Below are 72,089 nucleotides of genomic sequence, written 5' to 3'. Positions count from 1 at the left end.
GATGTATTCCAATATTATACGTGTGTTATGTGTTTATGTTGAGTATGACTATTATATTGAGTTGATGTTGTTGTTGCTGAATGTGTGATCTGATTAGGGTGATGAGATGTGTTAATTTACTTAGCATTACATGATATTTTATAATGCTTATTATATCGATTGAGGAACTCACCCTTACAACTATGTTTCAGGTAACGAGCAGTGATTGAGTAGAAGCTAGTCCTTGGAGTCTAGTGTAGTTCCTTAGTGGGTCATGCTCTGGTAGATGTAACATCGGGATGGGATGTTTTACTATGTTTTCATTTGGTTGTTGAACAACTTTACATATAATGTATTACATGGTTTGAATGTTGTTAGTTTGTATCCGCTGCGTATTATGCAAATGTTTTATTTTGATTAAATAAATGAGCATGACAGGATATTTTGGAAAATGGTGTGAAGTGTCAAGTGTGACACCCTTGATTGCATATTTACTCTGATTTATATTTTGTTATTTCAATTAATTATTGGGGTATTTTAGAAGGGTGTTACAGGTTTCATTGTTAGTCAACGAGGAATTGAGGTAGATCCAGACAAGGTTAGGGCAATACAAGAAATGCCTGCTCCACGTACAGAGAATGAAGTTAGAGGATTCCTGGGACGTTTGAACTACATCTCTAGGTTTATATCTCATATGACTGCTACGTGTGAACCTATATTCAAGTTGCTCAGAAAAGATCAAGCAATTGAATGGAATTCTGACTGCCAAATGGCTTTTGAGAAGATCAGACAATACCTGCAAGAGCCCCCTATTCTAATTCCACCTGTTCAGGGGAAACCACTCTTTATGTACTTAACTATGCTTGAAAAGTCAATGGGATGTGTGCTGGGACAACATGACGAAACCGGTCGAAAGGAGCATGCCATCTATTATCTAAGTAAGAGATTTACCGATTGTGAAACCCGATATTCACTCTTGGAGAAAACTTGTTGTGCTTTAGCATGGGCCGCTCGTCGTCTAAGACAATACATGATTTGCCACACTACTTTGTTGATCTCAAAAATGGATCCAATAAAGTATATCTTTGAAAAGCCTGCTTTGACTGGAAGACTCGCCCGTTGGCAGATGTTACTATCGGAGTATGATATCCAATATGTGACTCAGAAAGCCATCAAAGGGAGTGTGTTGTCTGATTACTTGGCAAACCAGCCCGTTGAAGATTACCAGCTGTTGAAGTTTGACTTCCCTGATGAAGACATTATGGTAGTGAAAGACTGTGAAATCCCAGGACTTGATGAAGGACCTGAACCCGGATCTCGGTGAAAGCTCATGTTCGATGGTTCCTCCAATTACATGGGGCATGGCGTAGGAGCTGTTCTATTAAATCCGAATGGTGGATACACTCCTTTCACAACAAGGTTGTGTTTTGACTGCACAAATAATATAGCAGAATATGAGGCGTGCATCCTAGGCATTGAAGCAGCAATTGATCTCCGAATCAAAATCCTCAAAGTATGTGGAGACTCAGCCTTGGTGATATACCAAGTCAAGGGCGAATGGGAAACCCGTGATACCAAGTTGATCCCATATCGTGCCTATGTCATGGAATTAATAAAATACTTTGACGAAATCACTTTCCGTCATATCCCGAGAATTGAGAATCAAATTGCTGATGCTTTGGCTATGTTGGCTTCAATGTACCAAGTTAGATTCCATAATGAAGCACCACTCATTCAGATCGAGCGGAAAGTTGAGCCTGCCTACTGTCAGTCAGTTGAAGAGGAAGCCGATGGTAAACCCTGGTTTCACGACATCAAATGCTTTTTGCAAAATCAAGAATATCCAACAGATGCAACAACCCTTGACAAGAAAACATTGAGGAAATTGGCATCCAAATTCTTTTTAAGCAATGGTGTGTTATACAAGAGAAATCATGATATGATTCTGCTCAGATGTGTGGATGGACGTGAAGCGGACCTGTTGATCAAGGAGATTCATGAAGGATCCTTTGGAACTCATGCCAATGGGCATGCCATGGCCAAGAAGATTTTGAGAGCCGGTTATTACTGGTTGACCATGGAATCCGACTGCTTCAATTATGCTAGAAAATGTCATAAATGCCAAATCTATGCCGACAAGGTACACGTGCCTCCGACCCTGCTAAATGTTTTGACGTCACCTTGGCCTTTCTCAATGTGGAGCATCGACATGATTGGCGCCGTCGAGCCAAAAGCTTCCAATGGTCACCGCTTCATCCTGGTTGCCATTGATTACTTTACCAAATGGGTAGAAGTCGCCTCTTACGCTAATGTGACAAAACAAGTGGTTGCACGATTCCTCAAGAAAGAGATCATTTGCCGTTATGGAATTCCAAGCCGGATCATCACAGATAATGGGACGAATCTGAACAATAAGACCATGAAAGAGTTATGCAAGAGCTTCAAGATTGAGCACCATAACTCTTCACCCTATCGTCCAAAGATGAATGACGCTGTTGAAGCCGCTAATAAAAACATCAAGAAAATCCTGCAAAAAATGGTGAAAACCTATAAGGATTGGCACGAAATGCTACCTTTCGCACTGCATGGATACCGGACTTCCGTCCGCACTTCAACAGGGGCAACCCCGTTCTCTTTGGTATATGGGATGGAAGCGGTTCTCCCAATTGAAGTGGAGATACCTTCAATGAGAATCTTGATGGAGACCAAGCTACAAGAGGCTGAGTGGATTCAAAATAGATTTGATCAGTTAAACCTCATAGATGAGAAGCGAATGACTTCTTTGTGCCATGGACAGTTATACCAGAAACGGCTCAAAAGGGCTTTTAACAAGAAAGTACATGTTCGGGAATTCAGAGAAGGAGACCTCGTGCTTAAGAAGATCTTGCCAATACACAAGGACTCACGTGGGAAGTGGACTCCCAATTATGAAGGCCCATATGTTGTGAAGAAAGCTTTCTCTGGAGGCGCCTTGATTCTTACAACTATGGATGATGAAGAGCTCTCACACCCCGTGAACTCTGATGCAGTTAAAAAATACTATGCCTAATAAAGACCCGCTAAATCGAAAACCTGAAAGGGCAATTTAGGCACACAAAAAAAAGGAGCGTCCCGGTGGATTGAAAACCCGAAAGGGAGATCCAGGCAAAAGTTAGGGGCAAAAGGCATAAACTGCATCAGTTGTTACTGATTAACACCGAAGAATTTGAGGCAGAAGATCAATCCAAGTTACTCCCCTTAGAAGCAAGGTTTTGGGAAATCATATCTAGTAGGGATGTTAGTGGTCACTGAATTCAACATAGACCTTTCCTTATTGCCATTTTCAAAAAAAAATTGTAACACTCTATGGAGCTACGCCATTTGTGCGCTACCATTCTTGAATAAAATACAAGTTTTCCCAATCGTTGTTAGTTGTGTTTATCTATGCTTTTCTTTGTTATGCAAAATGTCATTTATTTGTTAATAATGAAATTTTGAAACTTGAAAAAGAATTTTAAATTTACCAAAAAACGAAAAACAAAATTACTTTGACATATGTGAAAATCAAAGGTAAATCATTTGTTTCCCCGAAAGCCTCAAGGTTGCATAAATATTCCTGGAGCACCAACAAAAGTCCCCATGGAGTACAACTTATTAATCCTCTAGAAGGATGGACCTTTGGTTGTTTATAACTGTCAATCATGATAGTTTCTCCTCTGGATGCGCTTGTTAATCGCACGGGTATGAGTTATTGGTGTTGAGGAATCAGAATCTCTGTAAATAGTCCCTACAAACTTCCAGTCTGCCAAGTGTCAGCATTCTCATATCATGATCATCATATATCATGCAAAAAAATTCAAATCATGCATAGCCGAGATGTACTTCGTGCTCATTTTGCATTGACCCAGGTCTTGTTGATTGATCCTATGTCCATTGACCTCTAACTCTAGTTTATCCTTGGTGCCCTTGAACCAACATCCGGTTTTCGCAGTCATTTTCAAGTCCTCTTGTTGATTGGCACCAATCTGTTAAAAGCTGGTGTAGTCCATTGCTTACGGTCAGAGTCCAATTGTTGTTATTCCATTATCAGGTCATATATGAACCTGTTGTTCAGTGCTATTCAGGTCATATATGAACCTGTTGTTGAACTTTATTCCATTATCAGGTCATATATGAACCTGTTTGTTCAATACTATTCAGGTCATATATGAACCTGTTGTTGAGCTTTTATCCATTGTCAGGTCATATATGAACCTGTTGTTCAAGTGTTATTCAAGTCATATATGAACCTGTTATTGAACTTTAATCCATTGTTAGGTCATATATGAACCTGTTGTTCAAGTGCTATTCAGGTCATATATGAACCTGTTATTGAACTTTAATCCATTGTCAGGTCATATATGAACCTGTTGTTGAGCTTTAATCCATTGTCAGGTCATATATGAACCTATTGTTGAGCTTTATTCTAGTGTCAGGTCATATATGAACCTGTTCTGAAGAGTCTTTCTCTATGATTGTTTCAGTGTTGTCAGGTTATATATGAACCTGCTGTTGAACTTTCATTCCAGTATTGTCAGGTCATATATGAACCTGTTGATACACTCTTCTTGATTTTTTCTGAGTTTGTTAGGTCATATCTGAACCTGCTGTCAGAACTTCTTGATATTCCCCCAACATTGTCAGGTCATATATGAACCTGTTTGTTGTGTTTTATTCCAGTATTGCCAGGTCATATCTGAACCTGTTGTGACATTTTCTTTCTTATTCGGGTATAGTAAGTCATATGTGAACTTACTACCGAAATCTCTTGTACTCTGAATGTTGTTTATCAACTTTCACTTCGATTACTCCCCAGTGTGTGTCTGATTCTCCAAATGGATTTGTTTTCCCCAGCAAAGTTGTTTTTTTACCATTTGTCTGTCTCCCTGTGGGTCATCAGCATACCCCACAGTTTGGTCTGTCTAGTAGCATCTCCTGTTAAGGGTTCGCCATATCCCTAGCAGATAAAAATTACAAAAAAAGAATCATGCATACATGCATATCATATCATATCACATCATGTCATAGGGATTCAGGATCAAAATCCGGGTCTTCTTAGTATTTAACCATCTCCCACTATGATCATATGAAGAGTGTCCTGCTTCATACTCTCTAGTTGAAGACGCTTAAATAGCGGCAATTGTCATACCCCGATTTTGGTCCTGAATTTTTTTCCATTTTTTCATTTTTATTTGGCACTTGGCATAAAATTCATTTGCATACATTCATGACCAAAGGCAACCATCCATTCCCAAATCCATATTTATTTTGATAAACATTGGCCATTATCTAGTTTTTTTGATCATGGTGTTTTTTGATTATAAAATGGATTCTAACTATTTGACTTTTTAATTTTCAAATTGATTTTAATTTCAAATTAAGTCTAATTCCAAATTTCAATTTAATCTTAATTGTGTTTTTACTAATGATTCAAACTCTAATTGATTTTTAATTTCCAAATAAATGTTAGAATTTGACATCAAAGTAGTTTTAACAAATTATAGATTAATTTGATTTTAATTGGTTTTTATTGGTTTTTTGATTCTTAATTGACATTTAGATTAGTTTTAGATTATTCCCAAAAATCCATATCCATTTTATAACCAAACATGATCCATTTTCCATCCATAGTTCATTTCAAATCAAAATAGTACATACACTCATTTCATAACATTCAATAATATTTAACTTTCAAACATTTCCAAACTCATTTTCATACATACATTTTCATTTAACATTCAAGCATAACAATGCATCACATCCATATCCTACAACTAACTTCTACATTACAACCAATTCCCAAATTTCATCAAAAAAATTACAACCAAGATATAACCATAATTCACATCTAATCCCAATTTCAATCCAATTCCATAAGACAAGTTGCTTCTGATTTCAATGTCGTGTTGCAAGCCCTTTGTTCCAACATCATCTTTCATGTGCTCATGACCAAGAAGCCTAACAAAGCATGAATGAGGCCAGAATATGTCAAGCTTTCCATACACACATGCTGTTTAAACCAAGCTGAAAATGCAGTGCAAGAACAAACATCAAACCAAGCAATAAAGAATTCCAAGCAAGAATATGTCATGAAACAAAAGAAACTAAGTTGCATCAACACATGATTAGTGAAGCAACAATAACCTGCAAAACACTTCACCAAAACAGATACTCATGGAACATCGCTTGTTGTTTATTTGCATTACTTTGCTAAGATTATTCATGTGCTGAGGATGGATGATTAGCCGGCTGGATCGCAGGAGAGGTTTGAGAGGTTCACTGAGCTTGCTTTGACCATTGTTCACAGTGCAGCGGGAGTTTTTGCTGCTGGTTGGATTGAGGTTTCATGTTGGATTTTGACTGGAGAACAACAAACAACTGTCATCAGATCCAACTATGCTCAAGTGTTATTAAATCAGGATATGAGTTTTTCGATACTTACGGGAATAATGGAGACATTGTGAGTCAAGTATTGAGTGATATACTGCTTATCCAGTCTGCTCTTAGCAAAAAGTTTGGAAATTATATTCATAATATGGCTACATAATTCAGTGGTTTTGTAATTGGCCTTACCAACTGTTGGTAGACTGCTTTGATAATGTTAGCAACGGGTCCCTTTATTATTGCCGCGGGAGGAATGTCAAATATATTTCTACATAGACCTGCTAGAATATCCCGGCTGGAAGATGAACAGGAACTGAATCTAGTGCAAATCAAAGAAAGTAAATGGCTTGTGAAGTGCTTCTTGAATTACTTAAGACATGAAAAACGAAGTAAATGTTCTCTTTGACATACTTACCATATTCTTATTTCATAGTCGGATCGACTATATAATCCTTCAGCAGTCCAAGTCATGCTGCAGAATAATCATGCTACAGACCTGCACCACAACCAAATGAATTGACAAATGTAACTGGCCACCATATCCTCCTGCATTGTCAAATTCCAGAGTACCTTCAAGGATAAATCAACAAAGTCCTGCAGAACAGAATGGAAGATTATCGGACGACGGGGATGTTCTGAGTGCACCTCCATTTTGTGGTTCTACTCCAGAGATAAGACCAACTAATGAGCAAATTTTAACTTCTACAGCTCGCAGTACTTCAAATAAGGCAGAAGAATCAAGTACCTTAAAATCTGTAACCAGGGATAAGTTTGAGAAACATGGAGATGCAAGCTCGGAACAATGTGTTAAACCTGCTACCGATTATGAGGGTGCTACATCTTCTAATCCACAACCACCCCGCCTTCCAACATTTCCTGCAAGTGCTCTCGGACCATGACAAGCAGTAATTGCATATGATGCTTGTGCACGTCTTTGCCTTCCTGCTTGGGCGATGCAATGTATGGAAGCTCCTCATGTTTTCATCGTTTTCACTGCAGTAAAAAAAAAAACATAGCCATTAGTCAAAGCTGTAGAAAATTCAGAAAATACCCGAAATGGAATGGAGACAAAAGTTCAAAGGAAAAGCACAGGCTCATACTACCGTTCTAAGATCTAGCATCAAATAGAGCAATCCCAACTGAGCACATCAAAAGGAGTTTGCAGAGGCACTTGTTTTGATATGCATAAGCTAATCCGAAACCCTAAAGCTGTGGAGATAAATAGAGGGAGAGGAGAATCAGTGAAGGACGAAAATTGGAGAGGCGGACAAAAACACCACAAAAAAACCCTAATCCCACAATCAAAACAAACCTGGATTGAAGAGGCGAAGGAGTGAGGTTTAAGCTTCATCGTCGTCGTCGTCACCGCCGAAGGTGAATTCTTTTTTTTTGTTTTGTTTCAGCCATGGATTCTTGCATGTTTCAGAGTGATTGAGTGAGACGTGAGCGATTGGGAACGGAATGAGAGATGATGAGCGAAGGAGAGACGAGAGCGATTGGGAACGACGATGAGAGATTGAGAGAGGAAGAGTTCTGTCTTCGTGAGGAAGACAAACGAATCCTCTGGATTTGTCGTGTCCCCAATTCATTCATTTTCTTTTTTATTTACTTTAAGAGTATTTAAAATCCTTTTAAAAAGATTTAAGTGACCCTTTAGTGTTCCAAGTGGTCATTAACTTTGGTGTATAGTAATGATTTGCTTTTTGTTATTCCCAATCCATTAGTTCTAGAACCCAACAGCCAGGCGGCTGGGTTTAATTTCCTGTTTTTTCTTGGTAGTCCAACAGACTGTTTTTTATCTTAGTTTTTATTTTTTAATTCTAATTTTTAATCTATCTTGGTTTACTTATCCAAATTAGCATTAAGATAATAACTAATCATAAATGGCCTAGTGGAGAGAGGGTAGTTTCATGGTCTTGAGTGGAGCGGGTTCGATACTTGGGGATAGCCAATTTTTGTGTCTATATTTGTTATGTTTATTATTTTATTTAATTTCTTTTTCTATATAGTACCTTGCTATTTATTTTAATTTTAGGTTATTAATACCCATTTCCATACCCTTGTAAGTCGATTGCTTTTTAAGCATCGCCATCAACCTCACATAGCTTACTCTTGGGCTTTCTTACAATGAGCCAGTTCTCTTGAACTTACACTCATACATTGCATTATTTGTTGTTTGGGCCCGATTTAATTATTTCGTGATTTTGAATCCCCATTTGACAAAATGTACCCCACTCCCCCGATGTGTAATAATTTTGTACTATTTTATTTCTTTATTTGTTTGACTGTTTAGTTAGATACTAACACAAGAATAAAATCAACCATTTCCAAAAGATCAAAAATAATGACTCGATCCAACGTCGAGTATTTTCTCAATAAACAAATCAATTCATTTCTCCCTCCTATTCTATTCCATTTTTTTTTCTTTCAAACTTTCATCAAACGCTTGATTCAACGTCAAGCCATTTTTCCTAATAAAAACTCAAAACATATTAATTCATAGTTAAGACCTTTTCAATAAAGATGGAAGTGAAACGTGGTGTATACCGCGCACTCCTGAGACTAGGATTCGAGATGTATATCTCGCCAATCCTAGCTCTCGCCATCATTCAAATTTATCCATTTTGTTCTCTCTCAAACACTCATTCAAATTTCTCTTAAACGTCCATCAATACTTGATCTAGGGTCAAGTCATTTTCACAACAAAACTCAAAATACCTAATTCTTATTTAACACTTTTTCAAATAAGATGGAAATGGAACATGGTGTATACCGTGCACTCCTGAGATTAAGATTCGACACGTATGCCTCGCCTATCTTAGCTCTCGCCATCGTCTAAAATTGTCAATACGTTTTCTTCAAACCCTTTCTCAATCAAACCTAAAATACCTAATCTTTATTAAACACTTTTGCTAATAAAGATGGAAATGGAACGTGGTGTATACCGCGCACTCCTGAGACTAGGATTCGAGATGTATATCTCGCTCATCCAAGTTCTCGCCATCACTCAAAATACTTCCAACCAATCAAATTCTTTTGTCGCCGCCGTGTGATTAATAAAAAAACCTTTTCATAAATGAAAGATATATTGTCTTAAGGTGATGCAAAATAATGTTTCGGCCACGATTGTTGAGTAGAGATAAATGACGTTTTTCCGAATGTAGATTTATAAATCCGTTCGATGGGTGGTATGCGTCCACTCCTCATCTGTTTTGGGTAAAACAATATTTTCGTCGATTAATACAGTATAGCTTTCGCTAAAATCGACCAACAAACAAACATTTTTCTACCCAGAACTACGTAAGCCTTGACTTCTCTTTTGAGATACGTAGGAGCAGGATTTTTAAATCTTGTCAGGCCCACTAATAAAAAACTTAGGTTTAGTCCTTCGTCAAAAATCCAAAAACATTCTTTTCTTATCCTTTCTTTCTTTCCCACCTAATAATTCGAAAAGCTTAATATTTCAACTAACACTAATGCACACAACTGACCTAATGGTTCCCGTTGAGTACAACGGACGTGAGGGGTGCTAATACCTTCCCCTTGCGTAATCGACTCCCGAACCCTGATATTGGTTGCGATGACCATATCTTATCCTTTCTTTTGTCTTGGGTTTTATCGATATTTCCCCTTTCCTTTTTAGGAATAAATAAAGTTCGGTGCGACTCTGTTCAGTCAATCATTGCGAGCATGCGATCGCGCTTCGCTTTGTAGTCGTATCCCCATTTTTCGAGGTGCGACAGCCTCCATGTGCAGAAAGGGGCCAATATATTTAAACCTGGATGTGAGAGAAATATCTCATTTTATGAACTCATTTCTCTCTCTTCACTTCAGAGTGCTCCTTGCTCTGCAAGTTCAGATCCCCACCTCCGACCAAGTCCCATTGAAGAAGACGGTGGTGGCCAGTCACAGGCGGCGACGCCACCTTCTTATCCGGTGGGTCACTACCTCAAAAGCCCAAAACCTAAACACTACCCCATTCATTTCTTCTCTATTATCCAAATCCGACCTCATTTTTACCTAAATCCTCTCTAAATGGCCGAATCAAAACCTAATCAAAGCCCACAAAATCAAAACGTGAAAAAATAAAAACCTCCAACACTAAACCTAACCCAAACAACCTCATATACCCTAATCAGAGCAAAATTTCAAGAAAGGAGAACAAACAACCAGAAACCCTAATTTTCAAATTAGGGTTCATATAGCGTGGGATCAAGGCAATCAACATGGGGGTTTTATTCAGGATATCAGGGCGAAGATGGTGGTAGCAAGAAAATGGGGGAAAAGAAGCCAACTTACCAAATCGGAGCTAGTCCAATGGCTTTTCCGACGACCAACAGATAAGTCTTGCTCTACTCCCATTATGCTTTTCAAAGTCATACTCCTCTTGTCTTTCTATCTTCCTTGAACTTTGTTATTTACTGTGTCGCATAAAGTAAGGGTTTGATCTCACCTATATCAAAGTTTTAGTATAAAACTATGATTAGTTTTTAGGAAGATTGAGCTTTAGGTAATGGTTTTGATGAATTTTTGCAGAGTAACAATATGTGGGTTCTTCTCCTTATTCAATAGAATAATACCCCTTATTTATAGGGGATGAATAGGGTAATGAGAGAGGGTACAAACATGTGAGTTCTTTGAATATTTGGTTTGCTCGTGAGGGAATTATGAGGAAAATGGTGAGCTGTGATGTCTTTGGGAATCAAATCGTTAGTGAGACTTGTATATATCCATGATTTCATGGGATGGTCCATGAGAGGAAGTGCACAATGCTTTTTGCTCAAAATTCCTTTTCCCTCTCTGTATGTTTATACCTTGCTGACATGTTTTTAGGTGGTATCTCTTAATTGTTGTAGTAAGATAAAACATTTATTAACCTGCTAGCTGTATGAAATATTTTCCTTGTATCCCTATTGTGAAACTCTGTCATGAACCTGAGCCTGTTAGTGATGACCCCCTTTATTGATCTTGCTATATGAATTGTATTGATTTTCATATTGCTTCTTGTCTATGAACTACTAGCTTGTGTTATATTTGAACTGGTATATTAGTTGTTGCATTGTTGTAGATGAGTGCCCTATTATTGCCTTATGGATTGGAGTGGTTGGTATTTTGCAGAGCTAGTGTGTTTGACATTTGGTGCAAGTTGTCGTGCTTATCTTGATGATTGGGCAAATCACATTTACAGGTCCAAAGATGATTTTTTAGATGTTAAGGCCAATGTATTGGATCATCCTGGTGACATTTAGGGGAAAGGCAGAAAAATTCCTCTTTCAATTGGAAATCCGACCAAGGTATTAGGTCTTGGAGCATGTTATGTGATTAGGTTGTAATGTATTAAGATAATAACTCATGTAATGCATTAAATCAGATGTAGATCATGATTTGAATCTAAGTCAACTCTTCCTCTTTTTAACAGGTCAGGAATGACAAGGGTGGGATTCAAGTGAAGAGATGGCTTAATGGGAGTTTCGAGAAGAGAGTTTAGTGATGTACAAACAGGATTCTGAAGAAGATTATGCATAGGTTAATGGACAAAATGTTTCAAATGTACATTCAAAGACTAGATTCTTTGTATTTTTATGTAAAATTTCCTAAAGTATTATTGAATGTAACTTTGGTATGTGAGGATAAAAGTTTCTATATCTCTTTTGAATGCAACCTGGTTTTCTAAGATAGTGAACCTTGGTGCATGTTTCCTTATTCCTAATTATCCAAGCAATTTAGAACCTAAAGATGGATCCGACAATGGGTCTTATATTTGACCATAAAAGCTTAATTTAAAACATAGCAAATATTCAAGCCCAACACTTATCCTTCCAAGTCCATAACTCATGATACTAAAATGATCTAGATCAAATATGTGTTAACCTTATGAATAAGAACAAAGCCCATCTTAACTCATATTAGATTAAACAAATACTTGTAATCTAAGTTATTATAAAACATGATATAATATGAATGAGTCCAATCACTTTTCAATAAATATAGCAATAGTCAATGCTTTGGAATATAGAAAACAAGGTTTCTTAATGTAAAACCAAAGAGGACCTCCAGTAACATTAAAATACGATTGTATGCACATCAGGAATGAAGACATGTTATGTATAAATCTAAGACTCTTATTCTAACCTCTAAATGATCATGGCCAAGGGCCAAATGGTCATCTTACCTCAACATCATAAAGGTGTAAGGCTTAATAATCAATACTTAGAGTAAGGGTTATACACTATAATACCTCCTGGAGGTCTAAACAAGAAAATAAAAGGTAGGACAAAATTGGGGTACGACATCTATATGAACCCAACCATTCCTAATTGAGACACCCTCATTTTGAATTTTTTTTGTCCATAGATGCATCTTTGTAGCAAAATACAGATATACACTTCGTATTCACTCTATATGTAGTAAATTTTGTCATTTTTTATAAATACACCGGTGTAATAGACCATGTATTATAACTCTATTATCATAATAAAATTTTCATAAATTAAACCATACACTTATTTAATAAGATGAAAATGACATATATAAATGAATCAATCCTCAAACCATAATATAGTCAAAATAACAAAGTAACAAATGATAATACTATCCATAATCCCTAATACAAATATTATACTACTGCGTATGTCAGACTCCATCTGTTCCTTCGCTGCCTCCTTATTGCAATGCTCATGCCTCAGTAAGAATGACATCTACAATGGCCTCCTAGAAGTTCCTTATAAAAAGTCTCCCATGAGAATACCCTCTCGCACAATATCCATAATACGCTGACATATAGAAAACACATCAACAACATAATTTTCCCTTGCCCGCTCCTCCTTTAATATCTCCTAACGAGTTGGCCTAGTTGGCACTCCCTCAGCATCTGGTGTCATGTAAGGATTTGACACTCTGAAATACCACTAGACATAGCCGTATGCACAACTCCATTCGTTAAGAGCTAATATACCTCGTGCCTCGGCTAATACCAAATGACTAAGGAAATCCTCATACATGCCATATACATCTTTGTGGGCTATAAGAGGAGTAAACATAGATGGTTCTTTTGGAATAACCTGCATTAACCGAACTGGCGCATGACTCACTCAGTTAAATATGGATACATCAGATATGACCCACAAGTCAACCATCTAGAGTAGAATGCTATGTCATATAAGGGACACATTTGACGGTGAAAGGCGTATGGTCGAAATTGTATATCATCGTGTATTGTATGATCAAGATACATTTTGAAGGACTCAGTTGATTGATTCCTTTTGAGTGAGACGAATGCACAAACATGTGGCATATCCTCAATGTAGCCATCAAGTTACGACCAACCGAAGATGCGTGGGAAATGCTGGAGAATCCATATCTGAAAATGGTACATATCAATTATTAGTAATGGCGTCGCATAAATGTTATGAAAATGGTACGAAAACAGTAAAGGATGCAAATATATTATCATCAACAACTTGCAATTAGATGTCATCTGTTTGATCTTCCAAAGATAACCTTCAACTAACTTTGAGTACAAGTAGACGAAACAAACAACCCCCAGTTGTACTCACGAATCCCCTCTAAGTCAGTGAAGTATCTGAGGTAAACCATAATACTCATGAATCTCGCAACACAAATAGTTACACCGTATCGTGAAACCACCGCTCCTTAGGCAACTGCTACCTCACAATCTTCCAACCATGGTTGATGCATTTTAAAGCATCACGATACTGCAGAAAAATAAATTATCATCAGAAAGTTCGAATATGATAGCACATTTGTTTCAAAGAATAAATACAGATAAATTTTACCACTTCATCTCACACATGCTTGACAACATGGTTCACATATAAAGGCAACAATGATAAGTCATACGAGCCTCCTCCAAACTTCTTAGAAACAACTGCATCATCGATAACAGATGCATAAATATGGACTTGTGGGGCTTCTTAGGCATCAAAATGTGACATCTGTTTCCTTTGAGAAGACGAAGCCGAAGATGCCTGGACCCTAAAAATTGACGCCTACAGACTAAAAGAACTAGAACTGACTGGTGGTTGTGAGATAAGGCTATTTCATGTGAACCAATGCATTCTGCGATACTCTGCCGAGCCTCAATCGATATTAGTTATCAACTATGTTGCCTATAATTAAACCACACAAGCAATACAAAGTAGAAAAAAATTAAATCCAGATGAAACACATTGAAAATCAACCCAAATAATGCAAACAAACAAAATACATAAATTCACTTCCGTATTTTTGGAAAATTAGATTTTAAACAAATACGGAGGTGCATTTTCGTATTAACCCGCAACTCATAAAAACACTCATGACAAAAATGCATGGACACCAAACATGCTCAAAATACATTTCTCATCTAAACTGCCCATCAAACACATTGCTCACTTATACCGCCTATATATTGATGTATTTTTCACAACCTAATACTCAATTTATACAAATGCATATATAGAGAAATCAAATGTGATTAAATTAGATTAAAAAACTTTACCAAATGAGAGTTGATGTTAAACACTTACGATTAATTGTATGTTGAGAAAAAAAATTTAAAAGCGAGTCGACAGACCTTGAGAGTTTGAAAAAGTATGCTAAAAATAAGAAACGGGGAATGTCTCATGTTTTTTTAAACTAAAAATATAGATCTAAAAACAAATACAAAACAAATGTCAACGAAAATATTATATATTTTTAGAGATTAATTGTTATGCACTTACACTGTCAATGCATCACAATCATCCGTTTATATTACTTTTTAAGTGGTTAAAATAAAAGTCAAATATATTAAATAAATCAATGGTTGTGATTAACTGACAGTTTACACTATCCGTGTATATCAATTAAATTCATATTTTTATAAAAAAAATATTTTGTTTTATATGTAATGATATAAAAAAGAAATCAAAGCTCACAAAACAAATATATTATAATAAACAATAATAATTATCATGGGGCAAATGAAAAAAACAACGGCAAATCAAATAAAACCCCAGCTAAACCTTCATTCTGCCAACCTGATTCTCCTTCCTCCTCTTCATATCACCATTATCACTGATTAGGGTTTCTTCTTTCTGCATCATCACTTTCGATTCACTTCCTCATCGATTTAACATTCTTCCATTATCAATTTTTCATTCCGCGACCAAGATGCCTCGTCCCAAACGAAAAGCGGTCCCACCAATCACTTCCTCTGACGTCGATTCTTCTATTCGTACCGGTACTTCACTTTCTTCTTTCCTCTTTCCTCTTCTCTCATTGGTCTTCGTTATCACGAATCAGAAACAATTACGCAAAGCACTCACGTGTTAATTCAATTCAATTAATTTTAATTTCGGGATTATGATTTTTCATGTCATGGGATGAATTTCAAGAATTTCGATCTTGCTTGATCTAATAATATGTATTGATATTATAACGGAATCGTTTTTTTTTCTTCATTATGCTGATTGTTTCTTATTTCATTTTCTCGCTATTATTATTCAGAGCCGAAGAAGAGAACAACTACAAAGCAATTTGAACGAATAGATAACCTGTTTGGTTTGTATGCAAATACATCAATGGGTTTGATTGAGTAAGTACCTTGCTTGATGTTGGATTTTTAGTTTTGAATTTGCAAGCGTCAAATTTGGAACCCCAAATACAAGGTTTTAAAAAACGGTTCGATACCGCGAGAACGGCAGTGACAAAACGGTACCGGGTTCCCATACAGACACTGACACCGTTAATTTACTGTTTTTTATGATGATAAGGAAACTCTGGTCAATTCACATTGTGGCGACCGAAAACATAAGAAATATCAAATTGGCAGACACTTGTATTTCAAGAATCAAAATTGTGACTGTTGCAATTCTTTATACTTTTTTGTTTTGTATGCCAGCCCAGATGGGATTGAAGCACTTTGTAAAGATGTTAATGTGGACCATACAGATGTTAGAATGCTCATACTTGCTTGGTAGATATTTGACTATGCTTTTTTGTTTTTTTTTTCTTTTCTTTTCCCTTTTACTTTTAATTGATATTTGAATGGTTATAATTGGTGTCTTTCTTATCAGGAAACTGAAAGCAGAAAAGCAGGGTTATTTTACCAAGGTTGGTAGAGAAAATATCGTTTCACAATTTTTTTTAGTAATATGACTTTCCATGAAACACACTCATATGCAGTGTTACCAAATTGTGGTGCTATAGCCACAATTTGAACAAATCGCTATTTTCTTTGATCTGCAATTAATATCACTGCTCACACGTGATCATTTTCATGCTTGTTAAGCATTGCTTAATACTTATATGTTTTATCGTATATATTCACACACAGTGCTTTTTATTGATCTGACTGTTGAACTAATATTACCTATTATTCCACTGGCATGAATTTTTGTGCTAAAGTCTTGGAAATATTGTATAACAGTAATATTTTAATCAAATGATTCTTGTTTTCATAGATTTTATAAGTATATATCAAGTTAATCTTGATTTATATCGATGAAGTACCGAGTAATTTTGTATCCATGAACTCTGAATCCAGCTCTAAATCTTGTAAGCAGTGAAAAGCTATTCAATGGGGTGAGAGTGATTTTGGCCTGCAATGGTTTAAACTGTACTGTGTGTGTCTGCATGTGTGAGTCCAAGCTGAGGAGTGGTTCCATTTCTCATTTGTTCACTTAATTTCTTAGTAGCTAACAATGGAATCAATATAAGTGAAATAGGTAACTTGATATCGTGTATAATACTTTTCTATGAGCTAAAATCTGAAATACGTTTTCTTACCTCAAGAAGAGCAAATAGTTAACAATATAATATGGCTGATGGCTCTAAAGTAAAACTTTTGGTTCTTGTGTGAAAACACAAGACTGTTTGATGCCATGATCCAAACTACAATCCACTTATACGGTTGATAATTGATACCCATTCATGTAATCATCACTTTAAACAACTTGAATTTCCTTCTCATAGTATTACTTGGAGTTCGATATGTCCTGCTCACTGTTCTTTCTTTCTCTGAATAGGATGAATGGCGAAAAGGTCTCAAATGTTTAGGGGCTGACACACATCCAAAATTAAAAAAAGCAATAAATGGACTGAAGAAAGAGGTTTCTTCCTTTCTCGGCTATAAAATACTTAATTAAGTCACCGTGTTCTTGTCGAGACTAGCCATTTATTACAGATGTCCCTAAGAAGGTTTTGATGCAATTTCTTTCCTTTGTGTCTTCGGTAGGTGATTGTTCCAGAATGCTTTGAAGATTTTTATTCCTATGCATTTCAATACTGCCTCACAGGTAAGCTTAGTATCGGTGGGTTTATTTTACAACTATAATCCAGATTTGTTGTGATCCATAATTATATTGCTGCCTTAATGTTTTTGTTCGTCACTCTATGATTCTGTTTGAACATTGTTTAATACTCCCAGAGGATAAGCAAAGGAGCATAGATATTGAGACCATATGTGAGCTGTTAACTGTTGTTCTGGGATCTGAATTCCCTTCTCAAGTCAATTTACTAACAGAGTATCTAAAGGTGAGTAAGTGTTTGTATTTATTTTGTTGAATCCTCTGTTGCTACTTTATGCTGCTCAGCTCTGTGTTTGATCTTTTAAGTTGTGTGTAATTAGAGTTCATTCATAAACTATTTTCGGATGGCTGTGTTTTTCTTGGCAGGTCCAGAATGACTACAGAGCGCTAACCAGGGATCACTGGAGAAGTTTTTATCGGTTTTTTAAAGAGGTAACACTCATTTTTTTCTAATCTTACCCCTGCTTGGAATATTTTATATCTGATTGTGAAGTCCATTGGAGTCTGAGTTAATAATTATTTTTTGGCAAATCTATGACTTATTGTAAAATTGATAGTCTAATCCTCTAGAGTTAAATTCTTTTTATGAAGGACTGTTTGTTCACATTTCCTTTTTTTCTGTTATTTGCTTTAATGATGACTAGGATTCTATTATGCGATGGTTAATGTAATATGCATAATAAGAAATTCACCTTATTTTGCCTATTATGGGTGGTTTACTTATAAATCTTGTGATGTGTGAATTTAGCTAGTTTACCGTATTTTTTCCTCTAAAAGGTCCAAAACCTAAAATAGTATCAAAGTTTATCTTGGACTTGTTAATTGGCCACACTACCAAACACAATATTGTTGGATGCTAAGGGGGGTGTTTGAAAAAACCCAAGTTACAGATAGGCTAGAGAAAAGGACTCTTCAAAGCTTATAAAGTCTAGACGATCCCCTTACATGTTTGTTTTGTCAGTTTTTGGGGATCTAGTTAGTTCTAAAATCTAATTTTTTCAACTGCAAAATAAGCTCAAAATATTCATATATTTTTAAATTATTTGCACTTCAATAAAATTTGTATGGGAAAAATAAGTCAAGTTGAATCTTTGGCTTGGCATGTGAAAAAATGAAAGAAATATCCCCCTCACGGCACACTTATTTAAACAAGTCAAATTTAAAGATTGGCGTTGACTTGTTCACAAAAATGAAACTTGAGTTTAGCTTGTTTAGCTCGCCCTTTATTACTTCTCTTCTCGAAAAATTGTACATGTATTAATTTTGTCTATTTTGTATATAGTAAAAAACCAGAAAGAGAAAGAACATAAAAGGGATAATTATTCTGTAGATAGAATTAAGATTTACTTGGTAACAAAAATATATAATTTATTATTATTAATATTTATTATTTATACTCATTTTATCACTTTTTTCTTTTACACTTATTTTCTTATCTAATACGAACATTCTTGTTATTTTAGTGACACAAACACACTCACCCACATGAGCTAATGTCAAGTTTATAAATTGTACTTGGTTCATTTATATCATGGTCTAAGTTAAGGTTGAGCTTGTTCTTTAGTTAACTGAACAACACTTGATTGAGCATTAATGATTCGAGCTCGAATAAATATAAAGAAAGACTTGTTGGTCAATGGTTTAACTAGAGATATGATTTATGAGAGTGTTATTGTATTGATGTTTGATCTATGTTGCCGACTCCACTCTTGAATAAGATTGTGGTCGCTGTTGCTAACTCTAATCTGCATATTTATGATATGGTCTCTGCTGTTGTGAAACATGTCTGTAATTGTCTATAATGTGTATTACTGTTTTGCATAAGTTGTGTGCTTTGATTGGTGATGTTAGTGTGCTCTTCAATTCAACAAGTATAGCACTCAGGAAAAATGTTAACATTTCATTGCTGCCAGGTAAGCTTTACGGAGCTGCAAAAATATGATTCCAGTCAAGCCTGGCCAGTAATCATTGACAATTTTGTTGAATGGTTGAAAGAACAAGAAAAGAAAATATAGCTATCACCTCCGTGAGTTTCAGTTTGAATTTACTCAAACTCCGATCTAGAATACAGTTTGAAGCGGATGCAATTGTATATGGCTGCTGAGTAATCTGTTTGCAGTTTTCTGCAAATATTGTTATGATTAATCATACGTAACAACACCTCAATATAGTATCAACTGTCAAAGCTATCCCGATGCTTGAGTTTTATAGACCGGAGATTTTGTTTCTGAGCAATTTTGTTTCGTAGTGTCCTTTTTTTTACATCTTTTGTGTATGTTAACCATTTCTGTAGTCAAACTTTCTACTGAGCCGATTTCTGATCAATTTAATCAGAGAATTTGTGTTTTCTGAGTTAAATGACAATGTCAGACTGTACTGAGCCGAGACTCCTCCACTTCACTTGTTTGTTGACATTTTTATGATCGCTAGTTAATACCAATGGAGCCAACAAGCAATTGGAAAACCTGTTGTTACCAGTTTTGTTTAAACCTCTTTTTAACTCTTCCTATTATTTGTCAACTAACAATAATTGAGTGCATGCAATCAAAACTGTGGATCTCTGCATGCAATCAAAACTGCATGTACTATCACTTATGGTGCATTTCTGATCGTCTGATAAAATTATAAGCACGTGATGGTGGGATTTGAATTGTGTGCTTGCTTTCAAAACTGTGGATCCCGGTTGTATGCAATTGATTTGAAATTGCATGTAGTCCCAAGGATGGTGCATTTCTGATTCTTTGATTAAAATTAAGCCGTTTAGATTTAAAGTAGAAGGTAACCTGAGAATATGCATTGCACCGAGAGGGATGTTGTCACTTTTTTTGGAACAAAAATACAAATCTGTCTTTCTGATATCCATTCCATTTTGAACAAAAATATTGTCCGAAGATGCATCTCCGTATGTGTTTCCTGTGAAATTTAGTAAACAAAAACAAGTTTCATTTTACTTAAGGGATTGAATTCGAAAAGATTTCAGGACATATTTGTTATAAGTTTCATTTTGAACCATAAGTTTTAAACAAGTTTGACATCACAATCGAAAGTGTAAAGTCTGAGAATAATGACAATTTAAACTGCAAAATCGAAATGTAAAGAAACTTAAAGAATGACGGAAAGTAAATTCAAAGCAATAAATAACTTGAAAATAAAGACTTTAATTTGTGAAGTGGAACACATACGTACATTCTTGACTATTTTCTCACACACACACACACGTATACTTTGAGTTTTGCGAAATTTGTTTACAATTGCGGACCCTTAAAACACAAGTGAACGCCTACTTATGACAATTCTTGAATGAACCATTAACATGAATCAATAGACATGAATGAATTGTGGGTGTACCAAAACCAAACCAATGGAAATGTGGATGATACCAAGCATATACGAACTTAGACCTTAGCATGGACCAATGGACGATGAAATTGCATGAACCAATGGACACAAAAATGAACAAACCTTAGATGTTTCATAAATATGACTTAATCAAAGATTCATGGACCAAGCAACAATGACATGACAATGGCAAGAGATGGACTGAAAATACAATGGCCAGATGAAATAACAAAGCATAGACTAGACACTTAAAATGGCCATATGAATTAGGCCTAAGCAAGACATGAACTTGGACTAGGCATGAAGAAATTATCATATGAAATGCTAGGGATGAATTGAATCAAGTGGAAGTTATGCCATGGAAATGGGCTTGAACCAATGATCATAGACAAGCAAGAGATGAACATGTAAGGTCATGAGGTGAATGCCAATCAAACCAAAGAAACACATGAACAAGTGGGCCTTGACTGGATCTTGGCCAAGCAAGTGACACACACACACACACACATACACACACAAACACACCATGGAATGAGGATGAACCAATGAAGTGGGGTTAAGGGCACGCCCAATGAGTGGTGGCCATGAATTAGAGTTTGTGAACACTATGATCAAGTGAGGATCCCAAATTAGGGTTTTGCTTCACCAAGAAGCCACAATTGAATCTTCAATGGCAAGAACATACACAAGCATCAAGAGATACATCCAATTATGGTTTGGTTGATTGAGCCACCTCTATCTGCAGAAAAACCCTAGTTTCCACTAGGTGCAAGTACAAAGCTTGGAATCCATGATACATGTCCTCTTGTATTGGACCATGGTTATGCAGATGATATGAATGTCCATGAGGATATGCATATGATTAGGGTTAGTGACCTAGATGATCATTGTGAAGGGTATGGTGGATTTTGGGGTATGACAGTAGTCGACGGTATGACTGTCGTGCTAGTAATATAGGGAATTGGTTCAACCGCACTTACAGTAACCGTGCATGCCTTAGTGCTATTGGATGATTGTTCTCCATTATTGTTGTTTCTGGGGGTAACCATTTTCCTAACGTATTTCCTCGTTGGTTTTCTAACTTTTTTTTTGTTATTTTTCCACTCCTCAATCTCATACACACTCACATAATGAGAAGTTTCTTAAATGAAAAACTTTGCAAATGTTTTTTTTTTCAAAAACGAAAAGTATAAATTCACACAAAAAGGGTCCACTGGGTGTGCCAATTTGTTTACTGTGAAATTTAGTAAACAAAAACAAGTTTCATTTTACTTAAGGGATTAAACTCGAAAATATCCCAAGACATATTTGTGTCAATCATAAGTTTTAAACAAGTTTGACATCACAATCGAAAGTATAAAGTTTGAGAATAATGACAATTTAAATTATAATATCGAAATACAAAGAAACTTAAAGAATGACTGAAACTAAATTCAATGCAATAAATAACTTGAAAATAAAGACTTTAATTTTTGAAGTGGAACACATACGTACATTCTTGACTCTTTTCTCACAAATATACTGATACATTGAGTTTTGCAGAATATGTGTACAATTGCGGACCCTTAAAACACAAGTGAACGGCTACTTATATATTAATCCTAAGTTAACTGTCTATAACGATCAACTAAGCATATCATGCCACATCTTCGATCCATGTAGCCTTTGTATTCGACGAACTCCCACGTGTCCTTAAGTAACTTTTTGATCTTATCCATTTACACCTTATTCGACTGCATAGAATAAACATCACCTGAACTTTAAGTTTCACTAAGTCCCAAAACTAGTAAACTCCCTGGTCTCTGTTTAATAGCAATTTCGACCAAAGTCAATACTCCTTTTTGAAATATAAAATTCACTGAAATCTTCATGGCCATTACTGACCATTTTGACTTTTAAACAAAATCATTAGCACAGTTTTTGTAATTAATGTTAGTGTAAAAAATATGAGATAACAATATGATACTTGGGTGTATCCGAAGATGCATATCCGAAATACCCTATGTATTCGATTATGATGTTTTTATTCACTAAATTTGATATTTTTTGAGACCAACATATTTTTGGTCAACCTATTTTAGGTCATTTTAAGCCATGAATTAGAAGGAAAATACATATATTAATTGATTCAAACATAGTACACAATTATGAAAAAAGTCATACATTTACCAAAATGTACTGAACATATATAAGTTGTTCAAAAAATACAAAATAATACAACCAAACACAAACCTATTAGTTATGACCTACCACCCGCATTCTTCTCCATTTGTACTGCAAGACATTCTGTGCCTCGACAGTCATGCCTTCTACGAGACCCAATTGTAGACCCCCTTCCTCAAAAAGTCATGCCTCTATACTCGATCTCCTCATCTTCATAATACGCCAACAGACCGCATAAACGTCCTCGGTGTGGTCATCTCTAGTCTAAAGTACCTCTTGATTAGATGACCTAGGTGATCTTTCAGGAGCATCTGGTGTCATGATAGAGTGTGACACCCTATAGAGGCATGTCATGTAGCAGTCTACATAGACCCAATGTACAAGAGCTACCAACCTACGACACTCCTCTGGTACCAAATGATTCTCGAAATTGTTAAGTATCACATCGAGATCTCTACGGTAGACGATGCAAAGAGCAGACTCTGAGGGGGATCTCAAAATTGTCTACAATTAGCCAAATTGGTGCATCACTCACTCGAAAAGATAAGGATACATCATAACTGACCCACATGTCAGTCATCCGGAGTATAAGGAAATGATGTCCAACAAATGCGTCTCGTGATGACCCTTGTATGGGCAAAAGGAAATGTCATCTACTAGAGTATGACCAAGATACAACCAAAATGGTCCGATTACATTATTCCCTCTATATGGTGCAAAGGAGGCTTCACTTGGCCAATCCTCAGTATAAGCATGCACAACTTCCCACCCAGTGATGCGAGGAAAGTAGAAGATGATACATCCTTGAAATATGGTTCAGAATAATAACAAATGTATAAAAATAATTATGAAAATATTAGTAACAATAAATTACCGTAAATAGCGTGCAACTCTCTGTCATCAACTTTGTCTTCCAAAGACAACCCTTATCCAACTTCGAGTATAGGTAGACCAAACAGGCGCCCCCAGTTGTACTCGTGAATCACCGTCAAGTCGATGAAGTACTTAAGATAGACCACATCGTAGTATTTTGCACTTTTACCCACAAAAATGGACATGCCATTCAAAAAGAAGAGGTAACACGTCAATGCACAAGTCTGATGGTAGTCAACCTGTATATCATCATATTCAACATCCTTATCTCACTGCAGATGGTCTTTATAAAACTGTTCCATAAAACTAAATCTAGCATGAGCACCTATAGCGTCAGCTACCTCAGATGCAACCTTAGTTGGGTCATCCCTCTAATGGACCATCATCTCGACGAACTCCTCTAAATCGAGCCTTTTGTGGCTAAGTGACTTTCCTCTAATGGGAAGATGTAGAAGGCATGAGACATCATCCAGTGTGATAGTAATATCGAAAATATGAAGGTTGAAATATGACGTTCTTGAATTCCATCTATATGCAAATGCCATATGCATGTCGTGGTTTATGGTCTTGTACGCAGCAAAACATAAACCAACAAAACCCGAATAACGAATGGCATCCCTGAACCCATTCAGCAGTAGGTTATTCCAACTTCAATATCTTCTGGTCGTGGTTTACCTATTTCAAATACACACGCTCTTGTAAAAAAAATCACCATCAATGTCGATTTAATTAGTTTAAAACATATGTATTGCAAAAGAAAATAAATATACCTCTTCTTCCTAGACATGCCTAGTAGCATGGTCTGCATAGAGATGAAGTAAAAAGGTGTCAAATGGGCCTCTTGGATAACTCTCTAAATGGAATCACTGAGTTGAAATGTATTCACCAAGTAAAGTATTTTATATCACTTAGTGCAGGGTGAATGAACTCACCTAGTTATAAACGCAAGCTTGCCATATTGCGTTACATCTTCGGTGGGGAGTTCTCTACCCCATTACTCAGGGAAGCCAGGTTCTCTAAGGTGTCACTGAGATGTTTGCCTCAAGAACTGCCATGTTTTCTTAAACTGCATTATGCTACAATCTCAGTACTAGGTTATATATATATATATATATATAGACACACACACATGCCTCAAAGACTAGTTCAGAGACTAATTATCAAGCATTTCACCTCTTGCAGGCCTGCTTGAGGGGTTGTGAGCGGTCATGTATTTTGACTTAAATCAATTTGCTCTTACATGCCTCATACTTGAGGGTATGTGGACCACCATACTTTTTACTTAATCACTTCATCCCTACATACCTCATGCTTGAGGGAATGTGAACCTCCATAACCATGATGGCCCTAGCCCACTTAGCATTAACTGACCTTGACCCACTGGGGAAAGAGCACAATGAACCTTTGGTAGGCATGACAACATGCCAAGTTTAAGCATTAACAGTCATGTCCCTGCATCCCTATACCACCCCATCCTCACCCAAAAACTCAATCAGAGGTAATAATTGACCACCCACCTCCATTCCTAACAGGGAACATGTTTCCCTAGCCCGCCCCACATCCACCCGCATAAACTGGATTTTTTAAAATAAAAATTGCATGTTCTTTTTTTCTAGCAACAAAAACTAATAGTCAAACTAAATACTTGGTCATTCTAATAATATTATAATACTTGGTCATTTTCATTTAATCTACACTTTTAAAAAAATGAATATTAATTTTAATAAACATGTTCTTTTCTTTCTTTTTGGTAGGGTCTAATAAACTTATCTCTAAAGAGAAAGATAACTCCAATAAACTTGTTTCTAAAGAGAAATCATTCATATTAAAAGTATCCTTGTACATTTAAAGAGTTTGGTACCTATATGACAGCAAGTAAAAATAAATCACCAATCAATTTATCATTTTTATATTTGTCATCTTAAGATTAAGAAGGGTAAATGGATAATAAATTTATTAAAAATAAGGGTAATAAAGTAAATTTATTAGGGTGGGCGGGAGTGGGTTTGGGAAGAGATTTAACATCCCCGCTCCCGCCCCCGTAGTAAAAAACGGGATTTTCCTTGCACCTGCATATAGTTAAATTGTTTTTTTCCCCGTTAGATTTGTGGTAGGGGCCGCCAGGTTCATATTTATTTTCCATGACTAACCCTTAGAGAGGACACAAATAAACATAGGTGAGGTGAATTCAATCTTGAGTCATACTCGTCGAGGGTGATATATTGGTGAGGTTGACCAACTAGGAGTCCGACTCGATTTGGAATCAGAAAGTTGAACCAATTGTGAGTCATGCATCAGAGTCAGGATAACAGTTACATAGTAAATATCCAGACAAAATAACAAGATAGCTAAATGGACATGATGATATAACAATTATAACATCAAAGATCATGAAAACATCAGTGAAAATGTATGGCTATAAATACAAATGAAGAGGACCAAGCAAATGCATCACTTATTCATATATCGATCATATTGAGGCTTTGCTTGTATATGGAAGAAATGGCCACATATGATGTACTTATCACAAGTACACTCCCAAACATTCCTAGTTCAATGATCTTCCAATCTAATTCCCCATTATGTCGCCACAAAAATAACGATTTCACATCTTACATATCTCCTCACGTGTTTTGGCTCTATTAAATCACCATTTTTGTCACAATCTTTAATGGACACCACCACCCAGTCATTAAGAGGAAAAAAATATAAGAGAAGCAAAACTAAGTACCTACGATGAAGATTCACTTGGGAAAATGTTGGATACACGAACTAATGGAAGGATATACAGTTGTTGGAGAAAGAAGGAAGAAGACAAAAGAAATGCTTAAAAACCAAAGACTAATGGTTATATATTTATAGAAGAAAATTAGCCTCCTTAGACCGAGTAACTGCCATTTAGAAGTATAACCATCATTGTTGTGATAGAGCATCGTGGCCCTAATCTCAGACATGTTAACAAGCAAACAATCCAGTTTTGTTGGTCATTCATTAGATAGTTGAATCATCATCCTTAATCCTGAAACTTAACCGCTAACCTAAATGAAATCACCATTAACGTCCTTTGGAATTCCAAAACCAAAATCCGTACTCGCACCAATAAAAAAATCAGTGGACATCGCCACACAAAGCTCCTCTCTTCCCTTAACCACTTTACCCTTTTAGACCTTGTGCTTGAGAGATTGTGAACTTGAATGCCTCATTTAACCCTTTTGAGACCTTGTGCTTAAAGGATTGTGGACTTGAATGTCCTCACTTAATCCCTTTCAGGCCATGTGCTTGAGGGACTGTGGAGTGGAATACCATAACTTAATCATTTTGTCCTTTCAGGCCTTGCGCTCGAGGTACTGTGGACTGTAATATCTTCGCTTAATCACTTCGTTTTTTCAGGCATTGTGTTTGAGGGACTATGGACTAAAATATCTTAGGTTAGACCTAACTATCATAGTACGTTCCCATTGAAGGTAAACAAAACTCTCGACCCATCAACTTTGCAACTCGTAAGGGACACATAATGCTTGAATAGGAAATATGTGAGATTCCACAGCAAGCATGTTATCGAGCTTGCCCAACACCCTTTTATGTTATGTATCTTAAGAGAACATGTCAAACAACGTTCTATGTAAATCAAATCAGACTCTCTCAACCAATAACTAAAGTATTCATGGTTTTTTAAGTAAACCTCGTCTCTTACATTAAAGGGATGATTCACTTCAATCACTCCATTGACGAGTCAAAGTCCAAAGACATGTGGCCAAACTTTTAGGCATTAGAATCGATCTCTTGACTAACTCGTTAAATTAAAAAACCTCATATATACATACCTAGCCTGACAACTAAGTAAGAGTAATTTATTTTTCATATATAAGTATCACAAAACTTTCTTGTGCTCTATATCGGAGGTATGACATTATCTATTGTACTCATCACAATTATATCATTTATAACTGAAACTTTAAGCGTGTTTTATGTGAAATTTTAAGCGTGCTTTATGTAAAATAAAAGAAGTATGTTCGTGAAAAAAATTAAGATATTTTTAAATGAAAACTTAATTTAAAATTGAATGATCAATCAAACAAACATTTACAGAAAAAAATACAAAAAAACATTTTACAAAGAAAGTACTTAGGACACACTAACAAATCATAAATTACAATCATTACTTAGAAATGAATAGAATGGAGAATAAAATTTTAAAGAAAAATATAAAATTTTCCATTCATGCTTATTTAACTTATGATGTTGAATATAAAATTCAAACTTCTCCAACATCCAACTCATCAGGTCACATTCAGACAAGCTTCCAAGCTTTTGAAGCTGAAAATTTTCAACCGAAATAAAGTTAATCATAAATTAACAAATAGGACAAATTTGAAAAGCAATTTTGAACAAATATAAAAACTCACATAAAACAGCTTAGAATATTTTACTTGGAAAAAAAGGTATAAAACAATATTGTGTTGAAGGTTCATGATTTATCTTCTCATATACTTTATGATCTCTAAGTTTTGAAAAAATTATCAATTTAACAAATTTTAAAAAAAGAAAACTTTATCTTCCGTTTTTAATATATGATTAATTAATTTGTTTAATTTACCTTGACTTGAGATTTCCCAATCACGAGTATCCAGACCCGCAACCCAAAAGAAATATCCTCGAAGCTTAAGAGCTTGAGCAAACCCAATCTTAATAGAAACCGTAAACAGATCTTCATACCCGATCCAAGAACTCTCATTATACGAATAAACCGAACCGGTTTGTTTATCATGCACCACTTTCGTACCCGTTTGTTTATTAAAATCCAACACTTGAAAATACGCGATCCCACCATCCACTCCAGGACCCGGCCCAAGACTCGGAGCTCCGATTCCGTGTTTATTCGGATCTTGAAGCTTCCACGTCTTCCCATAAAGCGGCATTCCCATAACTAACTTTTCAGGTAAAAGCCCGCTCCGGATCCACGAAAATAACCCGCTCACAACACTAACGTTAGTTCTCGGGTCAAACATTCCAGACGGAGCTCCGGTTACGTTATTCCACGGGCCGTGAAGATCGTAGCTCATTACATTGATCCAATCCAAGTTCTTATTAATGGAATCAACCGGATAATTACGCGGTTCACCGGAGAGGAATAATCCAGCCGCGAAGTAAACCGCGGCGGTGAGTAACAACGGCTGCTTCCCGGTGGCTATAGCTTCGTTGGAAATCGCGTTTCGCCATTGGAGAAACAATTCTCCGAGGTCGTTCATTTCCTTCGCGGTTTGAGGAAACTCCCAGTCGAAGTCGATTCCGTTGAATCCATACGTGCGAGCGACTTCGATAGAGGAGTTGATGAAGGTCGCACGTGCGGTGGAGTCGGAGGCGATGAATGCGAAGAGACTGGAGTTGCTATTTGCACCTCCGATTGAAATGAGGGTGGTTATGGGAGAAGGTTTGGTTTTGCATGTGTTTGTGAAAGTAGTGAGTGACGTGGCTTTAGAAGATGAACCTTGTTGTTGTTGTTGTTGTATTTCTAGCTTGTATGTGATGTTGTTGGGTACTACAAAAGCGTAGAAGATGTGAGTGAAGAGTGATGTGTCTATTGAAGATGGAGGGAAAGTTGGGTTATCTAAATAGTATATGGCTTTCACACGTGTGGTTGATGGTGTGCATGTGGAAATTTTTGTGGCTATTGCTAATAGAATTAATGTTAAAGTTAGTAGCTGTTTCAGGTATGAGATTGCCATGGCAGAATCTACTATAACGTGGGTTGTGGGGGTGTACTAGCTATAAGGAGGGTATATATAGAAGGATTTGGAAAATGTACTATCTCAACTCAAAGGTTTTCGCGTTGCATGAAAGGGTCGAAGGAAATGGTTGACAATTATTTCTTAATTTAGAAAAGTTGTGCTTCCATATATTATTATTATTATTATTATTATTATTATTAATCAACCTGTGGCCACCAAACTAGTTGGAAGAGTATGTTAGGAGGTAAATAAGATTGTTTGTGGGCAAACAGCCGTCCATTGCCGTTTTGAATTACTTTTATTTGACATGTTTATTGGTTTGACGATTGAGAATGATTTAACTCATATGAGGTTAAGAATAACACAATGAACAATAATATTCCTACAAAGATTTTCTAATCCCAAGATTTTCAAAGATCGCACCTCGGCCCTCGAAATATAGTGATAAAAAATAAAAATCAGAACACTTATAATTTAATGCATAAACTAAAAAATTACATGGCTTATAATATATCGTTTACAGACAAACTTACTTCGAGTATGAATTCAAATAATATATTGTAAACTGAATTACCAAGGTTTTAATGTTCCTAAATGCATTAAACTGCCAGTGAAGCAAGGGAATTTAGTAACATGGAGAACTGAATGTGGAGATTTGGCTAAAAATGAGTATTTGAAAAATGAAGTATTTCCTTAGTTTCTTAACTAAGGACGGGCTCACATGGTTCATTTGAATACCTTAATCTATGAACAAACATTAGAGGGAGAAATTAAGATTAATATTATAGACTTATCTAGTATCCAAAAAAATAAAATAATGAATAGATATGAAGGCTAGATGTTTGTCATGCTTCTAGAATATGAATCGGTGCAAATGGGTGCAATAGGCCTTAACATGATATTCAAAAGGAAAAAAAAAGTTTAAATAACTACTTAGTGACATGTCACGGTTGGCAGGCATATTGAAAAATTGAACCATGGAAAAGAAAAAAAATAAGAAAAAGAGAGGTTCCTCTAAAAAGATAAATGCCCTTAGGTAACATTGGTAGAAAGTGCATAAGATATACAAGCCTCTTATATCGAGTCAAATTATGAAAGAATCAACGAGGCTAAATTGAAATAAGAGTCATTTTATAAACAAAAATGATATGTTTACACTTAGTCATACACCTACACCGTAGGTACTATATAAAAAGATTGTTTTTTTTTGTAATTCATTTAATAAATAAGGGCAATTTGGTCATTTTCATTTGGGTTTTAGGTTAACTCAAACAGATAACCCAAATGCCCCCGTCCATAATGCCTCTCTCAAAAAGTGATACACAATGCTGGAATTGTCTCTCCCTCTCTCCGTCTCACCGTCTCTCTATCCACCGCGTGGAAGTTGTCCCACCGTCCAACCACCGCGTTGAAGCCGTCTCTTCGTTTTCGCTGTCTCTCTATCCACGACGAACGAAACTCTCTCAACTTATCACCGAACGAAGAAAACAATTTCTCTCTCAAGGTTAGATAATCTTTTTTCCTTTATTCTTTTTGTTGAATTTGTTGTTCAAAGAGAGAAAATTGAAAGAGGATTAAAGTTTAGGGTTTATTCCTTTTAGATTAATGTAATAAAATTTTCAATCCATGGTTGTTGTACTAATCATGTTTTTCTTTGGTTTTGTTTTGTTATTAGATTGAATGTTTTATTGCTGAAACTATGAGATCATCAAAAAATGATTACGAAACTGAAGTAAGTAAGAGACATAAGTTTAAATTTTTATTTGTTTTTGTTATTCTTGTTGGTCCGTGTCTAAAATTAATCAAGTTTTTTCATAAATTTAAGGTACGAATGAGGCACAGCTGTATCCCGGTGAATTTGAGCAGCATCAATGAAAAGTTAACCACAACTCAACGTGCCCACATTGAATGCACCCCATTCAAATGGGCGATGAATATTTCTAACAACTTCTCAATCTCAGATGGTTTATTATGGGAGTTAGTAAGTAGATGGGACGTACGTATTAGGGGATTTAGGGTTAGGGATATGATAGTTCCCCTTACTCCGATCGATGTTTCTTTTGCTCTTGGATTGTCTATTGTTGGTAAGTCTCTAGTAGTAGAAGAAGATCAACAATGTCAAACATTAGATCTATTTAAAGGGGCTGACGTAACCATTTGCAATATTCGTAAACAACTTTGTTGCCACAAGAAAAAAATAGTTAATTTTGTTAGACTTTACATATTACTTGCATTTGCGGAGTTTTACTTTCCCAAAATAGGGAATAAGGTATTTACGTGATTTATTAAGCAATTGGATGATTTGGATTTACTTGATACCCATAGTTGGGGACCTGCTGTTTATAACTTTGTGGTTTCTGGTTTATGTGAGTCTTTAGTTGTGTTGAAGGAGGGAAAAAACAAGGCACAAAGACATTTAAACAGGTGTGCTGCCATATTGCAGGTAAATAGATTATATAACTTTATAGTTCCATATTGTGTTTTGAAACTTTGAAAATTTGAAATTTACAACTTCTAATATTTGTTATAGATTTGGTGATTCAACCACTTATCTTTGGGGAAAACACCTGTTGTTTCTAGGCTTTCTTTTCCACGTGTATTGAATTGACCAATTATAAGTCTGCAGAAGAAAAATATTGAAAAAGCATTTGATTATCAGTGCTGCTCTGTTTGAACAAGGACAACAGTTTGTAGATGTTACTGATTATCGTAGATTGGTGGCTGAGAATAAAGATTTCAAAGAGAGGATAACATTTCTTGAGTATGAAGTGAGGATGATGAAAGAGGCGAGATTTAACACTCCGTTTGAGGACAAGGTTATTCAAGATGATCGACATCTTATGAACTTTCTGAAGATGAAATAGGAACTTTTGCTGGAGATGTTGGACATAATACTCCATTTAATGATGATGCCAATGTTGCGGAAAATCAATCAAAGTCTAAATCTAACATGGCTACAAGAATGAGGAAGAAACCAAGGAACTATGGAAAAAGAACTAGAATGAATTTGTAAATCATTAGTGTTGTAGTGTAGAATTTGATAAATATGTATTGCAGAATTTGGCCCAATTAGGATGTGTTGTAGTGCAGAATTTGGCACAATGTTGACAACTTCTGGTTATGTTTTGTTTATGTGCACAATGTCTTGATTATGTTATAGTTCATTTTATGGTTAATGTGTTGAGTATGTTATAGTTCATTATGTTGTTAATGTGTTGAATGTGTTATAGTGAATATTGTTCCATCAATGTATTAACCAAGTATGATTTAACGGTTTCCCTTGTTTTGAAGTCTGGAACTGCATTAACCAAAGTTAAACTTCCATTAACCAACTTCATGAAATGTATTAACCAAGTCTAGGACTGCATTAACCAAAATTAAACTTCCATTAACCAATTTCATGAAATGTATTAACCAAGGATGAGACTGCAATTTCCTTTGTTTTAAAGTCTGGGACTGCATTAACCAAAGTTAAACTTCCATTAACCAACTTCATGAAATGTATTAACCAAGTCTGAGACTGCAAGTTCCCTTGTTTTGAAGTCTGGTACTACATTAACCAAAGTTAACATTTCACTAACCAACTTCATGCAACGTATTAACCAAGTCTGGGACTGCAATTTCCCTTGTTTTGAAGTTTGGGACTGCATTAACCAAAGTTGAACTTCCATTAACCAACTTCATGAAATGTATTAACCAAGTCTGGGACTGCAATTTCCCTTGTTTTGAAGTCTGGTACTACATTAACCGAAGTTAAACTTATATTAACCAACTTCATGCAATATATTAACCAAGTCTGGGACTATAACTTCCATTGTTTCGAAGTCTGGTACTGCATTAACCGATGTTAAACTTCTATTAACCAACGTCATGGAATGTATTAACCAACTTCATGTTTTTTTTATGTTTGGATACGAAGTAACTGCATTAATAAAATATTTTATATATTATATACACCAACAAAGTTTAGTATAATTTGGATTATAACAAAAGTCAATTTACAATACTACAACATTTACAATTTGGATTATGACAAAAGTCAATTTACAATCTTGCAACATTCAACCAGAATATTCCACCCAAATAACCTGCACCACCAAATATAACTATTGTTAGTGCATGTAATGTTTTGAACAAGATTAAAAGAAATGTTTGAACATCATACCACCATGTCAAATTTATCAAAATAGTATAGATATGTGACAGTCTCCCCAAAAATACACATGCCACTAGTCAATAACCAAAAATTTCCAAAATCATCATAAATTTGTACAAAATTGAGATTAACCTGTCAAGGGTGTTTTACATGTTGTCAAAAGATCCATGAATGACATATAATTTCCAACTTGTACAATAACATACAAAAATATAAAATATGATGTACCTAAAATCAAATACATAATAAATTGGTAGTTTAATGAGTACACTTAATTTATCCTCAACAACTACATATATTTTCCGCAACTCGTACATATGAATTCCTCAAATTTAAAACAAAACAAATTCCTCAAATGGTACATGTGAATTCAAATATTATTTAGTACAATCTTATAATATACACAAACCACAATACTCGAATCTAAACAATGTCCTCCACTAACAACCTCAATAGATGATTCTACACAAATATCACTTCCTAACTGATTTTCCACCATTCCAATATTGCACTCCTACACATTTAAGAAAAAAATGTTATATATATATATATATATATATATATATATATATATATATATATATATATATATATATATATATATATATATATATATATATATATATATTATATATATATATATATATATATATATATATATATATATATATATATATATATATATATACATATATATATATATATACATATATATATATATATATACATATATATATATATATATATATATATATATATACATATATATATATATATATACATATATATATATATATATATATATATATATATATATATATATATATATATATAGTAAGCTCAATGTTATCACTTTTTTTTGTTCGCTTCCTTGACCTCTTAGCAATCGTTTCAATGACAAATGTTTTTCTTTTAGATGAGAACGACCTTTGCGCTTGACATGTTTTGGAATACGAATTCTATTACTATTGATTGGATTAAAATCATCATTGAGGTTTTCTTCAATAAGTGCACTATCCTTTGTGGACATATTAGAGCTAAACAAATGTGATGTTTCATGGAGGTCTTCTGTAGTCTCTTCTGACTCAGCAGCGACTTCAACAACCTCATAAAAATGCTTTCATAATTTGTCAAACCTATCCATTTGTGGCTTCAACTTGTTACACAATAACTAGTCTTGATATATGAATGCTTCCTTTTAATGTTTTTCTTCTATCTCGTTAAAACATACTTCTCTGGAAGACTTATAATTCTCTCCTGACTACACACGGATAACACATGGCGACATACAATACCTCTAAACTCAAATAATGAGAATTCACATTTGAAATCATGGTTTTCCTTATTAAGCACAACTTTTAAGACTCTCTCTTTGCGTATGTCTCCAACTAATATCTCCTCCAACGCATGATACGTAGCAAAGCAACCTTCCATGCTACTTAATGAGGCAGAACAATTCATTTTAGATCTGAACTCCACTTGAATTTCCTTGAATTTGGCATTAGTAAACTCACTTTGGAATTGCTTCTCAATGGACGAGTTTGACCCACATAGAATTGTTGTATCCATCGAATTAAAATCAGCTTCAAATTCCTTTTCTGCCCGACTTCTAAGAGCATTATCATATTGTTTCACAAACTGATTTAGACTTGTTGTAGAATTGATATATCCATCAAAGAAAGCATGTATGCTCTCACTACGTTGTGTAGTTGTTAGCTCATATTTTTGACGCCCATCCTAAGTTACCAAAATTAGAAAATATGCACAACTGGTTTCGACCAAGAAGTAATATTCGACCAGCTGGAGGTGAATCGGCTTGGCTAGTTGGATAAAGATCAAGCTCATATGAAATTTCAAAGCGGTTCTTTAGAGAAGCGGTTAAAAATGGTTTTCGATCAAAGACTCAAAATTTAAATAAAAGAGGGAATTTCACCTTCGTTAGAAACCGCAAGAGCACACGTGGAGCAGGATGAACGAATGCGTGCATGCAGGGCACCACGTGTATCGACGTGATTGAAGGACCATCAAAGCGGTTATTTCGATCCAGTATAAATATAGGGTCTTAGTGTTAGAAAAGTGTGTGCCAAATTGTGTACAAAATCTGCAAATTTACTAAGTATTCGTGTGAAAAAGAATTGTAAAATGCAGAATGTACGTTGTCTACACCATTGTTATTTATTTCAAAGCAATATAAATTTGTCTTTACTTTCTTTCCAGAAACATACTTCCTTGCTTCTTCCTTTCAAACACTTTATTTTTACTTTGTCATTTGCAATTTTAAAATCCTTTCGTTCCTTTCCTTACATTTATCGTTTACTTTACAGTCTCTAGATTCCGGTACTTGCAAACTTTACTTTACCATTTTAAATCCTTTATAATACCTGTCGTTTACTTCATTTTTCTTTACTAGTTCTAAACACCGATTTAAGATATTTTTCATTCAAGTCCCCTTTGTCCTTAGTTTTCTTTCATGAAATGGTCCAAATGTTAACTCAGACCTTGACCACTGTGCTAAATCCTATGATCCAGAATACGACTCATTCGAATCAATAGATGACAACACAAGTGGCTCGAATGTCTGAGTTTCTTGGTATACCTTAGCACCAGCGTCCCCTTCCTAGGGATTGGGTAAGAGAGAATCAAGAGCCCACGTTTGAGGAAGACCTTACCATTAACCAGATCCTACAAAACCAAGGGGGGGTAGTAGTACCCCCTAGGATTGAACCATATGTACCCAGAGAACCAAGGGTGTTAATGGTAAATAGGAATCAAAATATTGATGATATCATACGTCAAGTTCGACATGATAATGTGGCAGCAGATAATAACCTAACAACTATAGTCGAAAGAATTATGGTTTGAAATGGGGTAAATTTTGGCCTTAGAAGACCAAATTATACGTCGCCTTTAGCAGAGTATATCTTACAAGCGGAAGCACCCCTAAGGACTAAAATCCCCAAATTCACCAAGTTTGCTGGGGATACTATTGAGTTTACTGTTGAACACGTGGCGAGATATTTAATCGAGGCTGGAGATATGTCAAATAACGAGAGCCTTCAGATGAATTTTTTTCCAAGTTCTCTTACAAAGAATGCTTTCACATGGTTCACAACTTTGCCCTAAAATTCAATCCACTCATGGAACCAACTAGAAAGAATGTTCCATGAACAGTTTTACATGGGGCAAACGAAGATAAGTTTGAAAGAGTTGGCTAGTGTCAGACAAAAATTCACTGAGCCAATCGATGACTATCTGAACAGATTTTGACTACTCAAAGCCAGGTGTTTTACACAAGTACCAGAGCATGAACTGGTCGAAATGGCCGCTGGGGGTCTTGGCTATTCGATTAGAAATAAATTGGATACTCAATACCTAAGGGATATGGCCCAGCTGGCTGACATAGTTCGACAGGTAGAACGTTTAAAAGAAGAAAAGGCTAGGACGAACAAAGATAAAAGGGTAGCCTATGTCGATTTCAGGAAAGATGACGAAGGTTCATGTCATGAAGTTCCAGACTTCGAAGACAATGAGACCGACCTTGCTGAATTGACACAGGGGCCACCATATGCGTGCAATGTTTTAGCGCCTTCGAACGGAAAAAACCCTGCCGAACCTGAAAAGAATGACAGGTTTCCTAAGAAAACATATACATTCGACGTTACAAAATGTGACAAATTTTTTGACTTACTAGTCAAAGATGGTCAGATGATAATACCTCCGGGTGCTAAAGTACCCTCTTTAGAACAAAGAAAGAAACAGGGGTTTTGTAAATACCATAGTTTTTGGGGTCATAAAACGTCTCAATGTTTTCTTTTCAGGGATCTTGTGCAGAGTGCCATCCAGGAAGGAAGACTCAAGTTTGGTGACAAGACACGGACCCAGATGAAAATCGACTCCGATCCTTTATAGATAGCTGAGGCTCATTATACTGAGCCAGAGGAGGTGAACCTCATTGAAGTCGATGATGATTTCTGTATGAATGAAGTCACCGAAGATTTTGTCAATAGGCCTGTCATGTCTAGAGTTCATGAGTATTTCGAGCAAGCGCCTCTTGGCGATTTCGCCCAAAAGGATACAGAGGATGTCAACAAAGAAATTGTTGAAGTCTCAGATGTCGAGGGCGCTAGAAATTCAAAGTTAATGATGATCACTAAAGAAACCGGTGATAATTTTATTCAGATGGACAAGGCCACTGACGACCTTTAAAAACAGTTCCAAAGGTTGGATATTACTGAGGATATCCACATGGAAGTTAATATGGTGGAGTTATCTCGAGAAATCTCCATGGAGATCGATGATGAATGTCGACAAGAGGAGTATAACAAGGTCGCCTTCCCTCAGGAGGAAGAAACGCTGTCGGACTTCCTCCGAAGGCGTTAGAAAAAGAAATCGGAAGTTATGCTATGCCTCAGGTGCAGTGCTGTCTTCGACAAAAAGGCAGCTCAAAATCCGGAAGGAGTTAGGAGAGTGAATCACCAAGATGACCATAAAGCCATCCATAATAATCAAGCGGGTAAGCCAGAAAGGTCTTTCGATCCCAGGAGATATCCTGATCCTAGGCGCCTCATGGTGAAGCTGAGCGAAACCAAGCAAGCTGGGCGAAATTTCAAACCCATGACTTTTAAGCCAAGCATCGAAGGATCAAATGGAAAGTGGGTCAAGCAAACTGATGGCAGGAAATGCGGTCATGGAAAGTGGGTCAAGAAAACTGATGGCAGGAAACACGGTCATGGAAAGTGGCATAACTTCGAGGTCGAAAGAGGTTCGTCGCTGGCTTACCGCCAGGAATTTCGGTCCGGTAAAAGGACTTCACATGTGTCCGAAAACTATAAAGGAAAGAATCCTATGACGAGATCTCAGTGGAGAAGAGAACAAAGAAGGAGAAAATCTAAAAGAGAAGCTGGCGAGATGGACCATGCTGAATCAAGTATCAACGTGATGGTGAAGAAAAAGGATGGCCCAAACTTCACCAAAAGAGATCCCAAGATTTCAAGTAAGACGACCGGAGAAAATCAGGTGGATGCCGAAGATGAATTATTAACTGACAACTTCGACTCTAGTTTGGAGGATTCCTTAGACATTTTAGTTAGAGTAGTATCTATAATGCCCAGAGAATTCGATCGGATCACTGAAGTCGACGACAATGACAGTATCATCGAGAAGGAAATGGACGCTCACAAGCCGGTCTGTTACTATGTAATGAATAATGGTTGTGTCGAGGAGCAAAATGATTTTTTTGAAAGACCCAGTGAAGCCATGAAAAGCCACCTAAAGCCCCTCTTCATCATTGGAAAAGTCGAAAGCACCCCAGTTAATAAAATACTGGTAGATTGTGGAGCGACTTTGAATTTAATGCCCCATCGCATGTTAGCGAAAATTTGGAAAATATGATACTGATGCCAAACCTCATAATATGGTGTTAACCAATTATGAAGGTAAAGTAGGTTCCACCTTCGGGGCTATCCAAGGTGAATTGACTGTGGGGACAGTCACTAGGTCCACAATGTTCATGATTATGGAAACAAAGGCAAACTACAATCTGTTATTGGGAAGAGAATGGATCCATGGAGTTAGAGCCGTCCCATCTTCGATGCACCAAAGGATTATAACTTGGCACCCAGATGGCATCGTCGAAAATATAGAGGCGGATCGGGGGTACTTTAAAACCCCTATCAATCATGTTGACAAACGCCAATTTGACAAGCACTTATCCACTATAGCTCCTTGTTATTCGGCTGAGTTTGCGTTTACCCCTGGCGACAACGCCTATTGTTCCTTGTCACTACACCCTCACTACGGTTTTCGGTAGGACAGAGAGATAGTAGGCGAAGACAATTTCAGATATTTAGGAGTATCTGGAATCGACCCCACAGGATGGGGAAGTGAATTCAATGATGATGACTGAGGTTACAACTTTAAAGAGGATTTCGGCTTATATAGCCGAAAGCAAGCAACAATTGGCCTTAGAGGCCGAAGTAAAAAATATGGTTGTCGAAGCCAGTGAAGTTTCTCCAGCAATAGGTCCCGGGCAAGACTTTGACCCAAGGCCACCTGACGAAGGTCAAGAAGAAGAGCAAGATCAGAGGCTTGATGCGATCTATGACGAAGAGCCTTTAGGTTTCGAGAAAGATCCGCTAGCAGCAAACATTAAAATGCTGGCTTAGGATCCCCTCGAAGAAGTGGACTTGGGAGAAGGGGTACTAAGAAGACCAACTTACATCAGCACCAACCTTCATCCTAGACTCAAGATCGAAGTGGTCCAGTTACTGAAAGAGTTTAAAGACTGTTTTGCATGGGATTATGATGAAATGCCTGGTTTAAGCAGGGAGCTAGTCGAGTTGAAACTGCCGATCAAACCTGGAAAAAAGCCGGTGAAGCAGAATCCAAGGCGATTTGCTCCAGCAATACTGTCGAAGATCAAGGAGGAGGTTGAAAGGCTCATCCATTGTAATTTCATTCGCATGGCCAGGTATGTCGAATGGTTAGATAACATTGTGCCAGTTGTAATGAAGAATGGTACTTTAAGGGTTTGCATAGATTTTAGAGATTTGAATACTGCAACCCCAAAAGATGAATATTCGATGCCAGTGGCGGAAATGTTGGTCGATTATTCCGCAGGCTATGAATACCTAAGCATGCTTGACGGGTATTCTAGGTATAATCAAATATTCATTGCTGAAGAGGATGTCCCAAAAATGGCATTTCGTTGCCCCGGAGCCTTAGGCACCTACAAATGGGTAGTGATGCCTTTCGGTTTGAAAAATGTTGGGGCAACCTACCAAAGAGTGATGAATTCGATCTTCCATGATTTTATAGAAAATTTTATGCAAATCTATATAGACAATATTGTTGTGAAGTCTATTTCAGGGAAAAGTCATATAGGCCACCTTCGAATATCTTTCGAGAGAATGAGAAAATATGGTCTAAAAATGAACCCTCTAAAATGTGCTTTTTGTGTGCAGGCTGGGGATTTTCTAGGTTTTGTGGTCCATAAAAAAGGGATCAAAATAAACCAGAATAAGACCAAAGCCATCATGGAAGCAAAAGCGCCATCAATGAAGAAAGGTTTGTAGTCGCTGCTGGGCAAGATCAATTTCTTAAGGAGATTCATCTCCAACCTTAGTGGGAAGACGCAGGCATTTCCGCCTTTTCTTCGACTCGACAATGAAGTGTTCGAATGGGGGCAAGCTCAGCAAGAAACGTTCGATAAGATTAAAGCGTACTTGAGCCACCCACCAATATTAGTGCCACCTTGTAGAAATAAAAGTATGAGATTGTACATGTCTGCATCTGACAAAACCTTAGGGAGCATGTTAGGACAGGAGGATGATAATGGTGTCGAAAGAGCCATTTACTACCTCAGTAGGGTTTTAAACGATGCAGAAACTAGGTATAGCATGATTGAAAAATTATGTTTATGCTTATATTTCTCTTGTACAAAATTGAAGCATTATATCAAACTTGTTAACGTGTATGTTTCATCTCATTATGATATTATTAAACATATGTTATCCAAACCAATTTTGCATAGTCGAATTGGGAAATGGGCATTAGCATTAACCGAGTTTTCTTTAACATGCATGCCATTAAAAGCTGTGAAAGGACAAGTGGTAGCAGACTTCATAGTCGACCACTCCATTGACGCCAACGCATTGAACTACGTTGAATTAAGGCCGTGGAAGTTATACTTCAACAGATCTAGTCATAAAAATGGCACATGTGTCGGGATCGTAGTTATTTCTCCTAATAAAATTCCAACAAAATTCCAGTACAAAGTAGAAGGGACTTGTTCAAATAACGAGGCTGAATACAAATCCCTCATAGTAGGACTTGAAATGTTGTTGGAATTGGGGGCAACTCGAGTTGAGATAATGGGAGACTCGGAGTTAGTCATAAAACAAATCACGAAGGAATATAGATGTGTTAAGGAAAATTTGATCATGTATTTCATAATCGCCAGTCGATTGTTAAAAAAGTTCGAAATGGTTTATATTCGACATATACCATGAATAGAGAACATGATAGCTAACGATTTAGCTCAAATTGCATTCGGGTACATGTCATACCCCAAAATTTGCCCGTTGATATTACAAAGCATTTTCCAAGACCCTCTGACTTGTTCTGCAAGGCACTGATATCAAATGGACAAAAGCCCACTCACAACAGGCCCAATCCACAGGCGGCCCAAAATAACTGGCTCGCTAGGCGAGCAGCTCCTTCGCCTAGCGAACATTGCCTCATGCCACTCGCCCAGCGAAGAGTTGGACCCAGGAAAAAGCCCAAACCTAATTTGCTCGCTAGGCGAGCAATTCCTTCGCCTAGCGAAGCTTGCGAAAGTTTGAGATTTTTGGACCTCATTTTAAGCCCACTAGGTCACCCTTACCACTACTATAAATACCTGCTCTTCTGCCACGAAAGAGAGGACAGAGAGAGAGACGGACGAAGACGGACGGAAACACACATCCAGAAGGAGAAACACCGAAACCCTGCCGGTCCAAAGAGTTCAGAAGGCGGAAACCCTGAAGGCCGCTCACCCGCTCCGAAGCTACCGCCGCCCAACTCAATCCGGCTCGCCAACTCAAGGTTGCAACCCGATTTGTAAACAGGTTTGCATCACTGCTATCGCTTTAGTTTCTTAATTGGCATATGATATCCCTTTAGGGTCTTAAGCTACCTATGATTATCACTTTGTATTCTATTTTTGCATGTGGTACCGCTTTAGTGTCTTAATTTGCATGTGATATCGTTTTGTACTCTCACTTGGCATATGGTACCACTTCATGTTCTTAATTTGTGGAGGGTATTATAATTGAATTCATAAACATTTTGAAGTTTTGCATGAGAATTTAAAGGTGCTTGAATATTGTGAAACTGAACCATATAATTATGTGTTGGAGGCCATAAGCCATGCTGCAGGTTGAGGTCATAATGTTCTCAAATTTCAAACCCGTGGCCGCTCGCTAGCTCATCGCTAGGCGAGCCCGCCGCGAGCCTTCGCTGAGCCTTCGCTAGGCGAAGCAGAGGCGACCAGGCCAGGGGCTGCTTTGCCCTTTTGCTGCCCATTTCATGTTTACCTGATGATAATCCTGCATTATTTGGCTTAAATTCCTGGCTGTTATATTTATCTTATGGTGCAATTTCCAATTATATTTTATCTCGATGCTTTAATCCGTGTGTTCATGGTGTAAAGGCTAGCATGCTTCCGAAGAAATAGCCGGCTAGGTACTCCGCTTTATGCATGGGAAGCCTTCATGGAGAGGGATTCTAAATTATTTCACTTGAATGTGAAGATTCATATTGATTGCCTAATTAATTTTAATGTAGTGATCCTTAATGTGTTGATTTTAATGTATCGATTTAATGCGGTATCACCATAATTACCTAATGAACTTAAAACATGGACTTTAAATAAATGATATCGGACCTCTCTTTATTACCCCACGATTACGTAATACGGTCATGTCCCGCGAATATGGGGATATCCTTAGCAAAGACCCTTCGGTTAAATCATCATAGTCCCTCAGATGTTGCCTTCGGAAATACGACTTTGTCCCTCGATGACCCTTCGGTGTAGCCTACGGTTAAATGATGATAGTCCCTTCGAATGCTAAGGTATCCTCACAACTGTTGCCTTCAATGACCCATCGATGACCCTACGATGACCCTTCTACATCCCAAGGATAAAACTACTTACTTCTCAATAGTAAGGACAATTTTACCCTCATAAGGATAGGAAATGCCCGGAAAGACCTCGGACAGGTATAACCTTAATTGCTCATTCATAACAAAAAATACTTTTCACACCTCACACCTTTCAAATATCTTTTGGAAAATCATCATTTAGCATACATCCGTACTAGGATCATTGCCGAGTTATATTTTTCTAAACTACTTTCAAAAACTATACGAGATAACCACTTTGTATACATTCATGCAAGAATCATTACAAAAGTTAAATTCTCATTTTCAAAACATTTTTCACACCTTTCTCAACCACCTTTTTCAAACTAGAAAACATAAATGATTGAGCAATTAAGAGCCCATGGATAACCATGGATACAAAGGGTGCTAATACCTTCCCTTTGTATAAAGTACCTCCCGAACCTAAGAATTTAAAATTAAGGTCTTTCCTGTTCTTTTCCACCTTTCCTTATAGGATAAAAGAAAAGTCAGTGGCGACTCTTGCTAACCGCGACATTGCGATTACAAATCCAATAAAGTCCAGTTCACCGTATGACAGAACTGGCGACTCTGCTGGGGACTACAATGAGAGGTCCATCTTAAAAAAAAAAAAACAAAAAAAAAAATCATTTATGTTTTCTTTAAGGGATTGTTCCTTTTTCTTTAAGGGATTGTTTGAGTGAAAGATCCTACACCCGGATCTAGTGTACCTTAGGTAAGTAGCAATAGATCATCGCGACTATCCGGCGTATACTGGAATGGTTAAAATGATGGCTACGGTTAATGTGATACTTTGGTTGTCCTGATGTTCCTCACGTTACTTGAGGAAAAATTTGGCTTCCGCGTGGTGTCATTGAAGCATTAACCAGACCTTTAGAACCCTAATTGACTCATCTTAGCCATTAGAAAGTAGTGAGATAACTGGCTTCGGTTCCGACTGAGGTTGGTTGATACTCGATACTACACTCTTTGAGACTGGACTTTAGGGAAGCTTCGGTCGACCACTGGGTGTTGCACTGAAGTGGACTTAAGGAAAGGTCGATGATTTGAGATCCTTCTAGAACCCGGTTACTATTCTAGGACAGGTTGAACCAACCAAACTTCAATGGGGAGGGTATTCACCTATGGAACTCATGCAAGCTTTAAAACCTAGGAATAATTGTTGTGTGACATGCTTGCGCTTGCATAACATCATAACATAATAACATCATGGCATCATACTAACCATTTCAAGGACTTAGGAATTTAGCTTTGCTCTGTTGAACAGGTTATGGCTTCCAGGAAGACTATCCGGATCAATCTTGTAGCAATCTCTCCTCAACTCAAGGATTTGGTGTCAGAACTCCCCGATCATGCTCAGTTCAACAAGAAACATGGTCATCTCCTCAATTTGGTTACCACTGGTTTCAAAGAAGATATGATGAGAGTCCTATTCCAGTTCTTCGATCCTAAGCATCATTGCTTCACTTTCCCAGATTATCAGTTGGTACCCACACTAGAAGAATTCTCCAAGCTGCTTGAGATACCTATCCTTGATCAAATACCTTTCAGTGGTCTGGAAAAGATTCCGAAGTCTGAAGAAGTTGCCGCAGCTTTACATATGACAAAGTCTGACATTGAGACTAATTGGGTAACAAGAAGTGGAGTTAAGGGTTTACTCGCAAAATTTCTGGTAGGTAAGGCCCGAGAATTCCTGAAAGTTATGAAGGTCCATGCTTTTGAAGATGTTCTAGCATTGCTAATCTATGGTTTGGTGCTATTCCCTAATCCGGACCAATTCATAGATGTGAATGCTATTAAGATATTCCTCACTCGTAACCCTGTGCCTACCTTGCTCGGAGATATTTTGCATTCCCTTCACACCCGTACTATGAAAAGGCAAGGGACGCTCATGTGCTGCATACCTCTATTGTCTAGGTGGTTTATTTCGCACCTTCCTCAATCAATCTTGAAGAATGATCAAAATCTGAAATGGTCCCAAAGGATAATGGCACTCTCCCATTTAGACATCCGTTGGTGTTCTAACCTCAGAGAAAATGTTATCATCATCGACCGTTGTGGAGAATTCCCTAATGTACCCCTCCTGGGGATAAGGGGAGGTATTACTTATAATCCTGCCTTAGCCCTACGTCAGTTTGGGCATGCTCGAAGAGATGGTCCACATGAAATGATTATTCAAGGTACAATGTTTGACTATGACAATGACTCTCAAGGTCTCCGCCAAAGGTTTGTACGAGCTTGGGGCATGGTGAAAAGAAGCAATTTAGGAAAGAAAAATTCTATTCCTATGGAGCCTTATCTCAGATGGGTACGCGCCAGAGCTCGCGAATTTGTCATGCCATATCTTGCAGTCGGACTATTGATTGTTGAATCAGAGGTCGAAGGAGGTACTTCCCAGACCATTCCTTATCCAGATAGGCCTACTGATGTTGAGGAATTGAAAAGATCCTGGACCCAGTTGAGAGAGGAGAGAGATACTTTCGAAGCTCAGTTCAATGCAGAAAGGAAGAAAGTGTTAGAACTTACCAGTCAGCTCAATGAGGAACGAAGACTCAACGCATATCTTCGCCCAAAAAGAAGTCGCCCCTGGGAGACTTGAACTTTCATTGTATTTTATCATTATTCCTTTTGTAATGAACATTGAAAAATTAGCAATAAACATTTCTCTCTTGTTGGCAACTTACGCAAAGTTAAATTCCCAAAAGTCCTTGAAAACATTTCATGCATTGCATCGCATAACATAACATTGCATAACAGGTATTCCAAAGGACCATATTCTCACGGTCTGCCTCTTAAACAGAAAAATGGATCTCGAACAAACTGTCAAAGATCTCCAGACTCAGAATGCTCAATTCAAGGAGATGATGCTAAGCTTGTCCAAGGGGCAGGAGGAGCTGAAGGCTCTTTTGGCTGAAAAGAAGAAGGACAAGAAAGCTGTGAGCTTCATTAACCCGGGCAGAAGGCGTAAAGGACAGGCTACGGGAATCAAATTTGGAATCCCGAATGGCCCAGAAGAGGGGGCGGAAAATGATTCAGAGGAGGAGAATGTTGATTTCTCTAACCCTGAGGATGATGATGAGGAGTATGAAAATGAACAGTACTCTCCAAGAGATGATAAGTACAAATTGCTGGAAGAACGCATGCTAGCCATGGAGGGTCAGAAGACACCTGGTCTGGATTTCGAAAGTTTGGGTCTAGTCTCCGATGTGACCATTCCTCGCAAATTCAAAATCCCCACTTTCACTAAGTACGATGGTGCGTCTTGTCCTCAGATGCATCTAAGGGCTTATGTGAGAAAGATCCAGCCGCATACCACTGATAAGAAACTGTGGATCCATTTCTTCCAAGAGAGTCTATCTGGCACTCAGTTGGAATGGTATTATCAGCTCGAGAGCTCTGACATCCGCACCTGGACTGATCTAGCAACGGCTTTCTACAAGCAGTACCAGTACAATTCTGAATTAGCACCTACTCGGCTACAGTTGCAGAATATGGCCATGGGATCTAAAGAAAGCTTCAAAGAGTATGCTCAGAAATGGAGAGATTTGGCCGGCAGGGTCAAACCCCCTATGACTGACCGAGAATTAGTAGACCTGTTCATGGGTACTCTGACTGGCCCATTCTACAGCCACCTACTGGGGAATTCTTCATCAGGTTTCACTGAACTTATACTGACAGGTGAACGGGTGGAGAGCGGCATTCGAAGTGGAAAATTACAGGCAGCTACTTCTACAAGCAGTAAAAAGTCCTACCATGGGAAGAATGAATCGAATGCTGTGTATGGTCAAAAGAATCATAATAAGAAAATCGGTGACCATGCCATTGGAGCAGTGACGATCGCAGCCCCGCCAGCTCAAAACTTCCAGCAAAGACAAGACAGACCAAGAAGGCAGTTTACCAAGCTCAATATGACTTTAGCACAAGCACTGCAAAGTATGCTAAAGGTAAACCTAATCACTCTCAGAGGTCCTCCTGCAAATGTCAACACTGCTTCGCCTCGTTACAATCCCAATGCCAGGTGTGCATATCACTCCGATAGCCCCGGGCATGATACAAATGATTGTTGGCTGTTGAAGAATAAGATTCAGGACATGATCGATGCTGGGGAAATTGAGTTCGAGCCTCCGGAGACTCCTAACGTCATCAATGCACCTATGCCTAATCATGACAAGGCTGTTAATGCTCTCAATGACGATGCTCTCATCACTACTGTAGCAGACTTAACATCTCCTCTCCCGATCATAAAGCGGAATTTATTGCAAGCTGGTTTATTTCCAGGTTGTACTGAAGATTGCAATCTCTGCACACTTTGGCCCGAGGACTGTTTGAAATTGAAAAATGGCATTCAACGGTTGATGGACGACCGCACAATTCTCTTTGAAAGGGTTTCTAAAACGGAAAACCCTATTGAAGAAATATCTATGATTGCAAGGTCCAAAGTTCCGGTTAAGATTACCGCTCCCAGGGTACCTGTGAAGATCATTGCTGAGCCCAAGGTAGTTCCCCTGATCATTACTGCACCTAGCCCAATACCGTACTCCTCAAGCAAGGCCATTCCGTGGAATTATGGAGGTGAGATTTACATCCATGGCGTAAAGCAAGTTGGTGATTCTGCTAATCCTAATGACATCGTTGGGACTAGTAAAATTACTCGAAGCGGAAGGATCTTCTCTCCAGAGATCTCACCCCCAGCTTCTGAGACTCGAGGAAAGGAACCAGTCAATCCTTCTCAGTCAGAGACACCGGTCGAAGATACTACTGAAGACGTTGCCAAACGAGAAATGGAAGAAGTGTTGAAAATCATTCGCAAGAGTGACTTTAATGTTGTAGAGCAGTTAGGGCATACCCCATCTAAGATCTCAATGTTATCATTGCTGTTATCTTCTGAATCTCATGCCAATGCGTTGATAAAATTCTTGAAGACTGCCCATGTACCTCAGGAGACCTCCGTCGATCAGTTCGAAAATTATGTTGCTAATCTGACTGTCGACGGTGGCCTAGGTTTTTCCAATGCTGACCTGACACCAGCGGGAAAGGACCATAATAGGGCTCTGCATATCTCCATTGAGTGTAAAGGGATCACCCTGTCTCATGTGCTGATCGATAATGGCTCTTCTTTGAATGTGTTGCCAAGAGCCGTGCTCGAGAAACTTGACTGCAAGAGCGTTGAACTGAAGCCTAGTGACATTGTGGTGCGGGCTTACGATGGTGCAAAGAGTGTTGTCCACGGTGAAGTTGTTCTCCCTATCAAGATAGGACCTCAGGTTTTCAACACTACCTTTTATGTAATGAACATTCGTCCTGCCTACTCCTGCCTATTGGGGCGCCCTTGAATTCATGAGGCAGGTGCTGTAGCTTCGTCTCTCCATCAAAAGCTGAGGTATCCAATAGAGGGCAAGATCGTCACTGTGTGTGGGGAGGAAGAATACATTGTCAGTAGTGTGCATACCTTCAGATACGTTGAGATGGATGGTGAATTCTTCGAGACTCCAACTCAGTCATTTGAAGTGGTTTCTCCGCCCGATCCTGTCCTTAAGCCAACTCCCTGTGTGCCCAAGGTTACTCGTGCTCCTCCTGCTATGATTTCTCTGAAAGATGCTCAAGCTGTGGTTGAAGATGGTGGCTGTGCTGGCTGGGGTCAACTGATCAACGTACCGTACAAGTCTGACAAAGCTGGTCTGGGATTCAACTCTGAGAAGACGGTCAAAGATCAAATCAATGTTGTAGAAGATGCTGACAGTGATTGCGACTTGGATAGTTGGATCTACCCAACAATTGGCGACGGACTCAATAATTGGAAGGCTGAAGACACTATCCCGATCTCCTTTAGTCAGGAGTAATTGTTATTGTCTATTTAGCATTGCAAATTCCAATTGAACTTCTTAAAGCATTGTGTCTATACCCGGGGCACAATAGCTAATTTGTTAAGGGTTTTGTCATTTCATAAGCATATTTTCATATTCAATAAATCAATGGACATTTTCGCATTCAAATGTTGCGCTCTTTATTTTTCCTGTCGTCTTTCAAACAGGCTATGTTTTCTTACACACACTCACGTAACAAATTGCAGATCCGTACTCACTCTGGATCCTATTGATAATAATTCCGCTACTGTTCATTATGACTTTGAAAATCCAATCTACCAAGCCGAAGATGGAAGTGAGGAAGATTGTGAAGTCCCTGGAGAGCTTGCCAGATTGTTACTGCAAGAGGAAAGGACTATACAGCCGCATGAAGAGTCCCTCGAAATTGTAAATCTGGGTACTGAGGTAGACAGAAAAGAAGTCAAAATAGGAGCAGGATTGGAAAGCAGTGTCAAGGAAGGATTGGTTCGGATGTTGCATGACTATGTAGAGGTTTTCGCCTGGTCTTATGAAGACATGCCTGGGTTGGATACTAATATAGTGGTGCATCGGCTGCCTACGAAGGAAGACTGCCGTCCTGTCAAGCAAAAGGTTCGCCGCATGCGTCCCGAAATGTCTGAGAAAATCAAAGCCGAGGTTATGAAACAATTCAATGCCGGTTTCCTAGCCGTTACTTCCTATCCTCAATGGGTTGCTAATGTGGTGCCAGTGCCAAAGAAGGATGGTAAGGTGCGAATGTGCGTAGATTACCGAGACCTGAATAAAGCAAGTCCCAAAGACGACTTTCCACTCCCGCACATTGATGTTCTGGTAGATAACACCGCTCAACACAAAGTATTCTCATTCATGGATGGATTCTCGGGTTATAACCAGATTAAGATGGCACCTGAGGACATGGAGAAAACTACGTTTGTGACGCAATGGGGCACTTTCTGTTACAAAGTAATGCCATTCGGTCTAAAGAACGCCGGGGCAACGTACCAGCGTGCTATGGTGGCTTTGTTCCATGACATGATTCATCATGAGATAGAAGTATATGTGGATGACATGATAGCCAGATCTCATACTGAAGAGGAACATCTCGATCATTTATACAAACTGTTCGAGAGGTTGAAGAAGTACAAGTTGAGATTGAATCCGAACAAATGCACCTTTGGGGTAAGATCCGGTAAACTCTTGGGCTTTATTGTCAGTGGTAAAGGAATTGAGGTTGACCCAGCTAAAGTAAGAGCTATTCAAGAAATGCCAGTTCCCCGTACGGAGAAGGAGGTCAGAGGTTTCTTGGGACGCTTGAACTACATTGCCCGATTTATCTCACACTTGACTGCTACCTGCAAACCCATCTTCAAATTACTGAGGAAGAATCAAGAGATGATATGGAATGACGAATGCCAAGAAGCCTTTGACAAAATCAAGAACTACCTCCAGGAACCTCCAATTCTGATACCACCAGTTGAAGGAAGACCTCTAATCATGTATTTGACCGTGTTAGAAAATTCAATGGGGTGCGTATTGGGGCAACATGACGAGTCTGGTCGAAAAGAGCATGCCATATACTACCTGAGCAAAAAGTTTACCGACTGTGAAACAAGATACTCACTGCTCGAGAGAACTTGCTGTGCTTTGGCCTGGGCTGCTCGCCGACTAAGACAGTATATGTTGAATCATACCACTTTGTTGATTTCTAGGATGGATCCCATCAAATACATGTTCGAGAAGCCCGCTCTCTCCGGAAGAATAGCGAGATGGCAGATGATCTTAACAGAGTACGATATCCAGTACACTTCCTAGAAAGCAATCAAAGGAAGCGTGCTGGCTGATCATTTGGCTCATCAAGCGGTGGATGATTACCAATCTATGAATTTTGAGTTCCCAGATGAGGATGTCATGTTTGTTGCTGATAATGAAAAACCTAAACCAGATGAATGACTCGAATGGGGATCCCGATGGACTATGGTCTTTGATGGATCGTCTAATGCATTGGGCCATGGTGTTGGGGTTGTACTCATTTCTCCTGGAGGTTACCATACGCCTCTCACTGCTAGACTATGTTTTCATTGTACCAATAATATGGCTGAGTATGAAGCATGTATTTTTGGACTCAAAGCTGCTATAGATTGGCGAATCAAGTTTTTGAGTGTGTACGGAGATTCGGCCTTGGTAATCAGTCAGATCAAAGGGGAATGGGATACTAAACATCCAAATCTCATCCCTTATCGAGAGCAGGTGATGACATTAATCCCATACTTTAAAGAAATAGCATTTGAACATATTCCTCGAGAGGAGAATCAGTTGGCAGACGCATTAGCTACCATGTCATCTATGTTCAGAGTCAGATGGGACGGTGAAGCTCCCATGGTTACCATTGGACGGTTAGATGAACCAGCATACTGTTATGGACTTAACACTGAGAAGGTACAGGAGAAACCTTGGTTCCACGACGTAAGAAGATATTTAGAGACTCAGGAATACCCTGAAGGGGCATCCATCAAGGACAGAAAATTCCTGAGGAAGTTCTCCGCTAAATTCTTTCTGAGTAATGGAGTATTGTACAAACGTAATCATGATTCAACTTTGCTTCGCTGTGTGGATAAAAAGGAAGCGGAAAAGATTATGGAAGACATGCATGACGGTATTTTTGGGACTCATCCTAATGGACATACCATGGCCAAGAAGATTCTGAGATCAGGGTATTATTGGTCTACCATGGAAGCTGATTGCCACCATCACTCCAGAACCTGCCACAAGTGTCAGATCTATGCGGATAAAGTACATGTACCTCCTGCCCCATTGAACGTGTTAACAGCGCCTTGGCCCTTTGCAATGTGGGGCATCGATATGATTGGAGAGATTAAACCTACGGCTTCTAATGGACATCGCTTCATTCTCGTCGCTATTGATTACTTCACGAAGTGGGTAGAGGCAGCCTCCTTCGCTTCTGTCACCAAGAATGTGGTGGCACGGTTCATCAAGAATAGCCTTATTTGTCGATATGGCATCCCTGAAAGAATTATCACTGACAATGGTACCAATTTGAATAACAAGATGATTACTGAACTCTGCACGCAGTTCAAAATAAAGCAGCATAATTCTTCTCCGTACCGGCCAAAGATGAATGGCGCCGTGGAGGCTGCTAATAAGAACATCAAGAAGATCATACAAAGGATGACGGTAACGTACAAAGACTGGCATGAGATGTTACCATTTGCTCTCCATGGTTATCGCACTTCAGTACGCACTTCGACAGGGGCAACTCCTTTCTCTTTAGTCTACGGAGCGGAAGCTGTTTTACTAGTGGAAGTCCAGATTCCTTCTATAAGAATCATGAAAGAGGCGGGCTTAGACGAGGATGAATGGATTCAGACTCGGCTCGACCAAATAAACTTGATTGATGAGAAGAGACTTGCGGCTGTTTGTCACGGGCAGATATACCAGAAGCGCATGACCCAAGCATTTAACAAAAGGGTCAAGAGACAGGTGTATCAGGTAGGCGACTTGGTGATCAAGCGTATCACTCTACCACAAGGTGACCCCAGAGGCAAGTGGACTCCCACATACAAAGGACCATTTGTGGTTAAGAAGGTATTCTCCGGTGGAGCCATGATACTTGCTACAATGGATGGCGAGGACTTCCCGCATCCTGTGAACGCGGACATAGTTAAAAAATACTACGCATAAAAGAGACCCGCTAGGTCGACGTACCTAGGCAAAAGTAAGGGCATCCCGGCGAACCAAAAGGGTTCGGGCAAAAGTTAGGGATAAATATATAAAGACGTATACCCGACAAGTCGAAAACCTGAAAAGGCGGCTTGGGCAAAAAGGGGTATCCCGGTGGACTGAAAACCTGAAAAGGCGGTCCAGGCAAAAATTAGGGATTAAAGCGTATGACTATGTCCCGTTCTCTGCCACCTTCACCCAAGTTCAAGGGGCTGAACAAGCCAATCACCTCTATCCGACAGCAGGAGATGAGATGCTTGAAGACATAATGACAGTAATGGAGTCAAAATCAATAGGGCTTATTCTGCATAGCTTTCTTTTTGTTGTCTTGACAACTTCCTCTCACTAGGATTTCTGTCTCCTTGTACACGATTTGCCTGTTCATGGGCCCTCTTTCAAAATCAATACAATTTCATTTCCAAAAAGATGCTTTTGTTTTACCTTTTCTGTTTGTTTGCGTAAACGTCCATTAATTTAACTTGAATTGATATATGCATTTGAATATGATCAATGTTTATCAAAATACATGCATAAAATAACAATGACAATTACTATAGGACTTCAGGATCGAGGAGAAGGTCTAACCAGGCTTTCCCATGAATCTGTTGCTAATTCTATTCCCCGGCTAAGCCAGTTATTCCCCAGAAGAAATGTACATCACTAGACGAATTGGTCATCTCTTCTATCCCCAGCCAGGCTCTGTCGAATGTTTCTAACATCAGACAGAAATCAAATACCCCAGCCGAGACCGGGTCATCAATACCAATGTCTCCGACCAGCAGACTGAGACTTATCTCCCCAGTAGAGTTCCCTGGAAGAACGTTTCAGACGCATAGTGCATTCATTGCATCATTTCACATCACATACCTACATACAATTTTCATTCCGCATCATATACATTACATCATTTCATACGCATTACATCATACAATGCTCTCATTTATTCCAGACGCATAATTCACTCATTACATCATTTCACAACACCCGCATACATACAACATTTGCATCTCATGCATCATGACATGGCATAAAGCTAACTTTATTTTTCAGGTCAATTATCCTCCTGACATAGTCAAAACAAAGGTCCATTCAGACGGACGTCCTTATCAATTACATTCAGGATTCAGATACATCTTTCAGATATACTCCATGTCAACATTCATTCTGACATCCTCCTAACGATGGCATCTATAAGTACATCCCAGACATTTATTGCAAATACAGCATATACAAATACTATCAGATATAGCCTAGCGTACGGTTCATTCTGATTCAGCTCAACATATGACTCTTTCCACTCAGATACGATCTAACGGACGATTCATTCTGATCTTCAACTACTCCCAACACGGTCTAATGTACGACCCAGTTGGACCTTCACTTCTCGGGTACTGCCTAGCATACGGTCCATCCCGATTCATCTCAACACATGACTCCTTCAACTCGGATACGATCTAGCGTACGATCCATTCTGACCTTCAAATCTTCAAATACCGCTCAAATACAGTCTAATGTACGACCAAGTTAGACCAGATGCGGCTCAAATACAGTCTAACGTACGACCAAGTTAGACCTTCATCTCCTCAGGTGCTACCTTCGGACAGGTACATTCCTGAATGGTAGTCTGGTATACGGCTACTCCCTTGCTCAGGTGCTACCTTTGGACAGGTACATTCCTGAATGGTAGTCTGGTATACGGCTACTCCCTTGCTCAGGTGCTACCTTTGGACAGGTACATTCCTGAATGGTAGTCTGGTATACGGCTACTCCCTTGCTCAGGTGCTACCTTCGGACAGGTACATTCCTGAATGGTAGTCTGGTATGCGGCTACTCCCTTTCTCAGGTGCTACCTTCGGACAGGTACATTCCTGAATGATAGTCTAGTATACGGCTACTCCCTTTCTCAGGTGCTACCTTCGGACAGGTACATTCCTGAATGGTAGTCGGGTATACGGCTACTCCCTTGCTCAGGTGCTACCTTCGTACAGGTACATTCCTGAATGGTGGTCTGGCATACGACTAACGGACGGCCCATTCTGCAACTCAGAGACGATCTAGCATACGATCCATTCTGATCTTTCATCCCCATCAAAGTCATCCGCCTAACAAACGACTCACTCTGGTATCCAGACACGGTCTGACATACGATCCATGCTGATCCCATATCCCCAGCAGTATATAGCATACTCTGACTCCCCAACGAAGTCGACGGCATAATGGATGACTCACCATACGGTCGGATGTATGACCCGATGTGACACCCATGTCTCTAGATATCGTCTAACGTACGACACCATCTGGAAATCTCCTCGGCAAGTTTCTTGGATGGCATCTCTAAGCCCATCTCCGTCAAGACTGATGGACAAGCGCAAATTTTCGGGGCATTCTAGTATTCAATAATCTTTCACCTCCAGTCCACGAACGGCACATACCATTCTACTCTCTCGGTTCAAGAGTATTGAACAGGGGCAGCTGTCATACCCCAAAATTTGCCCGTTGATATTACAAAGCATTTTCCAAGACCCTCTGACTTGTTCTGCAAGGCACTGATATCAAATGGACAAAAGCCCACTCACAACAGGCCCAATCCACAGGCGGCCCAAAATAACTGGCTCGCTAGGCGAGCAGCTCCTTCGCCTAGCGAACATTGCCTCATGCCACTCGCCCAGCGAAGAGTTGGACCCAGGAAAAAGCCCAAACCTAATTTGCTCGCTAGGCGAGCAATTCCTTCGCCTAGCGAAGCTTGCGAAAGTTTGAGATTTTTGGACCTCATTTTAAGCCCACTAGGTCACCCTTACCACTACTATAAATACCTGCTCTTCTGCCACGAAAGAGAGGACAGAGAGAGAGAGACGGACGAAGACGGACGGAAACACACATCCAGAAGGAGAAACACCGAAACCCTGCCGGTCCAAAGAGTTCAGAAGGCGGAAACCCTGAAGGCCGCTCACCCGCTCCGAAGCTACCGCCGCCCAACTCAATCCGGCTCGCCAACTCAAGGTTGCAACTCGATTTGTAAACAGGTTTGCATCACTGCTATCGCTTTAGTTTCTTAATTGGCATATGATATCCCTTTAGGGTCTTAAGCTACCTATGATTATCACTTTGTATTCTATTTTTGCATGTGGTACCGCTTTAGTGTCTTAATTTGCATGTGATATCGTTTTGTACTCTCACTTGGCATATGGTACCACTTCATGTTCTTAATTTGTGGAGGGTATTATAATTGAATTCATAAACATTTTGAAGTTTTGCATGAGAATTTAAAGGTGCTTGAATATTGTGAAACTGAACCATATAATTATGTGTTGGAGGCCATAAGCCATGCTGCAGGTTGAGGTCATAATGTTCTCAAATTTCAAACCCGTGGCCGCTCGCTAGCTCATCGCTAGGCGAGCCCGCCGCGAGCCTTCGCTGAGCCTTCGCTAGGCGAAGCAGAGGCGACCAGGCCAGGGGCTGCTTTGCCCTTTTGCTGCCCATTTCATGTTTACCTGATGATAATCCTGCATTATTTGGCTTAAATTCCTGGCTGTTATATTTATCTTATGGTGCAATTTCCAATTATATTTTATCTCGATGCTTTAATCCGTGTGTTCATGGTGTAAAGGCTAGCATGCTTCCGAAGAAATAGCCGGCTAGGTACTCCGCTTTATGCATGGGAAGCCTTCATGGAGAGGGATTCTAAATTATTTCACTTGAATGTGAAGATTCATATTGATTGCCTAATTAATTTTAATGTAGTGATCCTTAATGTGTTGATTTTAATGTATCGATTTAATGCGGTATCACCATAATTACCTAATGAACTTAAAACATGGACTTTAAATAAATGATATCGGACCTCTCTTTATTACCCCACGATTACGTAATACGGTCATGTCCCGCGAATATGGGGATATCCTTAGCAAAGACCCTTCGGTTAAATCATCATAGTCCCTCAGATGTTGCCTTCGGAAATACGACTTTGTCCCTCGATGACCCTTCGGTGTAGCCTACGGTTAAATGATGATAGTCCCTTCGAATGCTAAGGTATCCTCACAACTGTTGCCTTCAATGACCCATCGATGACCCTACGATGACCCTTCTACATCCCAAGGATAAAACTACTTACTTCTCAATAGTAAGGACAATTTTACCCTCATAAGGATAGGAAATGCCCGGAAAGACCTCGGACAGGTATAACCTTAATTGCTCATTCATAACAAAAAATACTTTTCACACCTCACACCTTTCAAATATCTTTTGGAAAATCATCATTTAGCATACATCCGTACTAGGATCATTGCCGAGTTATATTTTTCTAAACTACTTTCAAAAACTATACGAGATAACCACTTTGTATACATTCATGCAAGAATCATTACAAAAGTTAAATTCTCATTTTCAAAACATTTTTCACACCTTTCTCAACCACCTTTTTCAAACTAGAAAACATAAATGATTGAGCAATTAAGAGCCCATGGATAACCATGGATACAAAGGGTGCTAATACCTTCCCTTTGTATAAAGTACCTCCCGAACCTAAGAATTTAAAATTAAGGTCTTTCCTGTTCTTTTCCACCTTTCCTTATAGGATAAAAGAAAAGTCGGTGGCGACTCTTGCTAACCGCGACATTGCGATTACAAATCCAATAAAGTCCAGTTCACCGTATGACAGTACAAAATTTAGAAGGAAAAGTTGGACAAAGTCATTGAAGTCAGGGGAAAGGTGGTGGAAACCAGATTAATTCCTTTAGATTTAGAAAAGACGAAGCTAGGATGTGATGATGAAGGAAATTTCGAAATATTGGCAATAGACAGTTTGACGGATGGAGATTGGAGAAAGCCAATAGTGGTATATTTGCAGAATCCCACAACATCTACTGAACGAAAAACCAGGTATCGAGCATTAAGTTACGTTCTTTTGGGTTTATATTTGTTTAAGAAATCTCCTGAAGGAATTCTACTGAAATGCCTTAGTGAGTCAGAGGCATACTTTGCCCTTTCGACTGTGCATAGTGGAGCGTGCGGGGCACACCAAGTCGGTCATAAGATGAAATGGCTCTTATTCCGGCAAGGGGTGTATTGGCCTACCATGTTGAAAGATTGTGTTGAATTCACGAAGTGTTGCCAAGAGTGTCAGGTGCATGCAGGCATACAACATGTCCCTGCAAGTGAATTACATTCTATCTTCAAACCTTGGCCATTTAGAGGTTGGGCTTTAGACTTGATTGGAGAGATTCGACCTCCATCATCTAAAAGTTAAAGATATATATTGGTAGGAGTCGATTATTTTACAAAGTGGGTTTCAGCCCTGTGATAGCAGCCATGTCGAAGAGAGTTGGTGTGACCATTCCGCAAGGAAGATGGAAGGTATAATGTGTGTTGTCCCAAAAGTACATCGAAGAAATTAACATAGGGGTGTTGTAATCTAAATCCAATTTCGACAGCATAATAAGGTCATATATCCCTATATCTTTCCAAGCCTGGGCTTTTTATTTCTCTACCTTGGTTAACCAATTTGAGTAATCAGTGGGGTTTTTAAAAGTTAGGGTGGCACGGAAGGCTCTAAAACCATTGTTCATAAACCTCAAATCTATAGTATCCCCAGCCTGAGTGTTTTTGGTAGAAGTAGTCATAGGGTTTCTAGCCTGCCCTATGGGTTTGCATTTTTGGTAAGAAGGAAAAATTCTCTAAGTTTGTTGGTATTAGCGTCTAACTCAACTAAAGATCCAGATAATGCATGAGTTTTATCAGAGACAGAAACAGGAATGAGTACGTGAGAAGCGTAAATCCTATGTTGTTCCTCTGTCTGAGGTTCTGGTATGCATTGACGATTGCCAACTGCAAATGGAGCAGATAGCGTAGCGAATGAAGGAAGTTCAGAGATCTTCTTCGGAGCTTTAGACCTGTTGGCGGTGGTTTTGAAAGAGACTCTTGTTCCCTTAAGAGCTTTGTTTGAAGCATCCATTGTTAGGGTTTGAAGACAAAATATGGGTTCAGTTAGAAAATATTTGAAGAGATGAGAGTTTGAATGCTTGAAGATTCAGAGAATGTGAGAAAGTTTTGAAATGGGTAAGTAATTGGGTTTTATAGGCTTGCGTGGAAGACGTTTCAAATCAACATTAATGGTGGACGAGTTAATGGGACACGTATATCCCATGGGCAGTGTAGTGAAGATGGCAATTAATGTTATAGCCCATGATTTCCTACAAGCTAGGAAACATGATGAGCAAAAAAGATTCTGTTGTGGGTTGAAAAGACGTGGGTAGGAAAAGCAATGATGACTCTGACGTCACCAGACAAGTGGAGGAACTGAAAACTTTTTGCCAACATTGAGACACCTGGCACAGTGTCAGTCATTAAGGCGTCGAAGTAAGGTCTCAAAAAATGTCTTTCTCTCTCGTGTGTTGAAAATGACATTTTTGGGGGGCAATTTGTTAGCTCATATTTTCGACGCCCACCCTAAATTACCAAAATTGGAAAATATGCACAACTGGTTTTGACCAAGAAGTAATATTCGACCAGCTGGAGGTGAATCGACTTGGCTAGTTGTAGCGAGAAATTCATGACCATCAAGCTATTGACAAGCTAGAGATCAATTAACAAAAGTCGCCACCGCGCTTTTATTGTTTCCAAGGGAAAAGGGAAAAAGTACGAACAAAACCCAAGAAGTAAGAAGTTTTCAAATAAAAACTAATAAAAGTCAGATATCACAGGTAAGGGGGTTGGTTACATAGAGGGAAGGTGTTAGCACCCAAAGTGTCCTAGGTACTCCTAGGGAGCCCTTTTTGTGTGCATATGTATTTTGTACAAAGTGATGTTTACAAACAAATAGAATGGGGGGATGAGAAAAGAATTTGTTAATTATATTTTTGTGTTTGACAAAACCTTCGGTCTTGTGCCTACGTACCAACATAAAAATGAGGGATCAAAACCTCGTAGTTCGTGATACAAATTTCAAAGTGGATGTGTTGATTTTAACAAAATTTAAGTTTGAAAGGCACAAAGGCCTAAAATGATTTGAATGAGTTAATTCTTTTTGGCTTTTTGAAAGTTTAAGTCAAGTATTATTAAGTTTATTTACAAGTTTGATTTAAGAAAATAAGTTTGAAAAGACAATGGCATAAGGCCAAAGTTTCTATCTTTTTGCAAAAAGTGGTCAAAGTTTAGAACAAAAGTAGTTCACACAAAGAAGGTTTTGAAAATGGAGGGAGAGATTTTGAAATTAAAGAAATAGGGAGAAGATGAAGAGACTACCCTATGCACAAAAATTAAAAGTTTAGAGTTGAAAAGATCTGAACAAATGGGTAGCAATCCAATAGACAAGTATGTCAATAGAAACCCAGAATTCCCTTGGACTTTTAGAATCAAACAACACACAAATGCACAAATATAACATCTTGAAGAGCAAGGCATCAAATAAAGATGGCCTCATCCAAGCTTATCCACTTCATGATCTTCTTCAGAATAGCCCATGCAACAGATGAATTCCACAAGTCACAGGTTCAAAATAACAGTTACACCATGATTATGTTGCAGATGAATCTTAGAGAGATCTTCAAAGATGTATCAGATGAATTTCAAATTGCAAGCACTTGGTTCTTCAACAAGTTGACATTGGCCAAGTCCATTAGCAAAGGGAGGTTGCCTAGATTCTAAGTCCATTTGTCCAAGATCAAGCCAACAGTCCACTCAAAAGTTTTTTAGGGTTTTTGTTATTATTATGTGTATTAATGGTCCAAGACCACACAAACAAACAAGGTATACACAAACAAAGTATATCACATAATATGGTCCAAATGGACAAAGTGAAAATTGCATTAACATAGACAATTAGAATGATATGAACAATGGCAAATGGAATAGAGTGCTAAAAGTAAATTGCATTAAAGTAAAAGCTTGAAATTAAAAGTTAATAGTTAGTAAGTTAGAAGTTAGTTTTGTTTTGATTTTCATTTCAAGACATTCTTTGGAGAACACTCAACCCACTTATCACAAGCATGGATACTTGAACCAAAACATCTTCCAAAGGAAGGAAAGAAGACCAAGTTTCCACACAATACCATGAAAGAGGGGAGACTTATAATCTCATTAACTATAATGCTTATGCCTTTTATGTCACAAATTTAGCGCTATGTTAAGCAATCGTAATTGGACTTATGTAGAAGTCACAACTATTTGAGGTCGGGCAATAAACTTTTGGTGTTAATGCATGTTGGAGACATAGTATTATGAACTATACTCATGAAACATACCACACACAAATATATGCAAAAGGTGTGGCCTAATCTCATCCATACTCATGTCAATTTTTTAATCAACTAGCATTAGGACTTTGAGATGTCGTAGGCCAAATGGAAATGAATGAATGAAGAAGAGGAATGAGATGAAGTGGGAAGGGGATGAATGAGATCACAAATTGGTCAAAGGAGGACTTTTACCAAATTAATATCATTCATTCATTTCGGGAGATGGAATGTACATTCCATCAATCCCCTAAATCCAATGATACTAACTTGACAAAGTCAAATCAACCTTGGCCAAGGCCCAACAACAATAAGCAAACTCAAACAAGTCAATACAAATGGTCAACAAAATTTAATTGGCATTTAATCAATTAAAAATAATAAAATAGTACATTTAAATCAAATATGGTTTGTCCAATCCCTTAAATCTCATCAAAACACCAAAGAAATGGCCATGATATTTATCATAGGTCAAACAAGGTCAAAGGACCTTGGAGAATTTTTTTCATAATTTTTGGACATTTAAAAGTATTTTTAAACAATTAAAAACAAATGCAAAATCAATTAATTCATGAAAAATATTAATAATGATCCAAAAAATAATTTTAATTCAGAATATGAAAGAGAAAAATATTTGATTTTTTTTTTGGTGAAAGTCCCATATTTTTTGGATCAATATTGAATTTAATATGAATTATTGAAGAAAATGCAATTAAAATAAAAATTCAAAAAATCTAAATTACGTGGACCATCAAATCTCCCTCATTAATTAAGGTGGCACATCAGATGGTCCAAAGCGCGCTATCCACCATGGACCTTAGTCAGCACATGGCAAATGTGGTATTCAAAACCAACGCTCAGGATTAGAACAGAACACATGGATCCTGGGGTTCAGATGCTAGCCAACTCATTGCCGGAGCCAGAGCTCCGGTCATCTTCTCCGGTGGACCTCACCGGATTGGTCCACCATGAACCATCACCATAAAGAAAAACAAGGACATGATCTTGAAGAAAAAATGACACTGAGCTCGAATCTGACCTCCATTCACTCCAATTCCAAATATATTGAGAGATACGTGGAATTGAAATTTGAGATACATGAACTGAGTTGCTTCAATTTGACCTCAAAGCAACTCAATCTTCTTGCCTACGTTGGTAGGACTTCAGACAACCAAAGAATCAATGGAATTAAGTAAGAATTTAAGAGAATCGAAGAGTTCAAAATTTCTGGAAAATACCTTCAATGTAGGTCTGGATTCGATGGATCTTGATCTTTCTTGTGCTTGGACTCACTCCACTTGCTTGCAGGAGAAGGATTGAATGGTTAAAAAAGCAATGGATTCCCGGAGAATTGAATTCCAAAACAGTGGAGATTCAAGCTCAAATTCAAGAGAATTTATCAGGCTTATCCTTTGAGAATTGAGGGTTTGAAGTGGGGGATCAAAGCTGGCACCAATCTGTATCAAATTCTGAGCAATTGAAGCTCTATTTATAGCTGAATTGGTTGATAATTGCACACTCACTTTCACTTTCCAAATTTGGCAAATGGTGATGCAATGGTGACGGGCGCGCATAGGCCCATGAAATGATTGCTTGAGGTCCAAAATTGAAGATCAGATGCTTTGAAGTAAGCTTGGATAGCAAGGCAAATGTACATTGATGCTTGAAGCTTGATCCTTGCCAAGTGATGTCACTCTGTTTAAGCCATGCGCAGCCTATGCATTTCATGTCCAAAGTGAATGAATTTGAGCTCTTTGGAAAGGTGAGATCAAGAGGAACAACTTTCATGTTCAACACTTTTTCATTTGGAGCTTAGAACTTGGATTAATTTGAGGTGGAAGTTTGGAAATTTTTGACATATCAAAAGTTTTCTAAGTGTCAAGCCATATGTCTCAATGTTCCACCTTGCTTAACGTTTTCTATGAGATTCAAATGAGAAATGTGTCTTCATAAAAGTTGTAACTCTCTCAAAGAACTTCAAAATGGTCACTAATTTCATGTCATTTGGATTAGAAATGATAGAGTTATGCATTTTTGAAGTTTGGAAAAATCACTTGATCAATGGTATAGGTCAAAAGTGACCTATAATGTAGCCTCATATCACATGCTCAAAAAAGTTGAATTAGCTCCCACTCCAAACATAAAAGTTGAATTAGACACATTGAATTTGATTGTGAAACTTGGAAATCTTTCATCTCATAAAAATTGAGCAAGTTATGGCCTTGGAAAGTTGACTTTCAAATTAGGGTTCAGACAAAATGACCTATAATGTTTCAACATAGAAAATGATTTTCCAAGCAAATTTAGATCTAGGTCTCAACATGAAAGTTTTTTGGAATGTCATTTAGAGTAAGTTTTCCCTTGGAATAATTTTCATATGATGAAAATTGTAGGAGATAGGGTCTTGGGAGACCCAGTTTTGATCAGATGAATCCATCTGGCCAACCACCATCAACCAACTTGCTAATTTCCAATTCTCTTGATTTTCTTGGCTCATGGTTGATCATATATGCATAATATGATGAATTTTGAAGCGTCCCTTTAGAAATTTGATCAATTGGTGAGATAGCTTGTTGGAGAAGTTACTCAGGATACCCAATCAAACTAGGGTTTCCAAGGCAAATCACCCTCAAACTCTTGAAGAAAACTTGATCAATATAACATGTAGAGATCATTAGGACTCATATATGATGTTCATAACCATTATTGAATCAATTCTTGGTTGTGCTCTTTGTTCATGAGGGTCTCAAACCCTAGATGCGATCTTGATGAATCAGTGAGATCATGCCCTACCTACAAAAGAGTTAGGCAAATGCAAAGACATATTTTTGGTATTTTGGTTAGTAAAAATGATAAAATGCAAGTATGATATAATCACAAAGTGCTTGGTGATCTCTCCCAAAACAAACCCAATGAAGGATGGGTAAGGAGGATGCCAAGGTATGATCCCAATGCTTAAGCTTATGATGGAATTACATGAGGGATCTTAGGGTCAAAATTGGGGTCTCACACTAGTTGGATAAAGATCAAGCTCATAGCTGAAATTTCGGACCGGTTCTTTAGAGAAGCGGTTAAAAAACGGTTTTCGATCAAAGATTCAAAATTTAAATAAAGGAGGGAATTTCACCTTCGTCAGAAACCGCAAGAGCACACGTGGAGCAGGATGAACGAATGCGCGCATGCAGGGCGCCACGTGTATCGACGTGATTGAAGGACCATCAAAGCGGTTATTTCGATCCAGTATAAATATAAGTTCTTAGTGTTAGAAAAGTATGTGTCAAATTGTGTATAAAATCTGTAAATTTACTGAGTATTCGTGTGAAGAAGAATTGTAAAACGCAGAATGTACGTTGTCTACACCATTGTTATTTATTTCAAAGCAATATAAATTTGTCTTTACTTTCTTTCCAAAAACATACTTCCTTGCTTCTTCCTTTCGAACACTTTATTTTTACTTTGTAATTTGCAATTTTAAAATCCTTTCGTTCCTTTCCCTACATTCAACGTTTACTTTACAGTCTCTAGATTCCAGTACTTGCAAACTTTACTTTACCATTTTAAATCCTTTATAATTCCTATCGTTTACTTCATTTTTCTTTACTAGTTCTAAACGCTGATTTAAGATCTTTTTCATTCAAGTCCCCTTTGTCCTTAATTTTCTTTCAAACTCTGATCCGACTTTTAGTCTTGATCATTTGTCACTACCACATTTACAAAACACTTAGCACATGTCCTAGGATCAATCTGATCGATCCTGCGAGCAACCAAATTTAGAAATTTGGAAGATCAGCGGCTGTTTACCAATTTTCAAGGTAAACAGTAGTTGACATACCAACCTAAAAATATTTCCTTAACAAAGTTGGTGCTCACCTATGACGCTCAATATACAACCCACCCAACGAATGATTTTCTTGGAGATCAAAATTTTCTATGAACGAACACCATTTTTGTTCAGAACTAGTTGTTGTAAATGTATCATAGACTGCTTCTTTCATTGCATACTTGATCCTTTCGTATTCACCATATCCACTAAGGTTTTCTAGATTTTTTTCTCTTCATTATATGCCATAAACACCATCTATGACGAGTTGTAGGGAAGACTAACTCAATAGCATTTTTCGTAGCCTTACATTGATCGGTCACAATACCCAAAAGTGCTTTTTCTAGCATACGACGAAGTCATAACTTAAATAGCCATACAAAAGAATCTGTGTCTTCACTTGATAGTAGTCCACAACCAAGTAATGTTGATTGACCATGGTGATTCACACCCACGAATGTAGAAAAAGGCATGTCATACTTGTTAGTCAAGTATGTTGTGTAAAAAGTTACAACATCTCCAAAATATTCGTAAGCGGCTCTACTTCTTGTATCGACCCAAAATACATTCCTCACATGAAAATCATCATCAAAATCTATGTCATAGAAGAAATTTGTATTTTGTTCCCTCATTTTACAAAAATAACTAATCAAAGCCTTACCATCACCTTCTTTTCCAATCACACGATGCTCTTTGTTAATATAATTCCTCACATCTTTTTCACAAAAAGGAATATTTTCATGTTCTCTTGCATCTTTAACAAGCGATTGAAAAGTCTTGTTGATCCTTACTCCCGCATCATCATTGATTTGGATTGTTCTCCTCACATGTAAGTTTATTTTCTTATTAGCCTTGAAAAATCTTTCTTTTGTAGGGCTAGTCTCATGAGAATGGTTAGGTTCAAATTGTGTAATGTACCGCAAACCATCTTGTTTCAATTTATACAAATCTTGGCAGGATAATTTCTCTCTCTAGATGGTAGTGTCTTTAACGTGCATGAAATTTTTGAAATGTTAGAGCCCTTTCTTGAACATGAAAGTATTAGGTAGTTAACCTCCCCGTCATCTTCTTTTTTTGATGATCTAATCCTCCATCCAAACCCCTTTTTTAAAGTATACTCTTGATAATATGTTTTAACTTCCTCTAGACAAGAAAAACACATCCCAATTGCAGGAACCCAAAGTGAGTCATCATCATCACCATCACAATCACCGGGATCAACTTCTACATCTTCCCCTTGACTACTACCACATTCTATAAAAAGGCTTGAACTGTCCATTTTGACACAAAAACTGTACAAAAAATTTCAATGTTATGTATAATATAAATTTATAACAATGTTGGTTAATACTTAATAGCATTCAAAATTATGGTTAACTAGTAAATAACCCGCGCGTTGCGCGATTGATCTATAATATATTAATGTCATTTTATATGAAATTTTAAACTTCATCAAAATTTTAGATTGTTTTTATTGAGTAATTTTTAAATAATTATATTTGAATAATTATTATATGTAGTTTTATAAATACATATTTGAAAAAAAGTTGAATTTTAAGAGTAATAGAGAAAAACAATTTATTATTATGATAGAATTTTTTTTAGTGAATTTATTTGAATAACTATTATATGAGTTTATTAGGACATTTGAGAATAACTTAAATTTTAAGGCGTAATAAAAAAGACCGATGTAATTGTAAATAATATAACTAGTAAAGGACCCGTGCGTTCGCACGGGTCGCGCAAGTGCAATAATTAATTTTAAAAAAATTAAAATATAATATATATATATATATATATATATATATATATATATATATATATATATATATATATATATATATATATATATGGTTGGATCAACGTACACAAATTTATTGGATAAGAGTTTTTTTTAATGTAATGGATGTTAAATGATCAATAAATGGGTTCAAAAACTTTCCACAAATAACTTTTTCCAGTTTGGGACATAATAAAGTAAAACATTATTAATTTATAGTAATATAATTTGCTTAATTTTTTTGTATACTATATTAAGGAAATAATCAAAAAATATAATACACAAATATTTTTACAATTTATTGATATAGATATATAATAAACATTCCATTGTTAATGTTATGAATAAACATTCTATTTATCATTGAGATTTTGACATAAGAAATAAAAATATATTTATTAGTAATGGATGAAATTTTCCAATCTGTTACTAATTTGAGGTATAAAAGCGCAAATATTAACCTTCATAATAAATGATTATTTAACCAAAATACATAAACCATGTAAAAGAAATACCAAAACCTCATTTGTTTTAAAATATAGTAATGAATACTACCAAATGTTGAAATTAATTACAATTGATACAGTAAGGTTTAAATGCAACAAAAGATATTGAAACAAAAGGTTCACAATTTTAGTTAAAATTGTGAGAAATAAGTCCAGCAACAAAAATGATTTAACTTCGTACAATTCTTTGGTCCTTAAAAAACTGGGTTTATACAAAACCTGCCCGCAACCTTTTAGGAAGTGATGATTCAAAACCTGTCCGCAACCTTAAAAAACTACAATAATAACTAATTTGATTTCAGGATATTGATTTCATTTTGGAATGATAAGATTGCAACAACAATAAAATAACGGTAATATTTTTTAGTAGTATAAATAGGTAATTTATTTTATCATATTTTTCACTCACATCTAGTCTAAATTTGACCAATTTATTTTATTTAATTTTAATTTTTGTGTGTACACATTTCATTTGAAAATGAAGCTCAATCAACATAACACATGCTCCAATTTTATGCAAAATGATGGAAGTCCTCTTTGTATCCCAAATCAACAAAACACCCCATATTTTGGAAATCCACCTCTTATTCCAAATCCACACCATAATTCAAGATTTCAAAATTCTCTTTTTATCCCAAATCCATAAAATAATTCACCCATTGGAAATTACTCATATCATACATCACCTTACCCAATTAAAAATTCTCTTTTAATGTATTTTGATATATTTGAATCAATTTTTTAATTATATTTTATATAATATATAGTGGGATTTAGTGGAGCCTATTTTCTTAGCCCACTTTAATTATTTACAATCATTTTCTTGTACAACTAAATGTATAAAGAATTGATATTCTTATTGATTTATTACAAATCATGCATAACATTAATTATCTTACGGCTGAATTATTTTAATACTTCACAGAATCAACATTTCTACTCATTTTCACTGGAAAAAATTCAAAAATTAATGTAACTGCAAATTTAGATGATTATAAAATTACAAAACTAATAACCTGGAAAAAGAAGAGTATATAAATTTGATAGAGGTGTGTGGCGAAATGCTGAAAAGGATCCAACCTTTGATGTTACACATATATAACATCGTTTTGATTGTATAATTATATGTTATTAAATTATAACTTTAAATTAAAAATAACTATTTAATATAGTTGATTAATATTAATTGAGTAATTTAATATTATTGTTAATTTATCTACCAATTAATTATTATTATTATTATTATTATTGATATTTACCCGCCATATATGATAAGAATATTTTTAAAATTTAAACAGTATATTTATTATTTGATTTGATTTAATTTAATTGAGATCCAAACTCTATAAATTAAAATCGGTTACTTATTATGAACAATAATATAGGGTCATTCCAATGTCAATCTATTATTAATTGAATTTTACATAGATGTAATTTTGCAATAACACGCTGGCATATTGAATCTTATACCACTGTTATCTTTGTACTAACATATTTTATCCTTTCAACAGAATAATTATAGTAAATACGTACATTCTGTATACCGAATTATAATAAAAATGTATTAAAATCAAAAGCAATAAAACTGTTTACAGTAAATAAAAATATAGAATAACATCTTAAAATTCTATTCTATTTGATTATTCATTTACTTATTACTAATTTATTTATTATATAAAAATATATCAAATAAAATTTTAAATATATGTTGTGTCATTAGCATTTATTTCAACTTTTGATTTATTATTGATTTTTTATTTCAATGAATTTTTCTTTAAATATTTATGATCATGAAGAAATTAGACTATATTTTAAATATACAGAATGAATTTATAAAATATGTTATAAAGGATAATTATATGTTATTTGGATCTCAATTAAATGAAATCAAATCAAATAATAAATATACTATTTAAATGATCTAATCCTCCATCCAAACCGCTTTTTTCGATGATCTAATCCTCCATCCAAACCCCTTTTTTAAAGTATACTCTTGATAATATGTTTTAACTTCCTCTAGACAAGAAAAACACATCCCAATTGCAGGAACCCAAAGTGAGTCATCATCATCACCATCACAATCACCGGGATCAACTTCTACATCTTCCCCTTGACTACTACCACATTCTATAAAAAGGCTTGAACTGTCCATTGTGACACAAAAACTGTACAAAAAATTTCAATGTTATGTATAATATAAATTTATAACAACGTTGGTTAATACTTAATAGCATTCAAAATTATGGTTAACTAGTAAATAACCCGCGCGTTGCGCGATTGATCTATAATATATTAATGTCATTTTATATGAAATTTTAAACTTCATCAAAATTTTAGATTGTTTTTATTGAGTAATTTTTAAATAATTATATTTGAATAATTATTATATGTAGTTTTATAAATACATATTTGAAAAAAAGTTGAATTTTAAGAGTAATAGAGAAAAACAATTTATTATTATGATAGAATTTTTTTTAGTGAATTTATTTGAATAACTATTATATGAGTTTATTAGGACATTTGAGAATAACTTAAATTTTAAGGCGTAATAAAAAAGACCGATGTAATTGTAAATAATATAATAATTATACTAAATTTTATCTTGTATCTTAAAAATTTAATGATTTTAATGATTGAGTATTAGATAATAGAATAATTTTATGGTTAAATTTATAATTTAGTTTAATTTATTTTTATTCAAAGAGAATAATTGATTGATTCGCAATTACAAAGCCATAATAATTATACTAAAATATAATGAAAAAAACACTTTCAAATTTTTTAATATTATATTAATTGTTGAGTTAGAAATTGGAATTGTAGATAATTATTATCAATAATAAGTAAGAAATATAATTTCAAAATTTCTAATAGTCCTTAAATAGGTTGAGGATTTAGATTGATAGATAATTAGTAATTAGTGAAAAATTGAGATACTAACTACAAAATTAAAATTTTGATTGGTAGATAATGTCACTAATATTGTAAAATGGAATTTTCGTTTTATTTAGAGTCAGAATTTGAATTGATGAATAATTAAAATAGTGAGAAATGAACTTTAATTTTTTAATAAGTCATTAATGATTAAATATGAAGGTAGAATCATAGATTATTACTGGCCACAATTAGAAAGAAATAAAAAATAAAACTTCATAACAATTGAAACAAAAATTAAATATTATCTATATGCACTAATTATAGTATTGTTAGAAATAAAAATTAAATATTATCTATATGCACTAATTATAGCATTGTTAGAAATAGTTTGCCTAACGAATAAAATATTTTTTATAAAGAATAAAAACATCAACTATTCCATATAGCTAAACCACAAAAATATTTTGAAATTGAGGAAAGGAAATTAAACCAAAGAATAACTTCGTAACAATTAAATGGAAATTAAATATTATTGGTATGGTTATATTCGAAAGAGATAGTAAGAGAAAGAAGAAAACTAAACAAAAAATAATAATCTAATTGGTATGGTTATATCTGGATGAAAACATGTGTATTATAGTTCAAAAAATTTGATGATCTAAATGATTATTATTCATAGAGACGATAAACTTTTAAATTGAAGACCCATAAATTTATGTGAACTTTTAAATTGAAGACATGTAAATTTATGTGCATCTTTATTACAAAGACAGTAAACAACATATATCAAAATAATTCTAAGTATAAAATATAATTAAGATAATAATTAGAATTAATGCTATATTTAAACTTAATTTTTTTAATCCACGTTAGTACTATTTTATACAATTATGATATAAAATTATTTATTTATACTAGTTTATATATATTTATAATCTTAAAGTATCTTATTTAATAATTTTTACATTTTTATTTTATTTTAGCATTCTTTATATTTATACTACAATATAGTTACTTCATATTAGGGATATTGACAAATTCAATAATATACAATAATATTATATTTAAACTTAGTTTTCAAGGTCTAATTTTATACATTTACTATAGGCCAAGACAAATTAAAAAATATATATGTTTATTGGGTCGAGACTATTTAATTTCTATTATTTAATTTATTTTTTCTACTAAAATAGACATCCTCTATCGGTCTCTACAACTTAATTTTTGTAGATTTATTAATATTACAAAATCACAATTTTAATAATTATGATATTAACAAATCTTATTTACTATACATATAATTGAAATATTTGGTATAAATGAGACAATTATCATAGATAAATACATAAACTTTTTTTTAATGAAAAACAAAAATTATGATTGATAAATACATAAAAAAATCATGCTAAAAAACATGAGACAATCACGAAAAAATATATAAGACAATCACGAAAAAATACTACAAATATCCATTTTATAAAAAAAAAAATATAGGACGATTATGATTGATAAATACACAAATTTTTTCTGAAGAACAAAAATTTCTCAGTGATGAATTAAAAACATCACCAAAAGAATGTGAATTAATGTTCAAAATTTATTTGTTCAAAATTTTATTCAAACTTTATTAATTATTTATTTGTAGTTCATTGCATAATTTATTTAAAATAATAATACTTTTAGT

General features: G+C 36.6%; 3 protein-coding genes across 3 annotated transcripts; 1 reads left to right on the top strand and 2 right to left on the bottom strand.

Moving 5' to 3' along the window:
• Positions 1 to 15,329: 15,329 nt before the first annotated feature.
• On the top strand, positions 15,330 to 20,136 carry LOC127073426 (uncharacterized). The gene is made up of 9 exons (XM_051014577.1): positions 15,330 to 15,604; positions 15,871 to 15,958; positions 16,265 to 16,339; positions 16,440 to 16,476; positions 17,391 to 17,474; positions 17,600 to 17,660; positions 17,792 to 17,898; positions 18,039 to 18,104; positions 19,586 to 20,136. Exons 1-9 carry the CDS (start codon positions 15,535 to 15,537, stop codon positions 19,685 to 19,687), a joined length of 690 nt encoding a protein of 229 aa, XP_050870534.1. The 5' UTR covers positions 15,330 to 15,534; the 3' UTR covers positions 19,688 to 20,136.
• Positions 20,137 to 28,177: 8,041 nt separating this feature from the next.
• Positions 28,178 to 29,896, bottom strand: LOC127073425 (nod factor hydrolase protein 1). Its single transcript, XM_051014576.1, has 2 exons — positions 28,645 to 29,896; positions 28,178 to 28,364 (listed from the first exon to the last, which is right to left on the bottom strand). The coding sequence occupies exons 1-2, from the start codon at positions 29,771 to 29,773 to the stop codon at positions 28,339 to 28,341; spliced, it is 1,155 nt and encodes a 384-aa protein (XP_050870533.1). The 5' UTR covers positions 29,774 to 29,896; the 3' UTR covers positions 28,178 to 28,338.
• A 35,705-nt stretch (positions 29,897 to 65,601) lies between these two features.
• LOC127136060 (protein FAR-RED IMPAIRED RESPONSE 1-like) lies at positions 65,602 to 69,680 on the bottom strand. Its single transcript, XM_051062666.1, has 4 exons — positions 69,560 to 69,680; positions 68,447 to 68,504; positions 66,297 to 66,534; positions 65,602 to 66,213 (listed from the first exon to the last, which is right to left on the bottom strand). Exons 1-4 carry the CDS (start codon positions 69,678 to 69,680, stop codon positions 65,602 to 65,604), a joined length of 1,029 nt encoding a protein of 342 aa, XP_050918623.1.
• Between the last annotated feature and the right edge of the window lie 2,409 nt (positions 69,681 to 72,089).

Source organism: Lathyrus oleraceus, chromosome 4 (assembly GCF_024323335.1).
Source record: "Lathyrus oleraceus cultivar Zhongwan6 chromosome 4, CAAS_Psat_ZW6_1.0, whole genome shotgun sequence".
NCBI classification, from domain to species: Eukaryota; Viridiplantae; Streptophyta; class Magnoliopsida; order Fabales; family Fabaceae; genus Lathyrus; species Lathyrus oleraceus.
This window is presented reverse-complemented; position numbering and strand designations above follow the sequence as displayed.

Coding starts and splice junctions, on each gene's coding strand:
- LOC127073426 (XM_051014577.1), top strand. CDS start 15,535: ATGCCTCGTCCCAAACGAAAAGCGGTCCCACCAATCACTTCCTCTGAC. Junction 15,605..15,870: donor CGATTCTTCTATTCGTACCG/GTACTTCACTTT, acceptor ATTATTATTCAG/AGCCGAAGAAGAGAACAACT. Junction 18,105..19,585: donor TTTATCGGTTTTTTAAAGAG/GTAACACTCATT, acceptor CATTGCTGCCAG/GTAAGCTTTACGGAGCTGCA.
- LOC127073425 (XM_051014576.1), bottom strand. CDS start 29,773: ATGGCAATCTCATACCTGAAACAGCTACTAACTTTAACATTAATTCTA. Junction 28,365..28,644: donor TTGGGAAATCTCAAGTCAAG/GTAAATTAAACA, acceptor GAAAATTTTCAG/CTTCAAAAGCTTGGAAGCTT.
- LOC127136060 (XM_051062666.1), bottom strand. CDS start 69,680: ATGGACAGTTCAAGCCTTTTTATAGAATGTGGTAGTAGTCAAGGGGAA. Junction 66,535..68,446: donor AGAAATGTTGATTCTGTGAA/GTATTAAAATAA, acceptor TTTTTTGTACAG/TTTTTGTGTCAAAATGGACA. Junction 66,214..66,296: donor AAAAAGAAGATGACGGGGAG/GTTAACTACCTA, acceptor ACTACCATCTAG/AGAGAGAAATTATCCTGCCA.